The following is a 69,520-nucleotide window of genomic DNA, read 5'->3' as shown; positions in this document are numbered from 1 at the left end:
GGTAAGTCTAAAATAATAAATAGGAAACTATATATATAGGAGCCACAGGCGGCTAGAGGAAAGAAATAGGAAATCTAGGGCAAATCCCGAAATATTTGGAAACTTCCTTTTTTTATCTCTGTCGCTGGAGCATGCACTCTGGCTGCTCCGGTTGGCTGTTCCGCGCGAAAGACTCCAAATCATATTTTTCTCTCTTCGTTTCCTCTAGCTGGTCCATTTTCCATCCAATGCAACTCTAGACCGGTTATGACTCGAAAGAGACTAAAAAGACTGGATAAAACCTTGAAAACTATTAGTAAGACATACGTATAATGTGCCAAAAACGCAATATATCAACTCCCCCAGACTTAGATCCTTGTTTGTCCTCAAACAAAATCAAGTACCAAGAACCGAGAGAAAGGTTTGAAAGTGTGGGAACTCGCCTATTCTCAGCAACCATGCAATAACTACGAATCTCTGAACCATATAAGCAATTTAGCTAAAACGACACATCCTTACCGAGAACCCCACTGACTGCTGTTCAAAATGGCTCCATACTCTGTATATCATACCTGCCAAAATTAAAACCTTCCAGACAAAACTCCTTATATTCAATTAAGAGTAGTGTGAGCTTCTCATCATAGGCATTAGATAGGGTAACGGCCTAGGTATGAAACATGCCTTTTTTTGTGTTTAAGTGGAGCTAATCAGTGTTTAGGGGTTACCAAATTTCTTAGAGGATGCAGGATATCGCACAAAATTGCAAGAGAGGATAGATCCATTGATGTCCACAGTCTCTACTCGTTTTTGCATGTTCTTCTTTAGGAACAGTCGCTCTGATCTGCATGGTTCTCATCTCTTTTCTTTAGAATCTTCTTCTAATTTACCAGTGGCATCTTTCTTTAGAATCTTCTCCTTCTTCATCACCTTATTCTGAAGTACATAAAGCTAATTTTTTTTTTTTTTGAATAATACATAGGTGATGGTGACGAAGCAGGAGGTAACAATTGTGATAGTGACATGCCACTAGAGTTCTTGACCTCACATTCATTCTTGTCTCTCTTCTTTTCTTAGTTAGATCATGGGCGGCGGAGCGGCTGCTCCATATGCTTCTGCCTATTCGTCAGCAGAAAATTCTGTTGCATCAACGAGTGAGAGACTGTGTCGATTCTTTCCTCTCTGGCCCTTTTGTACATATCTGCACATAAGATATTGAATAACAAATGCATGAGGGCGGAACAAAGGCCTTAGGGTTTTAAGGTGGGTACTAGCTAAAGATGAGCTAGCCACTCAGGATCAGCAAGATGGATAAAAAGAATAAGAAGTCCTGAGTGTTGATCACGCTAAACCCCATTCTAACGTTTATAACCAGAAGAATTGCAGTCAAGATTAAGTTCAAGTTAGATGGAGTTAAGTCTTTCTAAAGTAACCTCGACAAGCTGAAAGCTTTTGGAGAACAAGATGATGTAATGTCAGGGTGTTCTGGATCCACATGTGCGTCTGTTGCTTCTGCTAAGGTCATTGAATAAGATGAATTAGAGCACGAGGGTGGTTAATACACATCATATAATAAGGTCCTGATTCCCACAAAGTTTGGACTGACTCGATCTTAACAAACTGAATCGATAAAAACATCAAAGCGGACTGACTCTAAAACATAAAACCCAAAGGTAAACGATTAGTAGCAGATAAGTGCCTCCCCCAGACTTACTTCTCACCATCCCTGGTGAGAAAATAATTCAAGGAAAGGCTAAAATAATAAACAAGTGCAGGAAACAGAAACAGAAAGAGAAATAGTTCAAACGGATATAACAATGGAGATAGAACTAGGAGACTGCCTAGTCAGTATCATCGCTCTCGGACTGGCCCGCGGAACGCCTGTTCCTTCTACGTGGAGTGGCCCATGGATTCTCTTCGTCACCCCTTGCAGTTCATGCCGGCTCCTTCCCTGGACGATGACTGTGCGATGTAGGCTGGTCTTGACGAGGTTCAGCTATGCTCGGAGCTCCCATGTATCCTCCAGTAATCGCCTTCAAGATCCTCTTCATGAGGCTGTTGTTCTTGCGCTGAGAATCTACCATCCAGCGATGGTATGTGGCGTCATCTGCGTTGTCATCAAGGGGGGGGGGGTGTAACACCCTCGAACCGTCCTAGGCATAGGTCAACCTATCGGCCAACAATCAAACAAGAACATGACCGACGGACAACCCACACCAAAGGTTGGAGATGAAAGGCCAACCGGCCTGCCAACAATCAAACAAGAACATGACTGACCGTCCAACCCAACACCATGGTCCGGAAGCGCTACGTGACGGGTTAGGGACGATCCGGCCAGAGTCACAAAATTTACTCCACGACCTCGACCAGTTCGTCCACTAACACGTCCCACTGCGTCAAGGCACAAGGCTTTGCAACCTGTACCTAGAGTTAGAATTTTCCGTTAGTTCGAGGACTAAGACTTTTCAACCCATGCCACGACCTAACGTTGTGTTAGACCGGACTAGCCAAATATCAGAGTACTCATGAAGCGCATATAAAACAATTACTTTTATTGATTTAAGAAATATTCATACATTGAATAATTCAAGACTGGGCCCGGCCTAATGCCAAATCGAGTCAACATAACACAATTCACAATACCGTTTACAAAAGGCATGAAAATCTACACCGGCGGTCCTAACGTCCAGCACCATGCTATCCAATCATCCTTACCTAAAGCGACCTGCAAAAAGGACAACAGAGTTGGATGAGTAATCTAGTATTACTCAGTGAGCTGGCGGCCTCTACCCGCAAACTAGACTCTAACCCAAACAACCCAAAATAACAATCAATCTAGCCCTAGCATGCAATATAAGCTAAGGCTAAGCAAACCGTTACTAAGTTAGACTTGGACTCCTGCCATGATCTAGCTTCAAGTAACGGGAACCTGCATTTAAAACAAGTCAACAACAAATCCTTAGTTAACCATATATACGCCTGAGTTCAGTACTCATGTAGTGTTAGACACTTAGACTATACAAGTATCATGAGCCGGTCGACCAACAATCAAACAAGAACATGATCGGCCAACCAATGATACCGCATAGCTTCAATATCCACCACCCTTCACAAGCAATCCCTCAAACACATACATGCCAATGTCAGGCCTACACTAACAAAATACACATCAAGCCTAATCCGGTACCTAAACCAAACTTAGGACTTAATGTCAGAACCTGCAACCAAAGCAATCAACAACCACAACCACAACAATAATAAGATAGTAACTACCAATGACTCGATCTTACTCGTAACACGGTATATCGGTGCTACATTAACTCGAGGGTTCCATAATCCTCTACGACACACAATACTCTAACCTGGGCCCTGGTGACTTCGTGTTCCTCCTCTCTATCGACAATATCCTATCTCCCTACCACAAAGGCCAGAAGAAGGAACTTTCAACCGACCGCGGCCCACAGTCCTTCGAGTCACCGCGCGACAGCCCACAGTCCTTCGGGTCACTGCCACATTACACCGTCGTGTAATCACTCAGCCATAGGCCATGACCCCGTCTATCTGAGTCTTCCCGATCCAGCGAATAAAGGGTTTCCTTGAACCTGCTGAATACGAGGGCGAGGAAACACTAGTCCACCCCAAAACATACCTAGCATGGGCGGGTTTCGCACCTGCTGTCGGCATAACACACACTCGACACAATTATCCCTAGGAAAGACCTAAGGGACAAGACTCCAACCCAAAACTAAACAATATATAGGAGTCTACGAAAATATCAACCAATACTCGTAGTCCAGCCTATATGGCATAGGACCCGTAGTATCAACATCACAACCAGGAGATCGGCCTATATGGCCAAGATCCCTAAACAACAACATTATCACTAAACAACTCAACCAGTTAGTCACTCCCTTACCAAGAGATGACTAACCTCAATCAACAAGATTAATTAAACGAGCAAGCATTTAATTAAATCTACTCAATCAATCTACTCAATCAAACCGTTACCCAGATAGTTCGGCCTCATGCTATGACACTATCTTTAAAGATAACGGGAATCTGCACTCAACCATATCAACACGCAAGAATATAAACCATGATGCATCCTAGTCCTAGTCAGGTTATTATCTCAGTCTTAATTCCATTTCATCTCAGCTAGCCCGTGCTAAACTGAGTCCGGTTTAATAAATAACCCCAAGGACTCTACCATGCAAGAATGTGAGCATTCTACTCTATATGAATACTCGATCTTCCCTAAGTTCCAAGTGGAACTCAAACAAGCCAACTCACAGTGTTCTAGGCGAGAAGCAGCTGGTTGATCGGAGAGGACTTGGCCAAAACACAAGGGACGACTTGACTGGACTGGACTGATCTGATCTCGACTTGGACAGAACCTCGGCTTCACCATGAAGAAACTGACAGGCCTCGATAGGCTGATCTGGACTCGGACAGAACCTCCTTTAGCTTCTGGGCAGTTCTTCGGACTTCCCGGCGGAGTATCGAGCAGAACTTCGACTGATCTGAACCCGTAGAACTGAACTAACTCCAGACAGCATCTCCACTTGATCGTCAAAGGAACTGAGTGGCCTGGACGAATTCAGTTGGACAGAACCGTCCCTAGGCGCTGACTCGAAATCAGTAGAGAACTGACCTCGAAAACTCTCTAAAACTCTCGAAATAGCTCGGAATCACTTGCTTTCTTTTTCTACTTCTCTCTCACGTTTTTAACTTGGTTTGGACAGGTCTGGATGTGAATAAATGAGCTGGGGTCGTGGGGTATTTATAGGAGACACCAGCCAATCAGCTTCAGGTTGGTGGCAGCCCGTGTGTCGCTTCGCATGGCTCCGGACGCATGCGCGGCGGCACCTCGTGCTCCACATGTCAGGCTGCATGTCCAGGACACATGCAGGACGCCACCACTCCTCCCACATGTCAGAATGCATGCCTGGAGTGCATACAAGAAGCCACACCAGTACACACATGTCGATCAGCATGCTTCGGTTGCATGCGCGGAGACACCTCGTGCTTGGTCGATCCACCTCGTGCTTCTACATGTCAGGCTGCATGTACAGCTTCCATGCACGGCGACACCTCGAGCTTCTGGAGACACTCAGCTTGTTAGATGCTTGACACCACGTTCTGAACCCATGCAACGAGCCACCACGAGCTTCTCGGTCGGTTTACGCGATTTTTTACCCTTCCGGCAAATTTCTGACGCGTGATCAATCCCAAATATTTTTCCGCTCCCGTTCTGATGCTCTAAATATTTTTAATAGACTCCAGATAAATTCTGATATCCTGTAAAAATATTTCTCGAGCCTCCGGCTTCCTCGAAGAATTCCATAATACCGAAATTAGGGTTTTCGCCCAATTTCGGGTTTTCTCGTCGTGCTTCGATCCCGTCGTGCTTGCTTCCCGTCGTGCTTAATTCCCGTCGTGCTTAATTCCCGTCCTGCTTCCAACTTATGATGTCTCCAGAATAATATTTTACTGATATGAAGATTTTCCGAGAAAACTTCGTGATGAAGAAACGTCGGTCTTCAAAAACGTCGAGATTCTAAACCGTCGTGCTTCCAAAATTGTTATGCTTCCAAAACGTCCGTCTGATCAATCTAAGACATCTTCTAACTATGGTCGAGCAACTTATTCGACTCATAGTTCACCCACGATCACTTCTTCGACCACCTCGTTCTTCGAAATTTCCCGATCGATCTTTACCGCCCACGATTCGACCACCACAAAGACACTCGACCATTCTCTTTTTTTTTTTTTTTTTTTTTTTTAACGGGTTTCTACAGGGGGGGGGGCAGGTCATATGCATTGTCGCCTCCATCTGTGCGGACAAACTCAACATCGTCCATAGTGTCGTCATGGTAAGATGACTTTGGGTCGGCGCAGAGATACTAAGCATCAGGGATGAAGTAGATGTTGGTCACATCACTTAGCGAGGTGATGTTCGATTGAGGCAGCTTGCAGTAAAGGTTTCTCCCGTCCTGACTGAGGAAACTGTAGGTGGTCTCGCCGCGGAGAATCTGGCAGTTGATCAGGTAAGGGATATCAATGAACGCCGCTGTCTCGTTACACTGATATACACTGATATCAAGCTCTAAGTGGCGGAAGAGAGGAGTGAGCAAACTCTCAAAACGGTCTTTCTTCAAAGAACCCTTAACCACTCTGGCTTTCTTGTCCACAAACATCTGAACGAGCACACGACCGGGACTGGTTATCATTGGCGCAGTCGGAATCCCAATGGCGGAGGATTTGAGCTCGTCCTCAACACCGGCACATAGCATCTTCAACTCTACCTGTGTCACCTTTGACGTCTGGTCCTTTGTGAAGAGCAGATTGCTCAGGACCTTAGCAGTAATTCGCATAACAGGGTTACAGATGTGAGACTGACTGGCTGATCGGGATTTGAAATCCCTTGAAGCGATGAATTTCCAGAATGCTTGCTCTGGGATAAACATCCTGGGGAAGGACGTCTGAGTGTACTCCTTGGAAATCTCATAAATCTTAGTCAGCGTCTCCAAGCTGATGGAGTGCTTAACACCACTCGCAAAGAAAGTGAAAGAGGCTTCCTCAAAGATCGGGAAACCGGGCCTCGAAAGTTAGCTCCGCAGTGGCGAGGACTTGCCTCACTAAATCAGGGTAGAGTGGGTGAGTTCTGTGATAGAGATCAGCTATTCCCAGCACTTGGAGAACCGCATGTAAATCCTCATGGAGGCCTAGGTCGCTCAAAGCCCCGGCGTCGACGAAACAGGTGGGGAAGATGTTGGTATTGAGCAGAGTGTTAGCGGCGTGAGGCTTCCTTATCCCATCTTGTCTCCGAGGACTTAGGGATGTTCGGGTCTGTGATGGAGATCTCGGTTCCCTCTTCTCGTGGCCATGGGTAGGTTGGGGGAACAATGTAATCCTCCGGTTCACCCCGAGCGTATGGTGGCTTGATCCTGGATGCTGCCTTGGTTCGCTTGGGAGCCATCTGCAAAACAAAACCAAAGGAAAAAGTTAGTACCATTCTATTGAGTTTAGTAGGAAGAGTTGGAAGCTTTTACGATTTAATTGCTCTTTCCAAACTATCCCATAACTCAATGTAAAGAGTTCAAGCGATTGATAACGGTAAACCAAATACAATCACTTTAGAAGTCTAGGTACTTAGATCAACTTGCCAATCAAAAATCGATTCAATGGATCCAAAAATCCATATCTTAGCAATCGATGTATGTGTAATTTAAAAACGTTGGCTAAAGGTGATGACTTTCCATCGAACCTAATCGATTTAACCATTCTCATCTGAACTTTTATTAACCATCCTAGCAGCAATAGGAGAGGTTGATTTTTGATTTTGATAAACCCTAAAATCGATCTATTCAAGCGCAAAAAATGAGAAGATAAAGAGATTTTGAGGCCGAGAATCACAGTGTGATTTCGCCTCTTACCGTTCGATTGGTGATGGTAGAGTCCTGCAAATTAGCCAAACAGTTCGAAACCATGCAAGTAGAAACCGAAAGAAGTTGAAAGAGTTTTAAGTTTTTAAAGGAGAGGGGAGAGGGGCGATGGGGGCGGTTTTTGTTGAAGTGGGAAAGAGATGGGGAAAGTTCTCTTTTTATAGGCCCACTTCGTGCCCCACATCCTATTTCCTAGGGTTTCTCTCTATTTTACAAAATTAATTCAAATCTAATAAAATCCTTTTTTTTTGTCCCTAGGAACTTACATAAGCGGAGCGGCTGCTCCGAAAAATCGGAGGCTGTTCCTGTTTAGTAACTCGTTTTTTTTTTTTTTTTTTTTTTTTAATCCTGCAAATAAGTAAAAAGAAACACAAAAATGAAATCTAAAAGAAATATTTACACTCACCTGTGGGTTGCCTCCCACCGAGCGCTTGGTTTAACCCACTAGCTTGACTTTGTTGGCCTATTAGGCTAGGGGAGGATCGGTGAGGGGAATTTCTTCACCCTCTGCGATTGTTGTCTCAGCAAGGTATGACTTTATGCGTTGGCCATTGACAACAAATTCTTCCCCTTTTGTGTTCAGCAACACCACAGCTCCGTGGGGGCGGACCTCTTTAATGGTGAATGGTCTGGACCACCTAGATCGCAGCTTTCCAGGGAACAATCGTAGCCTTGAGTTGAACAGGACCACCTGATCCCGAGGTTGGAAGTTTCGGTTGATGATCCTCTTGTCGTGATAAGCCTTCGTTCTCTCCTTGTAGATCTTAGAGCTTTCATAGGCGAGATGCCTAATTTCCTCCAGTTGGTGAATCGAAAAAAAGGGGGGGGGGAATCACTTAATTTTAGCCAAATATGGCTTAGCGGATCTTATTACTACAGAATCCCGGATCACCTCTCTGCTGCTGGTTTGATGTCGAAGTTGAGTAGTTTCACAGCCCAAACTGCCTTATACTCTAACTCAACCGGCAGGTGACAAGCTTTACCGTACACCAGATTGTAAGGAGTGGTCCCGATTGGTGTTTTGTAAGCTGTTCTGTAAGCCCAAAGAGCATTGTCTAGCTTGAGCGACCAATCCTTTCGACTTGTGTTAACTGTTTTCTGCAGGATGCTCTTGATCTCTTTGTTTGAAACTTCCACTTGGCCACTAGTTTGAGGGTGATATGGCGTGGCTACCTTGTGTTGCACGCCGTTCTTCTTCAATAGACCTGCAAAGATCTTGTTGATGAAGTGACTACCCCCATCACTGATGACTACGCGTGGTACCCCAAATCTTGGAAAGATTATGGTTTTGAACATCTTAGTTACCACCCTTGCGTCGTTTGTGGGACTGGCAATCGCCTCCACCACTTAGAAACGTAGTCAACTACTACCAAGATGTACTCGTTCTTGAAGGATGGTGGGAATGGTCCCATGAAGTCGATTCCCCAACAATCAAATACTTGAACCTCCAAGATGAAGTTCTGAGGCATCTCATTCCGTTTACTGATATTCCCTTGTCACTGGCATGAGTCGCATCTAGAGATGTAGGAATGGGAATCTTGGAACATTGTTGGCCACCAAAAACCGGCTTGAAGGATCTTAGACACGGTTTTAAATGTCGCAAAGTGCCCTCCATAAGAGGAACCATGACAGTGATAGAGGATCCCTGGAATCTCAGACTCGGATACGCATCGTCGGAATACTCCATCCTTGCAACTATGGTACAGATAGGGTTCATCCCAATAGTAATGTCTTGCTCCTCTTAGAAACTTCCGTTTATCATTGCCAGTTAATTTGACAGGTTCTTTCTCAGCAGCCAGATAGTTGGCGATCTCAGCAAACCATGGAAGATTGGGATGTTGCTTTTTGATTGCACAGACAAGGTGTTCCAGAACGCTGGAACAAACTGGACGGAGCGGTTGTTATGTGATGCTTCCCAGACTGATCGAGTAGACATGCTCGACTGGAAGGTTGTCATCAAGTGTTGTATCTTCACCTATCTTCATTCTGGAGAGGTGATATGCAACACCATTCTCAGTGCCCTTTTTGTCTTTGATTTCTAGGTAAAATTCCTGGAGTAATAATATCCATCGGAGTAGCCTTGGCTTCGCATCCTTCTTCGTTAGCAAATACCTTAATGCTGCATGATCTGTGTGCACTATCACCTTAGATCCAACCAGGTAAGATCTGAACTTTTCAAAGGCGTAGAAAATTGCTAGAAGTTCCTTTTCTGTAGTCGCATAGCGACATTGAGCTTCATCTAATGTCCTGCTCGCATAATAGATCACATGAAGCTTCTTTTCTTTTCGTTGTCCTAGCACAACTCCAACTGCAAAATCGCTTACGTCTGTCATGATCTCGAATGGGAGCTCCCAGTCTGGTGGTTGCATGATGGGTGTGCTGACTAGAGCTCCTTTGATCGTGTGGAAGGCTGACAAACAATCGCTGTCGAACTCAAATCTTGTCTCCTTGCAAAGCAGGCGAGTGAGTGGTCTCGCGATTTTGGAGAAGTCCTTGATGAATCTTCTGTAAAAGCCAGCATGTTCGAGGAAACTCCTGATTCCTTTGACAGAGTTTGGGGGTTGTAAGCTCATCATCACTTCTATCTTTGCCTTGTCTACTTCGATCCCCTTTTCTGAGATTTTGTGACCGAGAACAATCTCATCTCGCACCATGAAGTGACACTTCTCCCAATTCAAAACGAGATGCTTTTCCTCGCAGCGCTGAAGGACTCTGCACAAGTTTGACAAACACACATAAAAGGAGTTTCCATAGACGCTAAAATCATCCATGAAAACTTCCATTATATCCTCAATTTGATCAGTAAAAATAGACATCATGCAACGCTGGAATGTCGCAGGAGCGTTGCACAAACCAAACAGCATTCTCCTGTAGGCAAAGGTGCCGTAAGGACACGTGAAGGTCGTCTTCTCCTGATCGTCTGGGTGAATGGGAATCTAAAAGAAACCTGAATAACCATCTAAGAAGCAGTAATATGGGTGGTTAGCCAATCTCTCAAGCATTTGATCAATAAATGGGAGCGGGAAGTGGTCCTTTCGTGTAGCCGTATTTAATTTTCGAAAATCGATACACATACGGTGACCGGTTACTGTCCTAGTGGGTATCAATTCATTCTTTTCATTAGCAACCACAGTGATCCCCCCTTTCTTAGGAACTACATGAACATGACTAACCCACTTACTATAAAAAATAACATAAATTACACCAGCTTCTAGAAGTTTCATTTTCTCTTTCTTAACAACATCTTTTAGATTTGGGTTTAACCGCCTCTGATGTTCTACAGAAGTCATCGATTCATCTTCTAGGTGTATTCTATACATGCATAAATCAGGTGAAATACCGGGAATATCAGCTAACGAATATCCTATTGCCTTGCAGTATTTTCTCAATTCACACAATAGTTTAGCAGTTTCCACATTATTAAGCTCAGAGTTCACGATGACAGGGTATGTTGAATTAGGTCCAAGAAACGCATACCCGAGTCCCGCTGGAAGGGACTTTAATTCGATCTTTGGAGCTTTGAGTTCGCTCCATGAATCATCGAGCTGTCTGGTTGGTTTTTTAGGAGCAGTTGCTCCTTCTGGTGAAATCTGATTGCTCGTTTCCCCTAGAATTAGAAAAGCGACCGTCTTCTCGATGCTTTCGCACGAGTCTAGCATCTTTTCGTATCCGTCAGCATCAACGTTGCACGTGTTCTGCTCAGACTCTACTCGTATCAGGGCTACTTCCAAAGGATCATCTGCGAGGATTTCTTCGATCATCCCTTGTTGAGGGGTCAAGGCGGCATTCTCATCGCTAATCGTGAAATTCTGACCATCTAGCATAGGTCGTTTGAGAAGCTCATCCATCTCGAACTGCATCACAATATCTCCTAGTTGGAGATCAATCCTCCCGTTGCGGACATCAATGATTGCACCAGCTGTGCACAGGAAAGGTCAGCCCAGAATGAGAGGGCTTTTGGTTCATCTTCGAGCTCTAGAACCACGAAGTCCGCCGCAACAGTGGTGTCACCAATTTGAACTTGTAGATCTTCAAGAACACCTACTGGCAACTTGACTGATCTGTCTGCGAATACCAAAGATATCTTGGTTGGCTTGAAGTTGGTTAGTCCCATGCGTTTTGCAACTGAGTAGGGCATGAGATTCACACTGGAACCCATATCGCAGATAGGACAAATTTTCCAGGATCTTCCAATTTCCTGACTGTTCTGTTTTGAAGGACTGCACTGCATTCTTTCGAGACCATCATGATGTCGCTGTCTGCAGAAGTCTTCCCGGAGATCAGCCCTTTCACAAGACTGCGCATTGAAGGAATTATCTGAATAGCGTCCATGAGAGAGAACTTGACATTCAACTCTTCAAGCATCTTTTTGCACTTCATCTCTTCGCAATCCATGCGTGATTTCTTAGCAGGGACTGGGTAGGGAACTTTGGAATGTAGACACGAGTAGGAACAGATTGATCTTGCGTCGTGGGAGCTACTGGTTCTGCGGCTGTTGGCTGTTCCGGTTCATGGTCGTCGTGGACATCCTCAAGCGGAGGTTGTTCTCCCTCTTTCTGGTTTCCCTTCTCTTGAGCAATGAGCTTCTTGGGGACTGGATCTGATAGATGTCTTCCACTTCTTAGCTCGACTGTGTTACAGTCCTTGGGATTCTTGTATGTTTTCCCTGGGGGAGTGTTCCATGTTGCCTTTTTATTGTTTCAGCAGTTTGAGCAATCTGAACGTCCATCTGCCTTATGTGGCTTGCTACATCATCGTATCTGGAATTCAATTCCGTGAACATGTTGTCCATCCGAGTGTTTATCTCGGTTCTAACCTGATTCAGTGCTTTTCCTTGAATCTGTTGACCATGCAGAAGTTGTTGCATCATTCCCTTCAGTTCATCAGGCGGACCGCTCGCGGTTGCAAGAGGAGCCTGTGGATTATTCTGCCGGTTCTGAGATTGATTATGAGCCTGGCTGAGGATGAACATCTTCCCATTCTGATTCTGATTCTGGAATTATGGCTTCTGATATCTAGTGTTTTGGAACTGATTTACCTGAGATCTGTCGTTGGGGTTGTCTGGATTAGTCTTGTATGAGAACAGATGCGGGTTGTTTCCCACATTAGGGTTTGGATGGTAATTCTTGAACTGCCAACCCTGCCCGTTAACGTAACTGACCCCTTGCTGATCTTCTTCCGATGTTTCGGTTTCTGCTGCTGCATCTGTAGTACCTGGTTCCAGATTGGTTTCTTCCATGACATAGATCTGATTCTGATTGTTCTTGAGCAGCAGATCGACCTTAGCGGCGAGGTCATCAATCTTCCTAGTGTCCATGCTGTTCACCTTCTTGGAACGGTCAGTCTCCTTGTTTTTGTTGGAAGAACTAGCTGCCATGTTTTCTATTAGCGCGTGAGCTCCTTCTGTGGTTTGAGTCATGAAATCTCCGTTGCTCGCTGCATTTAAAGCATTGCAGAACTCCCCTTCCACACCATCGTAGAAGATTCCTAGAACATGGTCATCGTCGAACCCGTGATGAGGACACTCTCTGAGGGTATCATTGAACCGTTCCCAAGCTTCGTTGAAAGGTTCATTAGTGAGTTGCTTGAAGGAGGAGATCTTGTTCCTTAGGGCAGCTGTTTTGGCTTTCGTGTAGAAGTGTCCCAAGAAAGCTGCTCTAACCTGTTCCCAAGAAGTTAGGGAACCTGTAGGTAATGACTTAAGCCATCGTGAAGCTTTGTCCGCTAGAGAGAATGGGAACAGCATGCATTTGATGTAGTCGGGTGGGACGCCGTTTGCACGAGTGAAACTGCATATTTCTTCAAAAGCTTCATTGTGTTCCATTGGTATCTCAGCTGACAGTCCATGAAACATCTTTCACTGGACAAGATTGATCATGCCGGGTTTTATCTCAAAGTCTGCCCTTTGACATGGTGGTGGGGCGATAGCAGAGCGCGTAGAAGGGATGTTACGCGGTAGGTTTCTCTCACCAATTGGGACAGGTGGTTCCCGCTGTGCAGCCAGTTGCAGCGCTGCGATTGTTTGCTGTAACTCTTGCATCTATTGCATCTGCTGTTGCATATGTTGCATAGACGTGGCCATTTGTTCTGGAGTGCCGAAGTCGGCCATTGTTGCAGTGATTGATTTTTGTTGACGGTTGGTTCTTTCTAAGCTTTCGAGTTCCTGATTTGTAAGCGAAATTAAGTCCCCTTGTGTATTGCTCCGAGTGTGTCTACTGGTCATGCACCTGGGTCATTAACTGCAAAAAGGATTAAACAAGTCAGAAGTTTTAGACTAAGTAAATAACCGAAAAATAAATGTAAAAAACTGGTCCCCGTCGCAACGGCGCCAAAACTTGATACACTAAAATTGGATCTTTGTCTACTGTCAAGTTAACAGTGTCGTTGTAATATCTTTAGATTCAATTTCAGAGGACCAGTTCACACATTATCTTATTGGGATCAAAATTTAGCTAAAACGAAGTGGGTTTTTTTAAAGAAGTAAATAACGTAAAGAGCAAGTAACATGATTAGGTTGTTTTGCGTTGATTTAAAGGCGCTAGTCTAGGGTTTCTTCTTCAGGTTATGAAATCGCAAACCAAGCAATTATTCAAGTCCAGTTTATAACAAGTCAAAACTCGGATCACTCTGATTGAATCAACCCACTCTCGTGGTGTTGATTCCTTTGCAAATCGGTCTTGATGCCTAAACTCTCGTTTGGATCAAGATACGATGGCAAGCCTTAGAGATCAAGTCCGATATGTTCACAATGCACCCTAATATCTACTCTCGCTGACTAGGGATGCAAGGTTCATTCAAATCGTGTCAAGTTATCAATTAACGGCTAGCTAAATCGATTAACCCTAATTCATGCACTGAGTGATCGGTTCAATGCAAGCAATAAGAACATATATGAATGTAGACAATCTCAAGATGACTTATTTATGCTTAGCTCACGAATCTAAAACCCTAGAACCCAAAACTAACTCGGTGACTACTCACACATGACACAAGAACAGAGAAGCATGATTTCTGAATAATACTGCATATAATAGATCAAAGAAATCAGAGGGTTCAGGATAATCTTCTCTATGAGATAGATGAGGCCTTCTCCCTTGCAAGCAGCAATCGCTAAAATCAAACCTCTCTCTCAGGTCTTTTCTTGCGTAAAAACTAAGGTAGGTCTAAAATAATAAATAGGAAACTATATATATAGGAGCCACAGGCGGCTAGAGGAAAGAAATAGGAAATCTATGGCAAATCCCGAAATATTTGGAAACTTCCTTTTTTTATCTCTGTCACTGGAGCAGGCACTCAGGCTGCTCCGGTTGGCTGTTCCGCGCGAAAGACTCCAAATCATACTTTTCTCTCTTCGTTTCCTCTAGCTGGTCCATTTCCCATCCAATGCAACTCTAGACCGGTTATGACTCGAAAGGAACTAAAAAAACTCGATAAAACCTTGAAAAATATTAGTAAGACATACGTATAATGTGCCAAAAACACAATATATCAATACTCTCATTAGTCTTGTTCTTATGGCAGCTATGGTGCCTTGCTCGACAGCTTCGTGGGGAGACAAGAGTTAGTAGAAAAGATTAAGGGTTGTATCATCGACTCGGGAGGAGCAGATTCTCTAGACACCAAGGTTTGTTCTTTTCAATGTTTCTTAAGGAAGTGCTTTTAAAGTTTTTCGGGTGCTGGCATTTTCTTGTATTGGAAGCAGAGCATATCTTACCACTGCCAGGGAACTTTTGGTTTTGGTAGTTTTTTTTTTACTAAGAAAGGGTTAAACCCTGGTCTACTAAAGACATAGACCTAACTCCCGGGTGCAAGGTGCAGTCCACGGATAGACCCTCTTCTGGTATTCAAAAAGGCCGAATAGCTCATATCCGTGTAAGTGACCAGAAAAATGTGACTTAGTTTCGCATGACAGGTGAATCGAACCTGAAATGTGGTGACATCCCAAGCCCTTCCCCTTACCACTTGATCACAAGCTCCCGGTCTGTTTTGGTAGTTAAGTAATCAGCTTTGTAAATAGATAGTTCAGTAGTACGTAGGTTAGACTGTTAAAGCAGCTGATATTTTGGTTATGGCATATGTGTATATCTTGCGAACACGATCTTGTTCTCTTGAGATTTGATGTTTTAGGCATGTAAACGAGGAAAAAGTGAGCCTTCATAGTGGATTTCCAAGTTTGTTTCTACCTGTCCTGGTAGAATAGATCATCTCATGCCTCTTAGTTTTTTCCTTATGTTAAAACTGTTTCGTGTACTATATCATTCGACTAGCGTATAACAGAAATGAGTTTATGTTATTATAAAGATCAACCAACCATAGATTTCTGGTTTACTTGCAGATTTAGGCAGCTGGGTTTACTGCAGCTATACTGAAGAAACGTAGCTCCACCATAAACATAGAACCAACCAGTCCAAGAAGCCAAGAAGAAGACGTACAAAAAAAGGAACCTCTAGGAATCGAAAACATGATGCTATCATCTCTAGAGAAACTCTTCCCAATCATCTTAAACATCCCAGACGTCAACATGTAAGCTTCTTGCTGTCTTTTTCTATAGACATTGGTTGTGACTAGTGATTAGTCTAAGTTATTTGTTTGTGTTGCAGGAGCAGGAGGACTAACGAAAATTGTCGAGAAACTCTATGAGAAGCATCCTCCATGCCCACAGCTTTATCTTTACAGCTCCGGGGATAAAGTTGTTCCGTCTCATTCATAGAGCTCTGGATCAAAAAGGAGCAGAAGATTGGAAGAAACATTAATTCTTTCAACTTCAGGTTGTTTCCTCATGTCGATTATCACTACAGGAGCTTTCCTGACTTGTACTCCTTACAGCTTTACAACTTCTTGCAAGAATGCTTCAAGCTAACAAAGCAGCAGCAGCAAACTCTGTGATTTCGGAACATAGGTCTTTTTTGTAGCCTGATTTATTTTTTCTCTCACTGTCGGATACTACTCAGGGGCGGATCCACCTTTTGGGGGGGGGGGGGGGGGGGGGGTGGCACGTGCCACATATTAAATCTCTATTACAAAAGAGGATAAAAATAGATAGTGTCAGCTCTGATGGTTAGACGGCTGAAAGGTGCCACATGCAACTCATGTTCGAGTTTATCTGAGCATTTTCTTCTTCAAATTTTTGTTTACTTTATTATATTTAGTCACATTTTTATAAAATAAATTTCCTTTTCTTCTTTGTTTTTTTTGCTATCTAATCGAAAATATTTATTTTTTTTCCTTGAAAAAGGTATATTTTTATTCAAGTTTTAGTTTATCAATTTTATTTTTTAATATATATTCAAATAACCAATAAAAAGAATTTTACATAAAAATCTGTTTATCTTATTAATCGACTCAAGTTTTTTAAAGTGATTTTTAAAAAAAATATTCTTTACAAAATTATAATTTTTAGAGTAATTCAGGTTATTAATATTTAATTAAAGTTTTAATAAATAAATATATATATATATATATTCTGATAAGATTTTATAAATATATAGTGTGCCACACATTAAATTATTTTCTGGATCCGCCCCTGATACTAGTTCTGAAAAAATAAGTGATCAGTTTCATTTTACTTTTAATTTTAGTCATTACATTTATTTGTTGTATATTAAAAAATTTAGATAATTTTGTATACTAATTTTATTTTGAGGAAAAATAATTGTAAAAACTCAAAAAAAGCGATTTGATGAACGTGATAGGTTTCAAACCGATTAACCCAAAGACTAAAATATCTGAACTGGTAATATATCTTTGATTTAAAGATCTAATTATGATAGGCATTTGAGCATCCATTCGGATTTGGACATGTAGTTCAGGTTTTTGAATTTTTAAATTCACTTTTCTGGATTTCGTTCTAATATATAATATATCGTAAAATTCATAAAATAGTCATATATCATTCAAATTTGGTTATATTCGTGTGCTTTGAATATACCAGAAATGAAGTGTACCAAAAAAAAAGAATATACAAGAAGTGAAACCAAAATTTGAAAGAAAAAACATAAAAGATGTATATTTATACATAATTTGATATCTAGAGTATTTATTTTCAGATATTGTATCAAATAAATATGAAACCGAGTATTTAAAGTACATATTTATGTTTTAAATATATATATTTAATATTAATTTAATCACCTTAAATCAGGGTTTTTAGATTTTTACAGATATTTCAGATTATCCATTTGAATTTGGTTAATATATATTTTTTTATACGGATTTTTTTGGATATTTAACATTTTGAATCGGATACGGATCAAATTTTATGGTTTGGGTTCAGTTCCAATCTGGAATTATGCACATCCCTACAAACACCTTAGAGCATGATTAATGGAGGAGACCCTAATTAGGTTTTTAATGAATATTTAACTAATAAACTTAAGTTAAGAACTCTTGTTAAGAGATTATTAGTTTGAGTGCTCCAATGGTAGAATTAAATTAAGGGTTCTTTTTTTTTTGACAACATTAAGGGTTCTTAATTTTTTTTTATAAAACATTGTTTTATTAAAGATACAATTTATTTATTAAATAAAACATAGTCAAAGATAACATTTTAAACATAGATTTTAAAATAAAAACATAAAAACAAAGATTAGTAAAATAAACGATAATCATTTCAAAGAAGCATCTAAGATCAGTTGTTATCTTGATCACGTCCAAATTTATGCTATATATGTTCAACCAAATCAGCTTTCAATTGTTGATGCACTTGTCTATCACGAATTCTAGTTCGAACACCCATCATATTGGTGATATTTGTAGAATACGTGAGATCTACATGTGAACTTCCGGTGGCTTCTCCTTGTTGGAATTCTGAAACATCAACTTGAGTGTATCCATCTCGTTCGTCTTCTACTATCATATTATGGAGTATGATACATGCTCTCATAATCTTTCCAATTTTGTTTTTATCCCAAAAAAAATGTTGGACTTTTAACAATAGTAAATCGAGCTTGCAAGACTCCAAAAGCACGCTCGACATCTTTTCGGACAGCTTCTTGATGTTGAGCAAATAAAACTGCTTTCGGCCCTTGTGGAATTAGAATAGAATGGATAAAATTTGCCCATTTCGGATAAATACCAGCGGTGACATAGTAAACCAAATGATACTCTCTTCCATTGACAGAAAAATTTACTTGCAGAGCTTGACCTTTTATAATGTCATCAAAAACAGGTGAGTGATCATGAACATTGATATCTTTTAAGGTATGTAGAGGTCCAAAAAACGCATAAACATATCCATAGATCATATGAAACAACCGCCTCTAAAACGATTGTGAGTTTTCCCGAACCACGTGAATATTGACATTTCCAAGCAGTTGGACAATTCTTCCACTCCCAATGCATACAATCGATGCTTCTTATCATCCCGGGAAATCCACGATGCTCTCTAATATCAAGTAGACGTTGAAGATCAGCCGGTGTTGGTCCTCTTAGGTACTCATCGCCGAACAAATATATTATTCCTTCCACCAAATTTTCCAAACATGACCGAGTAGTATTTGCACCGAGCCGGAAGTATTCTTCGACCGTATCAGCCACAACAGCATATGCTAAGACACGAATAGCTGTTGTACACTTTTGAAGTGTAGAGAGACCAAGCCTTCCAAGATCATCTTTCATTTGTCGAAAGAATTGAACTTCATTGGAGTTTCGATCAACAATATGCATGAACAATGGCTTGTTCATTCTAAATCGTCGTCGGAATAAATTTTCAGGGTATGTTGGAGTTTCACTGAAAAGATCATTCGATAAACATATATGGCATTCTTCACGATTTATTTGGATAAAAACTCGTTTTTTCCTTCTCTTCCTTTCATCTTCTTGATCACCATAATTAATGAAAAGATTCTCAAACGTTTGATCAAAATGTTGATCAAAATATTGATCAACATTTTCATCAACTGATCCCTCAAAAGTGTTATGAGACGAAGATACCATATATGTGTAGAAATTGTTTTAAATTTTTATAAAAGGAAGAACATGAGAAGGAGAATGGAAAAAAGAGAGAAGATGAATGATAGAACTATGTGACTAAAACTTTGATGAATACAAACTTAAAATAGAACTGATGAATACAAAGTGAATAATACAACTTTGGTAGTACGTGACACATGACAAGAATACAAGAATACATAGTTTACACAAGAATAAAAGACTTCACTTCAGTCCGTGATTCTTCCACTCCCAAGACTTTACTTCAGTCTGTGATTCTTCCACTCCCAAGACTTCACTCTTTCACACTTTCAAGACCTGGAAGTAATGACACACGACAAGTCATCAGACTAAGAAAGCATATATATCATCAATAACCAAAACAAGAAACACAAACATAAAATAAAGAGTACCCAGAACAAGAAACACAAGCATTTATATCATCAATAACTTGTGAAATACAATATCTTCATGACATAACAAGAACAAGAAACAGAAAGTTAAAATACGACAAACAAAAAACAATCACACGACTTCGACACCTAGAATTAAACTTAAACTAATTAGACAAAAAGTCATTAATGAGCTTCTTCTTTAGAGCTTCTTCGTACTCATCTAGTGGGTTTTTTTTGCAAGTATACTCATCTTAGACAGCCTTTCTTTCATATCCAAATCTTGATGTTTAATGGACCGCATACTCTGAAACTTAGACAGCGCCGACAGCGCCTTCCCCTCTACCTTCGTTTTCTTACCATGGCCCTTTGCTGCCTTATGATTGGTTCCTTGATCATCTTCAGCAGTCTTGGTTTCATTTACGTGAAAGCTTTATGATTGTGCACCGTCCTCAAACTTCCTCCTTTTAGCGCTTCCATCGGTTTTAGAAGCAGAAAGGTCACACCATTTCTGGTCATTGCGCAGCTCTTTCCAAGCATGTTCAAAGTTGAATTTCTTTTTATGGTTGTTGAAGAAGATTTCATGAGCTAGTTTGAGAACATCATTCTTATTTTGACCGCTACTTTTTTCTCTAGTTGCAGCTTCACACGACCACAAAACTTGCTAACAAGGTCATTGAACAAGGTCATTGATCTTGTGCCAACGTTGCTTACAGCGACTTGACTCTCTATGTTCACAGCCTGTAACCTTCGGATTTGCCGCAAAGTAGGCTGCAATTATTTTCTAGAAAGCACCAGATCTTTGCTCATTCCCTACAACAGGATCTTTGCTTGTGTTTAACCACAAGCTGTTGAGCACAACATCATCTATTGGCGTCCATTTCCTTCGTTCTCTACGCTCTGCAGGAGTGTCTTCAGCAAAGTTTGAATCTTCAGTACCTTAAGTGCCAAATACAGGGACTTATGATGAAGATAGTTCGACACTATCTTGTACTAAACCAAAGACAATATCTTGTTGACTATTAAAAAGTTCAACAAACTTTGACGTCTTCCAGTATGGATATCCATATCCGAATATGTCAAAGGAGAGAGAAAGAAAAGAAAAATGTTTTTCATAGATGGAAGAGAAAAATGAATGTGTTTTATAGAAGAGGGAAATAAAAGAACATGGTGTTTAATATATCAATGCATTCATCACAACCAACAAAATTGACTTGACATATATCTAACACATTCATCACACTTCAACAACGATTTCTATCTAACCATTACATCTAATTATTACCTAACACAACCATAATTTAACACTAACCAAAACATTTATTACACAACCATAATCAATTCAGTTCAGACCAGAATCAAAATTGATTCATTTCAGACCAGAATCAAAAACGACCTACGAATATAGACAATGCTTTTTATAAAACTTTCAATCAATTGAACAGATCAAAGATAAATGTTTTACATGTATTGAAATTGTAGTCCTCTTGTTTGACGAATATAAACAATGCTCATGTCTCTTGATCCATCCATCTTAACACACAAAGACAGAAACAAATCAAAAGAGTCGTATGATGTATATATCAATCACAAGACAAAAACCAACACAAGAGACAGAATCAAGAGACAACAAACCAATACAATCTAAGACATGCATGAATTGAAGGATTAAACAAAATAACATAGTTTTACTGAAAGAGAGGTGGAGTGATTCTTCGCCGAGGAGAGCCATCGAGAGAGAGATAGAAGTTTTTCATCGTCGAGGAGAGCCACCGAGAGAAAAGCGGAGTGATTCATCGTCGAGAGAGAGCCACAGAGATAGAGGCTTTTCATCGTCGAGGAGAGCCACAAAGAGAAAGGCGGAGTCGTCGAAGAAAGCAACTGAGAAAGAGGTGAAGTGAAGAAACGTTGAACAGATCCGTCGAGAGAGAGATAGAGAAAACCGCAAAACTCTTTCAATGAGGGACACGTGTATTGTAACGCTTAAATAAAAAACGTTTCTTCAATTAACAAGTAATTTTCTTTCTTTTTTATTTCTAATTGCATTAATAAAAACCCAACTAAAGAACCGCGTTAACATGGGTTAGAACCAAAAAACCCGAACTTTATTTTCTGATATTATGTTGAACCAGCCGGTTCAATGTCTGCAGTAAATAATATAACCGGTTAAACCGAAAATAACGAGATTACGAACCGGGATGAGTTTGGTGAATCTTGGAGAAGAGACATAATTTGGCTGGCGGAGAAGGAATTTCTTCTACGGCGAATGGCAGCGGCGGAAGATTCAAAGGTTTCTACGGCGGATTCATTCGGTGCGGTCGTTCTGGGTGGTACCTTTGATCGATTGCACGATGGTCATCGGACTTTCCTCAAGGTTAATTGTTGTTTTCTCTCTGCGATTTCTGCTTGGTTTTTGAGAATCGAAGTAACTATACGAAGCTTTTGTGGGTGGGATGGATGGAAAAATCAGGCTGCTGCGGAGCTAGCGAGGGATCGAATGGTGGTGGGAGTATGTGATGGCCCGATGTTGAAGAACAAGCAAGTAAGCGAGCCCTCGAATCTATTATCAGATTATCACTGTGAGATCAAAGTCTATCATATGGCTAAAGTTCAGAGGCGTTGATTGTCTTTCGAGTTCTTTATTACAGAAACTGTTACGCTTTGTTCAAGGCAATAAGAAGACTCTTTGATCGATAATATACTGAGTTTTGTTATGTGATTGTAACTCTGAAACAGTTACGCTTTGTTCAGGTCCTCATTTCACTCTTTTTGTGTGTATAGTTCGCTGAAATGATACAACCCATTGAAGAAAGGATGCTTAATGTGCAGACCTATGTCAAGGTAATTACAGCATAGTTTTCAAATTTTCACATTATAGGTCTTCTTATTGCCATGGCATGTTAACTTATTAACGTGAAATGAGTGGCAAAAGACAGTTTAAGAGTTTCTCTTATTTTCTTTCTCCGTGGTCTTGTGGCAGTCTATCAAACCTGACCTGGTTGTACAAACCGACCCCATTACCGATCCATATGGTCCTTCCATTGTCGATGAAGCATTGGAAGCTATCGTTGTCAGGTTGAGCGCATTCTTTCTATTAAATCATTTTCTCACAGTTTTATTCTATTCACCATGCATTATTAAAGACTCTCTTAACTAATCTTAATCTGCAGCAAAGAGACATTACCAGGTGGCTTGTCAGTAAACAGAAAAAGAGCAGAAAGATGTCTTTCTCAACTCAAGGTTCGGTCTTTTTAATCCACCAGCCTTAACCTTGTGATGCCTTTTGAGAGATTCAATCATCTAACCCTTAACCTTTCTCTATGCTTTGTTGCAGATTGAGGTTGTGGAAATAGTTTCTGATGGATCGAGTGGGAATAAGATAAGTTCAAGTACTCTGAGGAAGTTAGAGGCAGAGAAACAAAACCAACATGCAGCAGAACAAGAAGCATCATCAACTTGAACTAGCCATATGTAAAATCAACTTTGTTATGTGTAACCTTTTCATTCCCTTGTTTGTATACTGCCTGGAACTGATCAATAAAAGTTGAACGCTTTGTTATTACCTTTCGCGAAAACGGTGTCGCTTTGTGTCTCACTGATTCGTCGATTTAAATAAATAATAAACGACGTCGTTCAAGTGGAAAAAAATTAAACGCTGCGTTTTGCTCTGAGGCGATTTTGGCGATTCTGAGTGCGATATTTTGACTTGGGGTTTTTTCTGATGGAGGTGGCTTCTTCGCGGGGCTCGTCAGTTCCGCCGGAGAGGGATCGTGACCGTCGGTATGTCCGGGAAGATGACTTGAGTGAAGGAAAGCAACGTGGGGATTCTGTTTCGAAGAATAAGGAGATCCGTGAAGGTGATTCGAAGGAGGGGAATCTTTCTGGAGCTTTTGATCTGATCAGCAAGGAGAGTTGTGGTGGGGATTTGAAGATTACGGAGGTTCGGGATGGGGATTTGAAGATTACGGAGGTTCGGGATGGAGATCTAAGGGAGGTAAAGCAGATGAGAGATGAGGTATTGAAGACGTTAGATCAAAGTTGGGCATTGAAGGCTTAGGATAGGCGATGTTTGAAGAAGTATGAAGTGGAGGTAAAAACTAAGGATGGTAAGCATAAGGTGGAGATCCCTGATGAAATCATCATTGATTCTACGCCATTGTGGGAGGATTTTGTGGTAGGGAAGTTCTTAGACATTGCTCCTCACATTGCTAAGGTGCATATGGTGGTTAATAAGATTTGGAGCTATGGTGAACTATCATCAAAAGTGGAGGTATATGATGTGAATGCGGTTACCATGAGGTTTAAGATACCAAACCCGAAGGCTCGTGAGAAGGTTTTAAAAAGAGGGATGTGGAATATTGCTGGCGTACCGATGATAGTGACAAAATGGTCTCCTAAGTCTGAAGAAGAAAAGCAGGAGGAGAATGCAATTCCGATGTGGGTACATGTGCGGAAGGTCCCTATCCACATGTTCTCGTGGCAGGCTCTAAGTTTTATAACAAGCACGGTGGGTTTTCCAGTTCGACTACATCCAGAGACGATTGCTTGTTCGAATTTTGAGGAAGCAAAAATCTTTGTCAATGTGGACGTCACCAAGGCGTTGCCAAAGGAGATAGAATTCTCAAGGGATGGTATGGAGTTTACTGCTGAGTTTCATTACCCATGGTTGCCTGCTAGATGCAATATCTGTGAGAAATGGAGTCACACAGAAAGGGTGTGTGTGAAGAATAAGAAGGAATATAAGCAGAGTGAGGGTTCTAGTGTAAGGAAGTCTCCAAAGGTGAAGAAGGATACAAGAGAGGTAGGGGTGAAGAATATAAGCAATATATTAGAGGAGGAGATCTTGAAAGATGGAGGTGAGCTCATAATGAAGAAAAATGAGGAAGCTAATGTGGTAAATGGTAATGAGGTGTGTGCAAATGCCTGGCTGGCTGTTCCTCCAGATAAAGTTGGGCATTCTCAATCGAATTCTCCTCAGAATAAGTTAGAGGAAGTCCTGATTTCTGCATCCAAGTTTTCAGTGTTGAGTTTGGATGAAGTTGAGGAAGGGGAGATTCTGCCGGTAGTTCCGACAGTTGTTGAAGAGGATGATCCGGGTGTATCATATTATGTTTTGGAGTGTGACTTAATGGAGGATAAACTACTAGCATATTGTGATAAGTTGAAAGGAAGAGTTGTATTACAAAGAGGTGGGAAGAGAGTCCAGAAGCCTAAAGCTCAAGATGCAAATCTTTTGAGTACAAGGTCTTCTAGACGAAAAAACTAATCATGGGGAGTTTCTTTTGGAATGTGCGCGGATTTAACAAAACTTTGAAACATTCTGTGGTTAGTGATTGGGTGAGAAATAAAGAAATGTTATTTGGGAGTATACTGGAAACAAGGGTGAAGGAAACAAAGGCACAGAAAATATTAAATACGGTGTTTGGAAGTTGGTCGCATATGACTAACTATGAAGATAGTAGTGGAGGTAGAATCTGGTTGATTTGGCGTGAGTCAGTGAGAATTACACCTGTCTACAAGTCTGATCAATTAATTACGGTTTCTGTGGGTCTGAAGGATGAAGAGGAGTTCTACTATACAAGTGTTTATGCAAGTAATATAGTGGAGGAAAGGAAGATACTATGGGAAGATCTGGTTCATCATCATAACTCTCCTATGTTTAAGAACAAAGCTTGGATGATCGCGGGAGATTTTAATGAGATATTGGAGGGGGTAGAGAACTCAAGATTTGTGGATTTGGGTAGACTTCCGGGAGGTATGAGAGATTTTCAGAGAATGATTCTACAGTGCCATCTCACGGATATGGCTTATCAAGGTCCGCTTTTCACTTGGTGTAACAAAAGAGAGGAGGGAGTTATTTGCAAAAAGCTGGATAGAGTATTGTTAAATGAAGAAGCATTGCATAGATTTAATAATGCTTACTCGGTATTTGAGGCAAGGGGTTGCTCAGACCACATGAGGTGTAAGATTCAGTTGCTTCCTCCAAATGAGAAGATAAGGAGACCTTTCAAATATGTCAATGCTATTGGGAGTCTGCCAATGTTTCTTCCTAAAATTAAGGAGTATTGGGATGGAACTGTGCCGTTATACCATTCAACCTCAGCCATGTACAGGTTCTCTAAAAAACTTAAGAATCTGAAACCTTTAATAAGAGAGCTAGGAAAAGAGCAGTTGGGGAATCTCTCTGTCAGAGCTAAGGAGGCTTTTAGTCTACTGTGTGAAAAGCAAAGTGCTACGCTAACCAATCCTAGTGATTTGGCTATTCATGAGGAAGCTGTTGCGTATGACAAATGGTTGAATATTGCGGGGTTAGAAGAGGATTTCTTGAAGCAAAAAGCAAAGTTGTTTTGGTTGGATGTTGGGGATCAGAATAATAAAACTTTTCATAGAGCCATCAAAACAAGGCAAGCTCAGAATATGATCCGTGAGATAAGATGTGAAAATGGTATCTTAGTTACTTCTCACTCGGACATAAAGACTAAGGCTGAGAGATTCTTCTCGGGCTTTCTTAACCAGTGTCCACAAAACTATCAGGGGGTTTCAGAGGAAGAGCTGCAAGATGTGTTAAAATTTCGATGCTCATCTGTGGAGTGTAGTATGTTGGAAGCAGAAGTATCTGATGAGGAAGTTCGTAGAGTATTATTTGAGATGCCAAGCAACAAGTCTCCTGGGCCAGACGGATTTCCAAGCGAATTTTTTAAAACTACTTGGTCTGTGATTACCAAAGACTTCACTGTGGCAGTACAGTTCGTATTCCGGTTTGGGTTTCTGCCAAAGGGAGTAAACTCTACTATTCTAGCTTTGATTCCGAAGAAGGTGGATTCTCTAGAGATGAAGGATTATCATCCGATAGCGTGCTGCAATGTTTTATACAAAGTGGTATCAAAAATTTTGGCTAATCGGTTGAAGAAGCTACTACCAAATATTATTACAGAGAATCAATCTGCATTTGTGCAAGGAAGATTGCTCATGGAGAATGTGTTGTTGGCTTCTGAGTTGGTCAAAGATTATCACAGAGACTCGATTACCCCTAGATGTGTGATGAAGATCGACATATCAAAGGCGTTCGACTCTGTTCAATGGATGTTTGTTTTGAAAAGCTTACGAGTTCTTGGCTTTCCTGAGAAGTATATACACTGGATCAAGCTGTGTATCACTAGTCCTTCCTTTTCTGTTCAAGTGAATGGGGATCTAGCAGGGTATTTTAAGAGTTCGCGTGGGCTTCGTCAGGGGTGCTCTTTGTCTCCGTACCTTTTCGTGATGTGTATGAATGTTCTTTCTCTTATGATGGATAAGGCTGTGGGGGAGAGGACGTTCAGTTTTCATCCGCGATGTAAATCTATCTCACTTACACATCTATGCTTTGCGGATGATTTGATGGTTTTTGTGGAAGGTTCGAAGGAGTCTATTGAAGGCGCTCTCTCAGTTTTTGATGAGTTTGAGGTATGGTCGGGCCTTCGCATCAGTTTGGAAAAATCCACCATTTATATGGCAGGAATTTCTGAGCCAGTGAAGAGTGCTATTCTAACCAATTTTCCATTTGCTGAAGGAGACTTACCGATTAGATACCTTGGCTTACCTTTAATGTCTCAAGCCATGAGGAAGTACGACTATCTCCCTTTGGTGGAAAAGATCAGAAACAAGATTAGTTCATGGACGTGCAGATTCCTATCATATGCTGGACGTCTTCAACTTATAAAAGCTGTATTGATGAGTATCGTGAACTTCTGGGCAGCGGTATTTCGTCTTCCAAGCAAATGTATCAAGGAAGTGGAACAACTCTGCTCTGCTTTTTTATGGACAGGTCCTGTGCTTAAGTAAACTAATGCTAAAGTTGCGTGGAAGGATATTTGTCGGTTAAAGAATGAGGGAGGTCTTGGGTTAAGAGATCTTAAGGAAGTAAATAAGGTGTATGGGCTTAAACTCATCTGGAGAATGCTGTCTGGAGAGTCTCTTTGGGGAAAATGGATCAGAAACAACTTACTTAAGGGGAATAGCTTTTGGGAAGTGAAATCAAAAACTCAAATGGGGTCTTGGATGTGGAGGAAAATGTTAAAATTGAGAGAAGTAGCCAAGTCTTTCTACAGAAAAGAGTTGGGGAATGGTCGGCATACGTCATTTTGGTATGACGTCAGCTGGCTGGATAGAGGTGTACTTGTTGATCTGTTGGGAGCAAGAGGAATAATAGATATGGGAGTTCACAGGGTAGCAACTGTAGAGGAAGCTATTCTGACTAGTCGACGAAGGAGAAGGCACCGTTTGGGATTATTAAATGATATTGAAGCTGAGTTGATCATCATCGCAGAGAAGTTGAGTCCAGAAAAGGAAGATGTGAGTCTATGGAGGGGAAGGCTGGGATTTAAGCAGAAGTTCTCAACACATGAGCCATGGGGGTTGCTGCGCAATTCCAACATTTCGTGTAGTTGGGCCAGAGGTATTTGGTTTGCTCATGCGACGCCGAAGTTTGCTTTCATGGCCTGGTTATCAATGCTGGATAGAATGTCTACATTGGATAGAATTGCCAAGTGGAATCAGGGGATTAACACTACTTGTGCTCTATGTAAGAATGCTCCAGAGACAAGAAACCATTTGTTCTTTATGTGTGCTTACACTTCTCAGATTTGGGAACATATTGCAAGGGGTGTTCTCTGTAGTTCTTACACCAATGTATGGTCTGAGATAGTGAGCATTATTGGAGACGAAACCATGGAAAGGAAGCGGCTGTTCTGTGTGAGATATGCTTTTCAAGCGGTTCTATATGCGGTTTGGAGGGAGCGTAACAAGATCATTCATGGTGAAAAGTTGTTACCTCTGTCTACATTGAAGAGGATGATTGATAAAGGGATACGTAACAAGATCACTTTGATGAGGAACCATGGAGTGAAAGGAATGGGGGAGCTTATGCAATTCTGGTTTCTTACTAGAGTGTGATTTTTTTAGAAAGTTGATGCATAGTATGAAAGTTATCTCATTAAACTAGGGTCACACTTGATGTATACAGGCTTTTTTGATGAATAAGAATTTAACATTCATTCAAAAAAATAATAATAATAAACGACGCCGTTTCTCATAGAATGATGATAACGTTTTTTCAAAGCAACGGCTAATTTTGTTGCAATTAAAAGGGAATTTTGAAAAATATAACTGAAAAAATCAGATTCGTGAAGATCTTCTTTATAACTTCTCTTCCTTCTCTTTCAAAATTTGAATCCCTCTTATTCTGATCTTAGAGAAACCGCACAGAGAGAGAAAGTAGCGAAGTTGATTGAGAGAGAAGAGCTGTTCCTTGCAGAGCAAGCATTTCTTTTGGGTATAATACATCTTCTTCTTCTTTCTCATAAGTCTTAGGGTTTCCTTAGTTTCCACCATTGTTGAACTCGATTTCGTCTCTCTGTTTCAGTTCTTCCTCCCCGGAGAACAGAAACAAACTCTGCTTTTACGTAACCGTAATCTCCTCTACTCGTTTCGTATCTCTTTTACTTGGTTCGGTTTCTCAGTTTCTTTACTTTGTTTCTAGGGTTTCTACGAAGTTTCTTAATCCGCAAGAAAGATGAATGATCTGATGACCAAATCGTTCCTAAGTTATGTGGAACTCAAGAAGCAAGCCAAGATCGACACAGAATCAGACCACGTCGACGTCGAGAAAGGCGATCTCCATCAAGATAAACTCTCCGCTTTCTTCTCAGAGATCGAATCAATCAAAACCCTAATCGAAGAGATACTCATCTCTTACACGATCTCAAGAACCTAAACGAAGAGACCAAGTCCACACACAGCGCCAAGATCCTCCGCGGGTTGAGACACAGGATGGAGTCCAACATCGTCGCCATCTCACGCAAGGCCAACGCAGTCAAAACCCTAATCGATGCCATCGAGACAGAGAATCGCAGGACTGGTTCTTGCGTGGACAGGACACGTGTTTCGATCACGAATGGTGTCAGGGCCAAACTGAGAGAGACGATGAGCGAGTTTCGTCACTTGAGGGAGAAGATCTTCGCTGAGTACAGAGAAGACTTGAAGAGGAAGTATTTTTTGGCGACCGGTGAGGAGCCAAGTAACGAGGACATGGAGAAGATGATATCTGGAGATAGGTTAGTGAAGACGTTTGAAGTGAAACCAGAGATGGATTTGAAGACGAAGGAGAGACATGAAGCTGTGAATGACATTAAGAGGAGTCTTAACAGGCTTCATCAAGTGTTTCTCGACATGGCTGTTCTTGTTGAGACACAAGGAGATAGGGTTGATGATATTGAAGCTAATGTGGCTACTGCAGGGAGCTTTGTGAGTGGAGGAACTAACAGTTTGTTCTATGCGAATCAGATGAAGAAGAAGAACAAGAAGTGGGTTCTATGGGGTTCGATTTTGGGTGTTATCATTCTTCTTGGGTGTTTGGTCTCTATGCTTGCTTCTCGTTGAAGTGGAAGTTCTGGTTCCTTTGCTTGGTTCATGGAGATTTGTTGCTTCTTTTGATTAATCTTGTTCGAAAGTAAGCAGATTTTTTTTTTTCAAGTATGTTGCAGTGTTTTAGCTCTATGAATACATTACATTAGTCATGGAACTAACCATTTAGCTTTGAGGGTATGGTTTGATGAATTTTCTTTATTCACTTTTCATCTTTTTTTCCATTGTAGTCAAAACACTAAATGTCATATACCAAACTTAGCTTTAAAGGAAAAACTAGTACATATATAATGCTATGAGATTATTTTGTTCGATTAATTTGTACTTGTATGCATGGAGACAAGACTATATAACTAATTGACTACTAGAGATTCAACAAGAATCCAACAAAATCTGGTGAAATTGACAAATGTGTGATACAAACAAGCAAATGAAAATGGAAGTTACCAAAGTCGTCTTATTCTTTTGATTATCCTAAAACACAGTAAATGAATCAAGTGAATCGCATTGTGATCTATGTATAACCATTAGGTATTTTTATGATCGTGTAACATTTTTTCAGGTTTTTTGTGATGAATGTTTTATCCACATTTCCATATTTTTGGAGGCTAATGCAAAATTTCATTCTGTACAAAAAGATCATATACCCCCAACCTGGCCTTGAGAAAACAAGAACACGATATAATGTTATGATATTGTTCTATTCTATTCTATTACTCCGTACATATGTGAAGCTTCTGAATCGACACCAGAGATTAACATTAGTTAACTACTAGAGTTACAACAAGAATCAAACAAAATTTGGTAAATTTGACAAATATGTAATATAAACAATCGAGAACAAACAAGCAAGTGAAAATGAAAATGAACAAATTCTGGACATGGTTTGTGTAAAATCTTAACTCCATTTCTTAGTTAACTGTTAAACCATATTTAAGTTGATTATTTAGTCAGAAAACTAAATGATTAGTCACTAAATCGAAAAACACTTGACATTCCAGTTGATTGATAGGTATAAAACCTGTTTATACTAAGGATTAGTAGTTGTTTGATCGGGAAACGGTACGGAACGAGAGAACGTTCGGTTTTAGAAGTGGGTTTAAACAAAGACGTCTTATTAATGGTCGGAAGAGCGTTTCGTCGGTTACAAGGAAAAGAAATGCGTGAAAGGAAAGGTACCGGAGCCTCGAAGGGTTTGCCGGAGAGATACAACAAGGCGAGATAACAAAGGTAAAACCCTAATCTAGCCGTCCAGTGAGTATTAGTGATTTTGGATCCTTTTCTCGTTGCGTCTCCTTCCCTTTATATAGTTGACCTCGTGCTCTCCCGTGACCTAGTTTGCATCGTCTTCGTGGGCTTCTAACTCGCTGGGCCGAGAAGCCCATACTGTCTCGAGTGGCCGTTAAGTCGGGGACGCTTAGACGCGCGTTTTGAGCAATCATGCCGAGCCACCGTTTCGTCCTGAGTGGGCTGGGCCGTCTGTTCTTCGGGCCTTGAGGGATGTCGAATTCACCCTCTACAGTAAGTCTCCCCAGTTCATCGAGATAAACGTCTCGTTGATCTTGATGAATTTAGAAGGTTAATGGCTTGGAAGAACAGACGGGTCGCCTCGGAGATACATTATTGGATCGGGCATCGCGAGGCGTCGTTTCGTATTTCGCTCTGTCGCGCGGTTTGATCAAATCTAACCAAACCGGTTTTGGTTTGGTTAGATCCGATTCTGCCCCAGGCGCTGGTTCGACTCGGAGCCGGGACCGGTTATTTCGGGAAACCGAATCGATGCTTCGGTTTCCTTGGCGGCTAAATACTGTTCCTAAGCCCACGTAGGCCCACGTAGATATCTTGATGACGCCTCGGGGAAGCACCCCATCTCTCCCCTATAAATACTTGATCGTTTCTCTCCCCTTCTATTCTTCTCCGCGTTATCCAGGTACTTTCTCTCTCTTTCCCTCCACTTGTCTCTCTAGGTTGTTGTTGTAACATAGATAGCGATATGTCGTCTGGGGGGAGGTTATCTCGCGAACAGAAAGGGAAAGAGGTCGCGACCGTATCTCGTCCCTTGAGAGACGCGAGTGAGGTTCCACTCGAGGAGTTCGAACGGGTTCATCACGACGCGATGATGGACACCGGGAGCCTGGATCTGTCTCAAAGGATCCTAGTTTCCGAGTCTGCGCGTTCATTTCGTCAAGAAGTAAGGGGAAACCAAGCCGACCCGCAGGCTTGCGAGAGAGACGGTTCTGGCGGTGCGAGAGACGGGGTCCTTCCTGCCGACTATATGCCGACGTGCTATTATCCTGGGGAGATCTTCGAGGAGCTGCCGGCGATAGCTCCCGAGTTTCTGCGCTCTCCAGATGTGAGCGGTCAGGCTTGGGAGAACGTTATGAAGACGCAGTCAACTCCTAACAGCGTGAAGAGGCTCCTGAGGGAACGCCGCGGGTTTGGGGTGACTTTCTTGATTCCCTCGGCGAGCCAAAGGCCTTGGTCGCCGCCAGTTGGGTATCAATGCGTCTACGAATCCTATTTTCGTGACGATACGAAGCTTTGGTTCCCAATTCCCCGACTAGTCACGGCATACGCGAGGCGCCGAGACGCAGCGATAAGTCAATTTTTGAACGGTTCGTGGCGTATTACAGTTGCTTTGATGGTTATGGCTGCCGAGATCGATGTCTCGCTGAGCGTTCGTACCTTCGAAGAGTTGACGTCTGTCAGTTCGTTGGAGGATGGCCTTCTATCGATAAAAATGCGGCCAAGCTACAACGTGATAGGGGGCATCCTAATAAGACGCTCGATTGGCAGAGGTCCTATTTCTTCGTTAAATATGATGATTCTGCCTTCGAGGCCCTCCAGACGATGACTATCGTGTCTTGTGGAACACTTTGCTTGGTAGAACACTTTCGTTAACTCGTACTATTTCTTCGCATACTAACTGCCTTCTATTTTCGTTGTCTTTTTCTTTGTAGCCTACCATCTGACTTCTCGCGAATACCCAGAAGAATTTCTTGCGAACGCTCGAGCTATCGCGAGACTCGCTCAAGAGCACTGGGGGAACATTTCTTGGGAAAGGGTTCGCCGTTCGATCGACCGTATTTCAAGGAGTAAGTCCATTTTTTTCTTTTTATATGTCACATTGTGGACTTCTACTCTCTCCTTGGTGAATGAGTCTTTTTTCTCTATATATCCTTTGCAGGGGATTGGGATTCGAGTTACCTTCCGTCGGTTAACAAGACCAAGAGACGTATCTCGCTGTTCACCGGTGAAGAGCAGAAGAAGATCAACGCAGCAAGGAAGATGAAGGGCCTTCCGGATCTGAGTGCTATGATGGAGGCAGAGCTTGGCTTGTCAAATGCCGAGCCGTTGGTGCTTCTTAATGAGTTGACAACTGACGACGCGACCCTCGCGAGTTCTGACCATCGCGAATCCTCGCTTGGTGCTGTTGCCGTTGCTCCTAAGAAGAAAAAGAGCAAGAAGAGAACCCATGACGAGCCGCCTGTCAATGATGATCGCGAGACTCTTCCAGAGGAAGGCGATCGTTCGGAGACTGCAGAGCCGTCGACGAAGAAGAGAAAGAAGAAGAAGCAACTATCTTTGGAGGATAGAGTCACGGGTCAAGACAGCAAAATTGCTCGCCCCTCTGCTCCATCTGATCCGACTGACAGGCCCTCTCTTAACTTGGCCCTAGCGGATGAACCTCGGAATGTCTCACCTGAGGTTCCGCTTCAGAAGAAAAGGTCGAAGCAAACTGGTGAGCAGGGGACGACCAAGCGCCAGGTTTCCCCCATCGCTATTTCATCGAACCCTGGGATGTCGGTCCCCGGTCCATCGACTGGTGGCTTTCCGGTCGTAAGGAAGACTTTGAGAGTCGAGTTTCCTGACCGTGTTTCGTTTGAGTATGACGGGCCAACTCCTCTCGTCTACGCTCCACACAAATGCGCAGAATTGGTTAGCCATATCAAGTGCGGCCCAAAGCCCTTTCCGCCGGTCGCTGACCTGATCTTTAAGGACGAGTATGTTGACGCTGCTCGCACCAAGTTGTTGGTAAGACTTTGCTTCGGTTCTTTCATTCCTTCTCTTACATACTTGTTTTATTTCTTAAGTTCTTTGGTTTTCGTGTCTCGTAGTGCGACGGGGTTTCGAACTTCGTCATCGAGAAATATGACTCTGCGCTGAAGGAAGTGCTCGCTGAGTCAGAGAAGCTGAAGAAGACAGTGGTGAGCAAGAGCAGACTTCTCCGTCGAAGGAAGGCGGAATGGCAGGAGGAGTTCGAGAGGATGGCCGAGAAGAGGGATCACGCGGTTGCTCGGAGGAAAGCTTTGAAGAAGAGAGCCGACGCAGCTGAAGAGGAGCTTTCCGTTGCTCGTTCTACTATCGAGGCTTTGGAGCTGCGGAAGGCCAATCTTATGGAGGAGATAGGAGCCAAGGCCGTGGAGCATAAGAAAGAACTGGACCGCCTTAGGGATTCGCGTATTTACGAGGTTACGAAGGAGAGTGTGAGGGTCGAGACCGAGATGATTGCAAAATCTAACAAGCATTTCGGGAATCTGCGCGAGTGGTGGACCCGTTGTGGACCTTTCGATACGGTGCGGTTGCTTCAAAGTCAAGCGTTCGGGACTAAGAGCTGCCTCGAGGCTTTAAAGGCTGGTGGCCGCGACATCCCTCAAGAGACTATCGACATGTTCGCAGCTAGAGAAAAACAGTTCGAGGAGAAAGCTTTGAAGCTTGATCCCGGCGAGATCCCGAAGGCTGATTTGGTCCTTTCTCCACTTCGCCTCGAATCTCAGTTCGTCGATATGCGAGCCTTCGTGGGTCTCGACCCGCATGGGTCTAACATACGCTTGATCGATCCAAGGACTGCTGGGGTTCTCCAAAGTCCCGCTGATCGTCCTGGAACCTCTGCTGCTCCCTCTCATTCCGTGGGAGATGATTCGTCAAAGACTGGCGCGCCTGCTATTGACTCGCGAGCCGTTGATGGGGGAGTGAAATCTGTTGGGAACCAGGATGGGAGCAACGTTCTTGAGATCTCTGATTCTTCCGTTTCTGATTCGGAGGATGGTCAGGGTCGAGAACCGGACAAAGCCGATGCCGGTGAGGAGGTCGACGGGGCGCGGAGTGGGGAGATAATCAGAGATCAAGCGAACCCCTCCGAGAGTCAGCTTGAGGTTCGTGGGGAAGAGGCGATAGCTCGCGTTGAAAGTGCCGATGCGGATCAGCCGGTGCATTCCACCCTTCCCGAACCATCTCTCGACAACGATGCCGTAGCAGGAACAGGCTAGGGACCCCGAGGAATGACTCAGTTGTTGTTTTTATTTTTTACTTTGGATGAACCTTGCTCTCTTTTTTATGTATTATGTCTTGACCCATTGCGGTGTCTCGTTTGTTAAAACTCCGTCTATTTCTTCTTGTTTGCGAATTCCGCTTTACTTATATTGCTTCCTGGTCATTCGATAACTCCGGGAGTCGCAGTCCGAGGAGGTGTAGGAAACTCGGTAGATGTCTTGACCGCAAGCGATTATAGAGTTTGAGATTCATGCCGTATCGAGACAGCGATATAGTCGTTTCTCGACGTTGGCTCGTACGGACTGTGAATTCAACAACCCATGATCAGGTGTCGTTGGGTCGTTTATCAAGCTTCCTGGTTTGTTCGGGGTCGTATGCCGATTGGGTACGAGTGAAAATAGGATAACTTCAGACCGTGAAAGATAATTTTTCAAACGATAACGGTTCCCACCTCGACTTCAAAATTAGTAAATTATGAAATGGGCATGAGTCATCATTTTGGACGTATCAGTGAATACTGTGATACGATCGGATTCCCGCGAATATGTGTCTGATCAGGACATACTCGGCTGTGGGGTGCGAGTGCCGGTACGTTTGTCTCGAAGTGCCGGGGCGAATATTATGTAGGCATCGCATGGGTTGGCCAACTTCTCGGGGAAGTGTGTTTGTTTTTTTTTTTGTTACAGCTGGACCCATTAAGGCTGCCTACGTACCTCCTTTGTAGAGGATCAAGCCATTTGTAGTTCTTTGTTTTCTGAGTAAAAGTGGCTGAGAGCGCATTTACTTGGGTGGTTTTTTTTTTTTGGCAGGTGAACGTGATCGTTGGTCGTTCAGTTGTGGAAGAGTCGGAGATGCTTTGAGTTCCAAGCTCGTGGCACCGCCTCGCCGGCTGAAGTTTCGAGGTGGTAGACTCCAGGTTTCACGACCTCGGTGATCTTGTAGGGTCCTTCCCAGTTGGCTCCGAGTTTTCCAGCTTTCCATTCCCTAGTGTTTTCGAACACCTTCCGGAGGACCAGATTTCCCAATTCGAGGAGGCGGGTCTTAACCTTCTTGTTGTAGTAGCTTTCGATCTGGTGTTGATAGTTTTGGATTCGAAGCAATGCTTGGTCGCGTCTTTCTTTTATATCATCCAGTGCGTCGAGGAGCATACCTTGGTTAAGTTCGATGTTCTGTGGCATTTTGGAACGTCGTAAACTAATCACGTTTACCTCAGCAGGTACCATTGCTTCGACCCCATGGGCCATCGAGAAGAGGGTGGCTTTCGTTGCTCCGCGAGCTGTTGTTCTATGGGACCAGAGGACTCCATCTAGTTCGTCGGCCCAGCGACCCTTCTTCAAGTCGAGTCGTTTCTTGAGTCCGTCGATGATTGTCTTGTTAGTGGACTCGGCTTGACCGTTGCTCTGCGGGTTTCTCGGTGTGGACATGTTGAGCCGAATTCTCCATCTGTCGCAGAACTCTTTGAAGTTGTGGGAGATGAATTGGGATCCGTTGTCTGTGACTATCTCATATGGGAGCCCGTGCCGGGAGATGACGTTTTTCCAGAAGAACTTCTGCACCTCCTTGTCGGTAATGCTGGCGTAGGCTTCTGCTTCCACCCATTTAGTGAAGTAATCTGTTAAGACCAGGATGAACCTCTTCTGTCGAGAGCTCGGCATTGGCCCGATGATATCCATTCCCCATCGCATGAAGGGCTATGGTGCTGTCAAGGTATGGAGCAATTCAGTCGGGCTGTGTATGTTGAAGCGTGTCGCTGGCACTTATCGCATTTCTTGACGTAGGATTCGCAATCTGCGTTCATTGTTGGCCAATAGAAACCAAGGCTTTTCACTTTTAGTGCGAGAGCTCGTCCTCCTGAATGGTTGCCTGCTGCTCCTTCATGTGTTTCGGCCATGAACAGCCTGGTTTCGTCTCCAAAGATACACCTAAGGAGTACTTTTGTTGCGGTCCATCGATGGAGTGTTCCATCCATGACGACATAATGCGCACTGCGTCTTTTGAGTCGTCTTCCTTCCCATGTCTCTGTAGGTAGTATCCCGTCGGATAGGTAAGCGATGAATTCCGTTCGCCAATCTTCGAGTTGCCCTTCCATTGTGCGAGGTTCCCCTTCGTCGATGTCCATGGCGTCGGCGATAGATGCTGCAGTGGCAAGTTGTTCCGTCGGTGGGCTGATGCTTGGCTTTTCAATCCTATGTATTGGGATTGTCCTTTTCACCTGATCGTGTAGCTTACTCCCAAGGGCTGCGAGTGCGTCCGCACATACGTTCTCTCCGCGAGGGACTTTCGTTAGCTCGAAGAATTCAAAATCTTGTGTAAGATCTTTGACGAGTTTCAAGTAAGCATCCACTCTGTCGTTTCTGATGTCGTAGTCTCCGAGAAATTGACTCACCACGAGTTGGGAGTCACAGTATGCATTGACTCGTCTAGCTTTTACTGCCTTTGCGAGACGAAGGCCTGCAATGAGAGACTCGTATTCGGCTTCATTGTTGGATGCCGGAAAATCAAAACTGAACGACTGTCGTATTAGTTCGCCTGTCGGTGACTGGAGTTGTACGCCTGCTCCTGAACCTTTGTTCGTAGATGAACCATCTACGTGCAGTATCCAGTTCAGGCTTGGTAGCACAAGATCTTGTTCTAGCTCCGGCGTTAGCTCGATCAGGAAATCAGCAAGAACTTGCGACTTAGCAGCTGTGCGGTTCTTGTACACGATGTCGTGTTCGCTAAGCTCAACTGCCCACTTTGTTAGCCTTCCTGATTGGTTGGTATTTTTCATTACCGTCCGAAGGGGCTGGTTGGAGAGCACCTCGATAGTGTGCGATTGGAAATAAGGTCTGAGTTTTCTTGCCGAGGTGATGATAGCTATGACCATCTTTTCCAAGGTTGGGTATCTCGTTTCCGGTTCCGTCATCCACTTGCTGGTGTAGAAAATAGGTTTCTGTTCGCCACGGTCTTCTCGTATTAGGACGCTGCTAACAGCCGAGGAGGTGACGGCAATGTATAAGGATAGAGTGTCTCCGACCTCGGGTTTCGACAGAACTGGAGGTGTCGTTAGGTAATGCTTCAGTTGATTGAAGGCTTCCTCGCATTTTTCGTCCCAGACGAATCTCTTATTTCCTCGCAGGAGCTCATAGAATGGGAGGCATTTGTCTGTGGATCTTGAGATGAACCTGTTCAGTGCCGCAATCCTTCCGGTTAAACGCTGAACCTCGCGGGTGTTCTTCGGACTAGGGAGATCGAGGATTGCCATTATTTGTTTTGGGTTTGCTTCGATGTCTCGCTGGGTGACAATGTAACCTAGAAACTCTCCAGACGTGACGCCGAAGGTGCATTTCGCCGGATTGAGCTTCATCCCGTACACGTTCAGCGTTTTAAAGCAGTCTCGTAAGTGGTTGAGATGATCCTTGGCGCGAAGTGATTTGACCAGCATATCATCAATGTAAACTTCCATAGTGTTGCCGAGTTTGTCGGCGAACATTCTATTAACCAGACGCTGGTAAGTCGCTCCTGCGTTCTTTAGGCCGAAAGGCATGACCTTGTAGCAATATGTCCCTCTGTCCGTTATGAACTCCGTTTTCTCGCGATCGTCCGTATGCACCATGATTTGAAATTACCCGGAGAAAGCGTCCATAAATGTTAGGAGCTCGTTGCTGCAGTGGAGTCCACCAAACGGTCGATATGCGGGAGAGGGTAACTGTCTTTTGGACATGCTTTGTTCAAATCCGTGAAGTCAACACAAATGCGCCATTTCCCGTTTTTTTTTTTAACAACGATGGGGTTTGCTAGCCACTCCGGGTACCGTACTTCGGCGATGAAGCCTGCGTCGAGCAACCTGTCAACTTCCTCATTTACTGCTTTGGACCGTTCGGGTCTGAGCTTCCGTCTCTTCTGTCGAATAGGCTTGAATGTCGGATCGACGTTTAACTCGTGAGATGTTATTGCGGGGTCTATACCCTTTATATCAGAAGTTACCCATGCAAAGGTTGAGCCATTTTCTTTGAGGAAAGAAATCATTAATGACTGCAGATCGTCGGAGAGATAGGCGCCAATGTGCACGACCTTCGATGAGTCAGCTCCATCGATGGGAACCTCGTGGATTTCTTCCTTCTGAGGGTAGATCTTATGTATTGGTTTGGTGACGGCGTTGACGAGAGAAGGTGATTGTTGCTGCTTGACCGCGGCGATAAGTAGCTCTCTTGTGGCTCGTTGGTCCCAGCGGACCGTCTGCGTCGTTCCATCTTTTCCAGGGAACTTAACACATTGGTGGTAGGTGGAGGGAATGGCTTTCATGGAGTGTAACCAAGGTGTTCCGAGGATCGCGTTGTAGGGCGCCCTAGCCCGGATAACAGTGCGGGTCCCATCACCTGCGTAAACTGGGAGACGAATTGTCCCAATCATCTGTTCCGAAGAGCCATTGAATCCCGTGAGAGTGCGTGAGGAGGGCTTCATGTTGCGCATGTCAACTCCCATTTTGTCGAGCGTGTCCCGAAAGATAAGGTCGACTGAGCTGCCTGTGTCGACGAGAACCTTCGTGACTTGGCATTCGCCAATTCCGATATCAATTAGGAGTGGGTCGTTATGTGGCATGCTGATGCCGTGAGTGTCGGCCGCCGAGAAATAGGTTTGATGGTCTACTTCGACTTGCGAAGGCCACTTCTGGGCGGTGATGGCTTGCCGCCTGTAATCTTTAACTGCTCTTACCGAGTCCCCGCAAGGAGGTGAACCACCCATTATGACGTTGAGGTGCGGGGTGTTCGTAACTTTCATCAATTCTCGTTGCGCTTGTCGTTTCGCTTCGAGGCACGGTCGCAGATCATGTTGCTTCGGCTGACCAAGCTTGGCGCGCAAGTCTTCGGCTTTGGAGTTGATCTGCTCACGTAAATCTGCGGGCTGAGATTGAAGGTGTAGAGCGGCTTCGGTGCGGGTAGTCTTTCTTGCTTTGGACTCGTCGAGGGACGTCCTGAGGTCTGCCTCGTTCTTTTGCACCGTTTCGGCCTTCCGCTTCAGAAATGTGCGTAAGTCCTTGGAATTTGTTTTTCTGCCCAATATTTCGCGCAAGTCCGTTGGTACTGGTGGAGTTTCGTCATCCGAGGAATCAGCCTGACGGGGGAGTATCACTTCAACCCGTCGCCGGTTCTTAGGTGGTTCTTCATCAGTTGACTCGCCTTCGAGGTAGAGATTGTTTACTGTGGTTTTCACTGGATTAGTTTGCTCTTCTCCCTGAGGGGCTTTTGCTTGAGACTTCTGAATCTTCTTCTCTTTGTTTTTGCTCCAACTCTTATTGTTTTTCGGCTTCTGCGGAGATTCAATCTTGATTTTCCCGCTTTCGATGGATTTGAGGAAGTGTCCGTATAAGACTTTGCAATCCTTCGTATCATGTGACTTGACCTCATGATAGGAACACCACTTACTCGGCTCGACGGCGTTCGAGTTTGCTGGTTCAGGGGAGCTAGACTTTGGCTGGCTGGTATCTCGATTCCAATGATTCCACCCCTTCTCTCGCGCCATTGCGGCGGAGCCCGATGGTTCGCCGTCGTCTATAGCATTCATGTAGCCCTTCCTCTGGTTAGGCTTGCCACTCGTGGAATGTTGGCACGGTTCTTGATGAGCGTCGTTCGTCCGGGCGGGGGTCTATTTCCCTGCAGCTTCTTTGGCCGCCTTGGCCCTAGTATCCTCCTCCATTCGAATGAAGTTATTGGATCGAGCGATGGCATCTGGTACTGATCTCGTCGGGTGTCGGTAAAGGTCGGCCCGAAATGGTGACTTAATGTGGAGGGTGTTCATCAATGACTCCACGGCTATATGATCTGGTACGTCGACTTTCGAGACAATGGATTTGAACTTCTCCATAAAATCTCTCAAGCTCTGTCCGTTCGCGTGGTTGAGATTCCAAAGATCCGTGGCGGTGGCTTCTTGTCGAGTGAACATGATGTAGTTTTTGAGGAAAGCCGTCGAGAGGTCGTGAAAACTATCAACGGAGTTCTGCTGAAGACCGGTGAACCAGTTAAGAGCGATACCTTCTAGGGTTTTGACGAAAAGTTGACAAAAGCCGGCGTCTTTTTCCTCATCAGAGAGGTTCGCGCGTCGCATCGTGATATCGAAGGATGTGACGTGAGCAAAAGGGTCGGATACACCGTCGAAGGTTGGAAGACGGAGCTTTTCCATCTTTCGGAGGCGGACCGTCGTTATCTTTTTGGTGAACGGTGTCCGGAGAGATTCTGCTAGGACTCGCTCGATCTGAGGGGCAGACGTAGTGATATGATGGATCTTGGAGTTTATATCCAGCATCGACTGTTTCAGCGCGGTGAGCTCGTTTTTCGTATGCGCATCAAGGCTGACCGGGGTTTGGGCCACGTCATCATCGGCGACATCTTGGTTGGCAGTCTGCGTTGGTGCTGCACCGGTCGCTCTTTCTGTGTTAAACAGATGTCTTCGGTACTGTGCCGTCGAAGCTTCTACGTTCGTAGCGAGGGGGGCTAAGATCTTTGCAAGCGCTGCGATTTGGTCGGTTGCCGCTTTCTGGGCTGCGTCTTGCTGCGCAAGGCGCGCCTTGATAGTTTCTATTGAAACGGGTTGAAGTGGTGTCGGAGTCACAGGGAAGGACGCCGGCGTTGCTTCGGTGGCTTCACGATCTTCTCCAGAGGACGAGCCGTCGTTACTCGTCGCCATCTTGTCGACGTTGCTTTGCTAGAGGCCCCACGGTGGGCGCCAACTGTTTGATCGGGAAACGGTACGGAACGAGAGAACATTCGGTTTTAGAAGTGGGTTTAAGCAAAGACGTCTTATTAATGGTCGGAAGAGCGTTTCGTCGGTTACAAGGAAAGGAAATGCGTGAAAGGAAAGGTACCGGAGCCTCGAAGGCTTTGCCGGAGAGATACAACAAGGCGAGATAACAAAGGTAAAACCCTAATCTAGCCGCCCAGTGAGTATTAGTGATTTCGGATCCTTTTCTCGTTGCGTCTCCTTTCCTTTATATAGTTGACCTCGTGCTCTCCCGTGACCTAGTTTGCATCGTCTTCGTGAGCTTCTAACTCGCTGGGCCGAGAAGCCCATACTGTCTCGAGTGGCCGTTAAGTCGGAGACGCTTAGACGCACGTTTTGAGCCATCATGCCGAGCCACCGCTTCGTCCGGAGTGGGCTGGGCCGTCTATTCTTCAGGCCTTGAGGGATGTCGAATTGACCCTGTAGGGGATCTCGATCAATTGCTACTTCAGTCTTTATTTTCAAATGAATATCATGTTTTGAGAATATTGATTAGAAAGAGTGATGGGGTCATTGTAAGAAAATTGACAAAGTTTATGCTGGCAAAAACATATGGTTCCCAATCTTATCAAAACTTTGTCAATCCCAATGGACAAAACACACAAAACTGGAATCAATACCCATCATGCTTTCTTCTGCTTTTATATTTGGACCCATACACATATACCTTACTTATGCAAGTTTGTGCGTTACATAATATCTATACTTCTTTCTTCTTAATTTGTGTACAAATACATTTATAATGAGTGTATATTTATCGGTGATACAATACTTATGCAAGTTTGTGCGTTACATAATATCTACTTCTTTCTTCTTAATTTGTGTACAAATACATTTATAATGAGTGTATATTTATCGGTGATACAATAATGAATTGTGGTCCACATACCAAACGTGACCGCTCCTCCTAAGTTTTCTTTACTCTCCTGTTTGTAAATTGCAATGATTCATTTTGTTGGCTTCATTAAATGAAATGATTCTCAATCTTCCAAAAAGCTATTTGTTTAGTATCTATCACAGTCTCTTTACTCATTTCAACCTTTATTGTTTTAACGGTGATAATAGTGGGTAAGATGAACAGCTAAAATAGATCAAAGATGAATGGAATCAATCATTAGATTGAGATAGTGCTTATTTATTTAGCTGATGAATACTTCCATTGTGTAAGAGAATTTAACTTAGGTTACTTAGGTTCCAAGTTAATCTTAAATCTAGGTTTTAAACTGAAAGCAATGACACAATCTCGTGGGAGAACTTATGCTCCCAAACTCCACTAGATCAAAGAGACTCTAGAAACACCAAAGTAGTGTTCTAGATAGTTTGTTACACAAGTATCAAATACTCTTCACAAGAGAATACAACAAAGCCCTTAGATCAACTAGACTTAGGCCTAAGCTATTGATCTTGTATTGTTGTCTCATTCCCCTTGCACGTCACCTTGATCTGAATACTTGTTGCTGTCTACTCTGTAACAATCTGCTTGTGTTGTACGGCTTAACCTAATCAACATACTCACATTATGTTTATATGTGATCAGGTGTTTCAGCTGGAGTGGGCCTGCGTGTTCTTGGCCCAAGTCACACCAGCATTGCTTCTGGCCCATCTGTCTTGCCGAAACCCAAGCTATATTCACAAATCTCCACCAGCTTGGTTAAGGCCCGATCCTGGCCCACCTCGATGAAACTCTCGTGCCGACAGTCTCACGCCTTTGTCTCTTTGTCTTCTTGCGAAAGAAAGACATCAGTCTCTACTCTCTCTCTCTCTATCGCCGTCTCTCTTCTCGCGAGCCTCCACCGGAGAAATGGTCTCGGCTCCGTTCTCCGAGAGATCTCGATCAGCTCCGTCGTACCGACGTCCCTTTGCTCCTCCGTTATCTCCAGGTACATCTAATCTCCATTTTTAACTTTGAGATTAGGGTCTTCTGTAAAGAAAGTCGAGAGCTTTCTTGGAAATTTAACTGATCCTTTACTTCCTTGTGTCTAGCATGTCTTCTCCAACATGATTCCGGCTCTTACTCAAGCTCCACTGTCACGCTCCACCTCTTCTGTGAACCGAGGTATGAACTGACAAGTCATCATCCCTCTTTCTGCGTGTTTTCGATCTACTCTGATCTGATCAATCTGACGTTTCAGGGCAACCTCAAGTATGAAAGCCCTAGTACGATCCTGATGATTATGTATCTTGATCTGAGTAGTCTGCTTTAGCTCGGTGAGCTCTCAACGCGCTGCTTCCTTGCTTCTCATCAACTGAACTTCTCAACAACTCCTTTTGGTTTGAAAGCATTTTGAAGAAATGGTTGGTGACGACATTCATAACACCAAACCCGTGACTGGTTGGCGTTTCTTGGTGAACTCCTCCACCTGAACCGAGAACCCTTCTCGATTCTAATTCTCCTCCAGGTAGCATCACCTGTCTCTTGTCACGATACTTTTGGCCATCAATTGACTACACATTCGTATTCACTAACATGCGTTTATTACTTGTGATCTACGAGGGTGAAGTTTAGACAACCATAGTCACCTGGAGCGTCTTCCTATCTCATCAGTGGACATTCAAAAGTTCACAGCAAAGCTGGAACTTCTGACCAGGTACTGCCTTAGTTAGGAAATCTGCAGGATTAACATTTGTATGAATCTTGTTTAGAACTATGTCTCCTGCTTCCACTTGGTCTCGAATGAAGTTGAACTTGGTAGCTATGTGCTTAGTCTTCTCGTGATTGACTGGATTTCTTGCTAGAGCTAGGGCACTTAAAGAATCGCAGTAGAGTTTGATCCCTTGTTGTTTGAATCCTAGCTTTGCGCATATCTCTTTTAGCCACATTGCTTCTTTAGCTGCTTCATTCATAGCCATGTATTTGGCTTCTGTAGTTGAAAGTGCAACAACTGATTGTAGACATGATTTCCATGAAATTGTATTGCCTGCAAACTTGAAAGCATAGCCTGTAACTGAGCGTCACCTGTCCATGTCTATTGCATAGTCTGAGTCTGAATAGCCTTCAAATTCTAGTGTAGACTGCTTTCTGAATGTTAGAGATGAGTTCATTTCTCCCTGTAAGTATCGTAGAACCCACTTGACTGCTGACCAGTGGTCCCTTCCTGGTTTACTCATGAAGCGACAAACATAGCCTACTGCAAATCCTAGGTCGGGCCTCGACCCGACCATTGCATACATTAGGCTTCCTACGTCACTGGCATATGGAATCCTTTCCATATGTGCTGCCTCTTCTTTCCATTCCTTTTCTGTTAGACTTCGAAGCTTAAACTGAGAAGAGGTGGGAGTGACTACAGCCTTGGCGTCCTGCATTCCAAACGTCTTTATCACTTTTTCAATGTACTTTCTTTGAGACAGAATCAATGTTCTTTTCTTTCTACCTCTGATGATATCCATTCCCAGTATTCTGGATGCCTTTCCCATGTCTTTCATCTCAAATTCTCCACTCATCTTTTCTTTAAGATCCTTGATCACTTTCTTGTTTCCTGAAGCAATCAACATGTCGTCGACATAGAGGAGCAGATAGATGGCTTTGTTGGTTTTAACGTCTCTCATATAGACACATAGATCTTTACTCCAACGCTCAAATAGCTGATCCTTCATGAAGTTGTTGAACCGCTGGTTTCATCTTCTTGGAGACTGCTTCAAACCATACATAGACTTTCTCAGCAAGCAAACTTTGTCCTATGTTCCTGGTTTTATAAAGCCTTCAGGCTGTTCCATTAAGATTCTTTCCTCCAAGCTTCCATGTAGAAAAGCTGTTTTCACATCCATCTGCTCTAGTTCTAAGTCTAGGTTCACCACAATGCTAAGCATAAGCCTGATGGAGACATGTTTTACCACTGGAGAGAAGATCTCATTGTAGTCGACTCCTTCTCTCTGTGAATATCCTTTGGCAACTAATATGCCCTTGTGTCGTTCATCCTCAACACCTGGGATTCCTGGATTTAGCTTGAATAGCCATCTGCATCCAACAAGCTTTGCCTTTTCAGGCCTATCAATGAGATCCCAGGTTCTATTCTTTCTGTGAGACTCCATTTCTTCTTCTGCAGCATGCTTCCATAGCTTCTTTTCACGACTCCTCATAGCTTCTGCTTAGGATTTTGGTTCCTGAACTTCTAAATCATCAATCACATTGAGCGCATAAGCCACAAAGTTCCCATCCTCATATCGAGATGGTGGTCTCACGTTATGTCTCCTTTCCCTATCTCGTGCTAGAACATAGGTGTCTAGAGTTTCAGTGTCACCACTCTCACTCTCGTGATCACGCTCACTATCAACCTCGTGATCTTGTTCTTCGTCACTTGAGCTGTTAGAGCTAGAAGATGATTCTTCTCCACCTTGATCAGATGTGCCTTCGGATTCGGCAGAAGGAGAGGGCCCTCTGATCAAATCATCACTGAATGACACCTTCTTCTTAGCTCGTTTTTCTTTCTTGGTCACTTATGTGCTTTCTTTTCCTTTAGCAACAGTGTGTTTGTACAGCTCATCCTCGTTGAAGACAACGTTTCTGATTGTTCTGCATCTGCCTTCCTCCTCTATCCAAACCCTGTAACCTTTGGTGCCCATAGGGTATCCTACAAACACTCCCTTGATGGCTCTAGGTCCCGTTTTCTCCTCGGTTATGTGCACATAAGCAGTGCATCCAAACGTTCTGAGATGTCCCAAATTCGGTTTATAACCTTACCACACTTCTTCAGGCATTTTGAATTCCAGCGTAGAGTTAGGTGATCTATTAATCAAATAAATCGTAGTAGATGCAGCTTCTGCCCATAAGCTTTGGTCCAAGCCAGATTCGGCTAACATACATCTCACCTTATACAAAATTGTTCTGTTCATTCTTTCTGAAACTCCATTCTGCTGCGGAGTGTAAGTGCAGGTTCTATGCCTCTTAATCCCAGCCTTCTTGCAGTAATCATCAAACTGTTTATTACAGAACTCCAAACCATTGTCTGTTCTCAAACACTTGACTTTCTTCTCTGTCTTAGTTTCAACTTCAGCCTTCCATTCCCTGAACTTAGAAAATACCTCATCCTTAGTCTTCAGAAAATAAATCCAGACTTTTTTTGAAAAATCATCAATAAAAGTAACAAAGTACTTAGGTCCAGCAAGGTTGTCTGGTGTAGAAGGAGAACCCCATAGGTCAGAATGAACATACTCCAGAATGCCATTAGTCACATGTTTAGCTTTAGGAAAGCTTTGCTTGTGTGACTTCCCAATGATACAATGTTCACAGAAATCCAGGGTCTTAAAATCCTTGTCGACAATAAATCCACTTTTGACAAGTTCTGACATGTTATTAAGACTCATATGACCGAGCCGTGAATGCCAAACATTAGTCATATTCTTCTCTACTCTAGATAGATTAGCTTCTCCTCTTAAAACTGTTCTTTGAAGATAATATAGTCCCAGATGATACCTTCCAGACATAACCCTTTTATCATCCTTGTAGAAATTAACTGTAAGGTCTCTTTCTTCATATTGACATCCTGCTGTTTCCAATATTCCATAAGAAATTAAATTCCTGCTCATGCCTGGCATGTATCTAACTCCTGTTAAGATAACCAAAGAACCGTCTGGATTTAGAATTTTAATTTTCCCAATTCCCTAAATGTTGCTGTGAGTGTTGTTTGCCATCAACACTTTGCCTCCCTTAAATTCTTCCAAATCAAATAAGAAGCTCTTGTCAGGTGTGATATGAAACGAACATCCTGAGTCCATCACCCACTCGTCCTTAGTGTATTGCGTGCTGACTGTGAGTATTAGAGGTTGCTTTGCCTCTTCTGCTACATTCGCCGAGTCTTGCGACTTGGCTGATCTCCTGTCAGGGCAATCACGCTTCCAATGACCCTCCTTTCCACATACAAAACATCCCTTGGTGTTTTTGTTGTTCCTGGAACGAGACTTAGATCTCCCATGTCGACTCTGAGATCTACCTTTGTATGTCTTTCCATTGCCCTTTCCGGATCTTTGTTCTGATCTGCCTCTGTCTACAAGCAGACCTTCTCCACCTGACCTGGTGAACTTGCCACTCTCGATCAACTCTCTTTCTTTAGACTTTGTAGCACCAGTAACCTCAGCTAGGCTCAGTGCGTCTCTCCCATACTTAAGAGTCTCCTTGAGTTGATCATACTTAGCAGGTAGAGAACTTAGCAGTAAAATAGCTTGAACTTCCTCGGATACTTCAACTTGCAGATTGTTTAAGTCTGCTACAAGCTTTAGGAAGTCATCAACATTCTCATCAATAGATTTTGAGTCAACCATCTTGAAAGTGTAGAACCTGAGCTGTAGATAAATCCTGTTAGGTAGGGAAGTCTCTGTGTAGAGATTGTTCAGTGTACTCCACATTGCAGCAGCAGTCTCACAATGTTGAATTTTTCTTAGTACCTTATTCCCAACATTCAGCACAATCAGGTCTTTGGCTTTTTCTGATTTCTCAAATTTTGCAGGGTCTATCGCAGGTGCAGGGTCAACAATTCCAGCAAGTCCCTTTCCCGAGTCCTTCATGGCAGACTCTGGTTCATCCTTTGCGTCTGATCCCTCCTTTAGAAGCTTCGTGTCAGTGAGAATGGATTTAAGTCCAAGCACTCCAAAATGAGCAAGCATCCTCACCTTCCATAGGGCGAAATCACCATCACCTTCGAACCTGTCAATATCCACACGTTCTTTCGAAGTCAACATTGAACAGGTAATGGATATGACTCTGTCTCTCTCTCCTAAGTAGCCTTAATAACCCAGAAGCTCTGATACCACTTGTAAGAGAATTTAACTTAGATTACTTAGGTTCCAAGTTAGTCTTAGATCTAGGTTTTAAACTGAAAGCAATGACACTGTCAATTTAACGAGTTCCCGGCCCTCGGCGCGGTACGTCTCGTGGGAGAACTTCTGCTCCCAAACTCCACTAGATCAAAGAGACTCTAGAAACACCAAAGTAGTGTTCTAGATAGTTTGTTACACAAGTATCAAATACTCTTCACAAGAGAATACAACAAAGCCCTTAGATCAACTAGACTTAGGCCTACGCTATTGATTTTGTATTGTTGTCTCCTTCCCCTTGCACGTCACCTTGATCTGAATACTTGTTGCTGTCTACTCTGTAACAATCTGCTTGTGTTGTACGGCTTAACCTAATCAACATACTCACATTATGTTTATATGTGATCAGGTGTTTCAGCTGGAGTGGGCCTGTGTGTTCTTGGCCCACGTCACACCAGCATTGCTTCTGGCCCATCTGTCTTGCCGAAGCCCAAGCTATATTCACACATTGTTCTCTTGTGTATAAGTCGACGGATTACCATTTGAATCCAAATCATATAGTTGAAAAAGACGCTCTCTATATGCCTTTCATTCAGAACAATTTAAGGCAAATATTTTTTTCTTCGAATGAATAGTATTACGCATATTAAAGAAATCAGTTCAGTGACCTAAGTATTAACCGCAGTCACTTTTCCATTTAACGCTGTTATATCCATTAACGAATTTATTCATGGACGGTAGGCAAGCTATAAAATGCAGTTAAGCTGACAAACCATTCAAAGCTATATTATACACATATTATTGAAATTATAGGTAATATTTTGGAAATGAAAATTCAGAAGAGAAGAATCACACAAAAAGTAAACTAAAAGACAAACAACCTTTTCATGTTTGACTTTAGTACGGTTTATAAAAACTCAATTGGGTAATGAGTTTATAGAGGTGATCAAGCTATACCGGGCATGCCTAAAGTGACAGCGGCCCAAAACTAATTCTCCCAAAAATCCTAGCCATCTCCTTAACAATGAGACCAAAACTGCCACCTTCAACCTGCAAAGAATGAGAACCAAGTAGCTAGCACCAAGTCTTGTCCCTGAGGAGTTATCTGCCTACGAGTCGGAGGGTCCAATCTGAGTTTGACTATCTGTTGAGTCTCAGCTATAAGAGTTCCTGGTGGCTTCTCCACCGCTGTATGAATTCTCTTATTCCTCTCCTTCCACACCAAGCATAAAACCGCTTGATGTATGAGTCTAATAATCAGCGTCACATTCTTGTTTCTCGTTGGCGCTTTCAACCAACGCAACACTGCTTTAAAACTCTGAGGAGAGACGAGGTTCAAACGAGAAACAAAGAACGCCCATACTTGATTACTATACACGCAATCAAAGAATAAGTGTTGACGGCTCTCATCATGACCTGTGCAGAGAACGCAAGTCGAAGGAACCGATAAACCCCATCAGATAAGTCTATCCCTCGTTACCATTCTGTCTCTAGCTGCAACCCAAGTAATGAAACATTCTTGGGGATTCTTCCAGTGAACCACACAACCTCATGCCAAAACACTTCTATTGGAGAAGGATGCATAGCTCTCCACGTATCACTCGCTGAGAAAACGCCAATATCTCTTCCCGGTTCAGGAAACCAGATATACATGTCGTCCTCTTCAGATTCCATTATCTCCTGGGCATTTGGTAAACACGCTTTCAACAAAGCGATCGTGGGGCTTCTACTTCTGCTGCGCGCCAGCCACCATCCATCACTCGTTAACGCCTCCGCCACAACTGCCTCTCTTCTTAAACCCGACACCTGAGGTCTTCTTTCTCTAACCAGCTCGATAAGAGGACCAAGGGAAGTCCAATTATCGTGCCAGAAGCTTGCTGAAATACCAGAACCCACCTCACAACTCACCATAGGTCTTGTCAGTCGCCTCAACTTACATATAGCTCTCCAAATCCAACTTCCTCTCCTTGAAGGATCTAACTCCCAAAAATTCTCTGCACCAATCAAGTTTCTACGCACAAGAAACCCATAACGACCCTCCTGATGTGAAAATAAGCCAGATCAACTTCAATCCAAGAACCTTATTCCAATCTTCTAAGCGCTTTAGACCCAAACCACCTGCTTCTTTAGGCGTACAGACAGAATCCCAAGCAATCTTAGCACCCATAGCTGAGTTTCGAGCACCATTCCATAAGAACACATTGCACATTCGCTCTAAAATGCTTATACACTCCGACGGTATAATAAAGATAGAATCCCAAAAGGAGATTGTAGAGTAAATCACCGCCTGTATAAGTTGAAATCTCCCCGCAAAGGACAAGTGTTTTACAGTCCAAGAGCTGAATCTAGCCGCAATTTTGTCTAGTAATGGCTGGAAATCCGTTCTAGTCATTTTCTTGCGAGCTAGAGGAACACCCAAATAACGAAGAGGAAGCGCTCCTTGAGCAATCCCCATCTCACTAGCCAAATCTCACAACGGCTTGAACTTCCTCCATCAAGTAATAGCTCTGATTTTTGTCTATTAATATTCAAACCCGAGATCTGTCTAAACTCCTCCGAGATATCCAAAATACCTCTGAGAGAATCCGCAGTCCCATCAAAGAAGATCAGCACATCATCCGTGAAGCTTAAGTGAGTAATCAAAGGTGCCTCGCATTCCTGATGAATGCCAAACCTTCCATCTAACGCCCCTTTATCCATCATCTTTGATAGACCATCCATAGCAATGATGAACAGAAGAGACGAGATTGGATCTCCTTGTCTAAGTCCCTTTTTCCCCGAAAAGAAACCTTGGAGCTCTCCGTTTAGTGCTATACTATAAGAAGGCATGGTTACACATTCCTTGATCCAATCTATAAATCTGTCTGGCATCTCTATAGCTCGCAAGACCTTGAAGAGAAAGTCCCAGTTAAGGTTGTCGTAGGCTTTGGTGATATCGATCTTAAGGCAGCCTCTTGTCGTTGGTCCCTGATCATTAAAATACTTTACCAGCTCCGTCACGAGAAGTACATTTTCACAAAGCAGTCTCTCCTGCACAAAGTCCACTTGATTACACTTCACAATGTCCGAGACACAGAGCTTCAGTTTCTTTTTCAGAAGTCTGGCCATAACCTTATAAACTGTGGAAAATAAAGATATCGGTCTGAACTGTGTAAGCTGATCCGCTCCTGTCACTTTAGGGATCAGAGAAATAACAGTGGTATTGAACTGTCTCAACATCCGACCAGTTGTGAAGAATTATTTGACCGCTCCAGTCATCCTTTCCTACAATCTCCCATGCTTCCCAAAAGAATTCCGCTGAGTAGCCATCAGGGCCTGGTGCTTTGTTCTTTGGCATAGCAAACAGAGTTGTCTTGATGTCCTCCTCCGAAGAAATGATGATCAGTTTGTCAGCAACTTCTTGAGGGCACCTATATGACAGTAAACCTCTCAGCTCTTCAACTGATGTATCGAGAATCAGACCTTCTAGGAGCCCAAAAGATTATGAAAGTAAGCCACCACCATCTCTTTTATCTGGGACTGATTAAAGACTCGGTACCCGCTTGCATCCAACAGATAAATTATACAATTCCTCATTTGATGAGCCACCACCGCTTTGTAGAAAAATCTTGAGTTAGCATCTCCACAGTCTAACCAACGAATTCTCGCCTTTCTACTATAAAACACCTCCTGAGCTGCCTCAAAAAATTGCAATTTTTTGCGAACTACAAATTCATGTCTGAACAAAGAATCTGTAGGAGAGGTTAACAACTGCAACTAGATCTCCTTCAAACTATTAAGCGCTTCACTAGCTCGTTGCTAAATGTTATCAAAGCCTTCCCTGTTCAGTCTCCTACAAGTGAGTTTGGCTTTCTTCAATATTTGACATAGAGAAAATAGGCACGAGCCAACGGGAATAGGCTCCTCCCTCGTCTTCCTGATCTCAGATAAGAATCTCAGATGCGAAGATAAGAAGGAGAAATATTTAAAACTGCACTTCCTAGCCTGAGAAGCCGAAGAGAATGAAACCACTGCAGGATAATAATCAGAATCTCCCGGCGCTTCAAAGACGCTAACAGCCTCTGGATAGATCTCCCTCCACTTTTCGCTGCAAATCATCCTATCTAGCTTCCTGAGAATTGGGTCCTCTGGACGCCTATTGGACCAGGAGAAGAAGGTGCCCCTGATGTCCATATCTGATAGGTTAGTCTCTTCTAAACAGCGCTGAAAATCCTCCATACCTCTGATTGGCAGCTCGTACGGGAACAGAGAAAAATGCTCAGCCGCCGTTAGAATTTGATTAAAGTCCCCCAAAATTATCAGTGGAATGGCAGAAACCAAGGAATTACTAGTAATAGACACTAGATCCCTCCACATATTACGCCATTCCGCTTCTGAGTTATGCGCATACACGAAAGCAACAGTGCAATTAGTACCTGAAGCTGGATCAAACACCCCACATAAGATCAACTGATCCGTCCTTAGATAGACCACTACTGACAAAGACGGATTCCACAAGAGCCAAATTCTTCCTCCTACAGCTTCCGAATAATAATTGTCATATCTCCAACCTGGAGCAACAGCTCCTAAAACCCCTAAAAAATTATTCTCTTGTATATGAGTTTCAAGTAAAGCTCCAACCGACGTGTCCTTGCAACCAACTTCTAACCACTCGCTGACGACCAACACCGTTAATACCTCTAATATTCCAACTAAAGATCTTCATATATACAAATTTTTGGGGGGGAAACTGATCAGAGAACCTGTTCCTTACCCGAGGAACTTCCTCGAATAAGCAACTTAGAAGATTTTGGAGGCGAACCAACTGCTCCTGAACCTTACCAAAGTGCCATCTGCCTCAGAGCGCGCCTATAGTTCTTAGAGTGCTTGGTAAGCCACAGTGACTTGTCCTCATCAAACCGCAAATTCAAATCCACTACTTTTATTGCTAGGCTCTTACTATCACCCGCTCTTGAAACCTCACGAATCTCCCCTTCCTCCAGTTGAAGCAGATCCTCACCCAAAGGCTTCTCACTGGCACCAGAGCCTTCCCCTGAACTCAACTCCTTTTCCTCCAAATAAAAACTCTCCTTCTCAACCATTCCTAGAGTCTCCACAACTTGCTCACCTGAGACTTCTGCAGGAGAGACTTCAGGAGGAGAACTCGGAGCCCTCGCTTTAGCTCTTGCTCTAGACTGTGACCTTCTCCGTGATCTCGAACGAGCCCTGAGCTTCTTATCCTTACTCTCCTCATTCTGCACTTCTACTCCTACTAACGCCCCCTGAGGCGCTAAAGAGACATCCTCCCCCGACTTCACCACACTGATCACTTTTTCTGGTTTCTGAGAATGACTTCTTTTCATAGGGGGTTTGTGACAGCGATTCATCAGATGACCAAACTTGCCGCAGTTAATGCATTTAGGCGGGAGACTGGGGTACTCTACGTTAATCCTGACCGAATTTCCTTGAGTACCCCTAACTTCAACCACCTCTGGAGGAGATTTCGATAAATCAATCTCAACCTTGACTTTGGTATCACCAAAGTGATATGGGTCCAAGCGAGACTTTTCAGTGTGGAGCGGATCACCAATACCACTGGCAACAACACTAATGCCGTTAAGGGAGTACAACTGAGGAGGAACGTTCTTAAGCACTGCCCACGTCGGTGCAAACAGAAGCTCCTGCGCAGCTAAGTTTCCATCAGCAGTCCAAGGATACACCAAGAAAGCGCACCTGTCAGCCTACCAATAACCAACCCGCAATACCCACTCTCTAGTCTGACTCGAGGGGATGAAGATCAAAACACAAGTATCGGACACCGTACGGACAATAATGCTCCCGAACTTCCCCCAAACTGGGTTCAGATCTGCGAGAATCTTCGCTGCCGAGGGTCGACGACCGTGGAAATAAGCCACAACATGGTCTTTGAGCTCCGACGTTTGTAGAAGCACTGACTCCTGCGCTAGCATCACCAGCGTACCATCTTGCAGAAAGGACGAATCTGAGATCTTGCGAAGATTCCTAAAGGAGGAGTTGAACCTCGCCGCATAATCTTGCAGCTGGAATCGACGTTGGACCCGACGGAGATTGGAGCTTGATCTCTAAATCACGATTGAAAAGACGACTTTCGCGATTGAAGACTTTCTCGCTACTGACCCCGCCTGGGTCAATATGAGCACTGGAGGTAAGAACCAGACCTGGAATCGTCATGCAAAGGAGAAAGCAACGCGGAAAAACTGCTCGTTAGTCGGCGTGTGGCCAGCTAACGGCGGAGAACGCACTGAAACCCTAGTCGCCCTTTTTCGCCCTTTTTGGAAAGAGAAAAACGCCAAAAGCTCCCTTATATCATAGTCACTGGCATTCTTATATGTAATTTGAATTGATATCCTAACAAAATAAATGTATGTACACAAATATATACTAATCGGTAATTTATAAAATGAACAAAAAATAGATTAACTTCACCAACAAAAATCCAGCCACTAGAAAACTCCCTAGAGATTGGCCAGGGTTCCTACAAGCTGAGAAAACTTTCATAAAGCACGAATCAGGAAAAAAATATGTGAACCGAATAAGAGTATCTTACAAGTTATTGCTTTAAGATAATTAAAATTGTTTTACAGACAACAATCAAATATGGGTGGAGAATAATTATGGTTTCCAATGCGATTCAATTTACATCTTGTAGCATGTAGGTACCACATATCAAATATTATCAAGCTCTTTTTTGTTAACATTAAGTTATCAGAACTTATGAAAAAAGGTTGAACTAGATGACATAAATTTATCAAAACTCGAACGGTATAGTTAATATATGAAAAGGTTGAACTAGGTGGCATGATTCCCCCCGAAAATCTATAAGATTACTATGTTACTATAGCTTGCTATAAAACACCCTGTATCAGGAATTAATGTATTTTAACCCCGACCTCCTCTCACATGATGTGAGTATACACTAAATATGGTGCCATAATGGGTGGCTTTGATAGAGATTTTGAAGTTTGGAATTATGTAAAGTGATGCGTCTACGTACGTATGTGATGTATGTGCTATTTGGAAACATTTCTTATCGCTGGATAAGGTCAAACAAAAAATGAAGGAGGATAAGTATGTTCAATTGCCCAACAGGCCAGTAAACGAAATGTTGTTTGGAATGAGTATAATAGATTGAAAAAAATTAGTTGTGCATCATTATATTATATATCGGCCTACAGGCGGGATATGCTTTACTTGTGATCTATGTTATTATTTTTTATATAATTTTGTAATTTATGTTTTAGGTTCACATTTGCAAAATGTGCGTATGAAATATACTATTTTATTAATTTAAGTTATTGGTTAGTTAATTTGTAAATAATTTTTGTTTGACTTTTTGCTTCTATGATATGACTATGATTGAGTTATTATATCATTTTCAGTTGAATTTTTTTTTTATTAAAGAATTTACAAAAATCACATTTAGTTAATGTCAGTGATTTATTATATATTAACATCTAAATAATTTATTTGTTATATCTCAATTTTAGTGTTTGGCGTTTTTAAAGTAGGAAGCTTGAGTCCGTGAACTGATCCTTATATTTTGTCTTTTAAATGTTGTTTGGGTTAATATGACAATTCTTTTTGGTTTTCGTATGTGGCCCTGCAAAATTGATAGTGAGTTTTTAGTGGTGGTATGATAGGTAGACGATTTTGAACTTTTTTGGAATGTTTTTAGTACTGTAAGTATTAACTCGGAGGTTAAATTAACATGAAATTTTTAACTTTATTTGGAAAACCACTTGAGTTCAAAATTAACATGCAATTTAAGTCTCAGCCCTAAGTTTCATATTCTTCCAGTGATTTATAAGAAATATTTAACAGCCCTACTTGGAAGCTCACATAAAGATTGCCGGAGACCGTTTGTTCTCTTATTCTTAAAGGGCAACAACCTCTTTAGGACCATATAAACTCATAAGTTTGGCGCTAATAGTTTTTTTTTTGTTTGGAACACAAAAAAAATAGTTTATTTACTAAAGTTGTGTTAAAAAAAAAATGTTTGTGTTTTATTGGAAGAGGTAAGAAAAAACTAAGAGACGGAAACTATCTCAATTGCACGTGAAAGTCGGGTGCTATTTGAATTGAAACCCAAGTGGTATGTTTTTGTTATTTTCTCTTATTTTTAGGGTTTTAAGGATTTACTAAAAGTTAAATGATTACTGATTTTTTTAAAGACAAATTAATGGATCAAAATTAAGTTTTTTTTTTGTCACGAAGATTTTCAAAACATTTACAGACAGTATACAGTGTATAGATTAAATGAAAATGCATTATTTAATTTGTTTCCCGTAATAAATACAGAACTTAATAGAAAACTATTATTCTCTTCAGTAAAAAAAAACTATTTTTCAAAAGAAATAATGTTTATTAATAAAAAAAATTGCAAATTACAAAACTGGCATTACTACTTTGTATTTGTATTTCTTTGAATCGGGCTTTGATTTAACATTACTAAATAACTCTATTCAATATAGTTAACAAAAATATATGATCGGACAGTCGTAAAGAAGCTATTTACTCTATTTTTTAATATATATTTTCGTCACCATCATCTTAAAGGAAATGCCTTGAGAAAAATCAAATGCGTCTTTATCTCTTCAGTTTATTTATTTATCTGAGAGCTGATATTCAATTAAAACAAAGAAGTGTAAAATATTACATCCCCAATGGAGCAGATTCGATTGAGACTTCAAATAAAAATCCTAGTATTATAATAGCCCAGAGTTTTATATCAACGAAACCAGTTGCCCATGTTAGTATCCCATTGGATAGAATCATGAAGAGGCCCATCAAAACCCAATCAAGTAGAGGAAAAGTTAATTTTGGAAAATACATGCAGACTTTGGTTTTGTCGAAGATTGACGAAGATCCGAGAGATAGAGTGCACGAAAGAAATCATCTACTAAATTGGCAAACCAGGAATCATCAGGAGGTAAAGTACCAAACTTGCATCAACTAAGAGGAGAGATTATGATTAGAATCCCGAAGACCTGAGATTTTATTCCTGATAGTAGAGTCTATCAATCGCAAGACATGAGAGAAATTAAGAACAAAGTCTCGAAATATTCCTCGGTTAGATCGGAGACTGGTTATCTGGTGGGAATAAATCACTGGAAAATAGACTCTAGCTGATTATCAAGCAAATCTACAGCAACATTTGTTTCATAATCAAGCAGCTATCAACACAGAATAATCTGTTGCCGACAATCGAAAAAAGACTGTAGAAATCTACGGAAAGATTTAGAAGGAAAAAGTGATGATCTTCACTGAATTGAACTCACTTATTTATAGCTGTAAATCCACAACAATTTGAGATATGAGATGTATGGAATGAGACGTCATGGATGAGTGGGTCGGTGATATTAATGAAAACATTTATTGTATTTAATAAATCTAACAGAGTACAGTAACGCCGCAGTTTTTTTTCAGCGGGAGGAAGAAGAAACATGTCATAACCTAAGTCAAATAATGTTTTTCGTATATACCAACTTTAAAAATAATAGTCTTGCTGTATGGCCCATCCTAAGTCAAACTTCTTGGTTTTTTAGCAAGCCCAAATTAAACTTATCCCATTAATTGAAACGCATCACTTTGGAGTTAACGAACACGTGACGAAACCAGAACACTCGACTTAATGACGTGGCGCTGAGGTGTCTTCACAGGAGAGAGACCAACATTTTTTTATATATATAGATAATATATACTTAGCACGAGAAAAGAAAAGTTGAGTATTGTCCATTTGTACTTTCATAATCTCTAGTCTTACTTATTTTCTACTACAAAATTTATTTTAAAATAAAGTGTTTTCAACTCATTTTCAATTATAAAATAAATTAAAAAGGTAAAATAACTCTAAAAGGAAATAATCATATTTATTAGTTTATTTTACTCATTATTTTTTTTCAAAACAGAATAAAATCGAAGCAAATAATTTATTTTAGAATGATTAAAATTGAAATAAAAATATAAAAATATATTAAATATATTAAATGTTTTAATACTAAATTTGATGTAATAAAATAAAGTGGGTATTTGGAACAATAATATGTATCCACGATATTTTTTGAGATAGATATTTTTGATTAGATTACATTATGTTTTAATTAATAAAAAAGGTTTGACTAAGTTTTCTATAGATCTTGATTTCTATTGTTTCATAAATAAGTGGAAAATGAACAAATACACAATACACAATACACATGAAACATTGTCATAAAAAAGAATTTTACTTTATTCTATTGTTTTTGTCTAGCTTAACATCGCTGGTAACTTTTTTTGGTGGACATTAAGAGCAGTTTTCTAAAACTTTTTGTTGGAAATTTTGGATCAAATAAAAAAGGATTATAATTGTTTTTTAAATTATTTTAAATATTTACATGTAATAGTAGTAACATAGTTTACCGACCAGATATGGTGATGCCACATGCAGTAAGTCATTATCATTTAAAGTCAGGTCGTTCCAAATAGGCTATTTAATTGTTTGATTAATTAAAAAAGTCTTAAGAGTTAAATCTTTTTCCGACCAAACTTATTTCTCTAATATTAATAATTAAATTATTTTCTTATCTCTCTCTCTCTCTCTCTCTCTCTCTCTCTCTGTTTCTATCTATCTGCCTTTAACGTTTCTTTGAAAACTATAAGAAAAAGCAGAGACTTCGGATTCCTTTTTCTTTTCTAAGAAGAGATAGAGAGAGATAGAGAGAGAGAGGTTCGTTTTGCATCCCTGAGATCAGCGGCGGAGTTATAACGACGGGGGAATCATGCAAACGTAGTCACCAACGAAACCGTCTTTCTTCCCGGAGACAAAGAGGCAACGATGATTGTCTCTGTTTCTTCGTTTTCTCTCTCCGATCTGGCCTCGCTGATCCGGTGAAGAAGAAGAAGAAGAAGCTCCCCGCCGATCGAATCTTGCAGCTCCTTCTTTTCTCGAAAGAGATTTCTTTTCAATCATTTCGTCGTTTGATCCATCGATTTCATCGAGGTTAGTTTTTTTCTTTTTCTTTTTTATTTATTTATTTATTTTGCATTTCACATCTTGTCCTAGATCTGTTGGCATATAGTTCTTGTCGGAATATAAAGACTTGGTATGTTTTGGTTTTAAGTAATGTTCCAATGGATCTTATGAAACTAATTCGAAGATCTTGTATTTATGTCTATCAAAGTCTTACGCTTTGTCTTATTCCTAAAAACATGATTCTGATTGCAGTTTTTGGCATGCTGTAAAAAGAGAGATGTCTTTTAAAAGCATCCTTCGTGATCTGAAGGAAGTGAGGGATGGACTTGGAGGGATCTCTAAGCGAACCTGGTCAAAGTCTTCCCACATTGCTCCTGATCATACAGTGACACCGTCGGAGAACATCCCTCAGAGCCCCTGGGCTTCTTTGCCGCCTGAGTTGCTCCATGAGATTATCAGGAGGGTTGAAGAGAGCGAGGCCTCTTGGCCCGCTCGAGCGGCCGTTGTCTCTTGTGCTTCTGTCTGTAAATCGTGGAGAGGAATCACAATGGAGACTGTGAGAGTCCCTGAGCAGTGTGGGAAACTCACTTTCCCTATCTCATTGAAACAGGTAAAAGACAGTTTCCAAAATTTCTTCATCATCATTATGTTCAAAGGGCGGGCTCAGTCTGTTTGTTTGATTTGTGAGCACAGCCGGGTCCGCGAGACCTTCCTATTCAATGCTTTATTAAAAGGAACAGAGCAACAGCTACATATATTCTCTACTATGGCTTGATGCCTTGTGAGTGATCTTTTATCTCTTAGACAAAAAGTTGTCCGCAACAATGGTTCTTACCATGATCCTTATTTGAGTTTCAGCTGAGACGGAGAAGGACAAGCTATTGTTAGCAGCAAGAAGGGTTAGAAGAGCTACATGCACTGACTTTGTAATCTCACTTTCTGCAAAAAACTTCTCACGGAGAAGCAGCACTTATGTTGGCAAGCTAAGGTAAGCAAATTACATTTGATTTTAATTAAGCTCCTTTCGCTAAATATGATCTACTTGTATTGTTGGGATAGGTCTGGTTTTCTAGGAACCAAGTTCACAATATATGACAACCAAACAGCATCATCCACTGCACAAGCTCAACCTAAGCAAGCATCTCCTAAGTTACCTGCTACTAGCTATACCTCAGGAAGCATAACCTACGAGCTCAATGTTCTTCGGACAAGGGGACCTAGAAGAATGCATTGCGTTATGGACTCTATACCGCTCTCTTCTGTTATCTCTGAGCCATCATTAGTTAAAGAAGAAGTATCTTCAGGCGAAACCAGCTCAACACACAAAGAGAATATCTCTTTGGATCAGCCGCTGGTTCTCAAAAACAAATCCCCGAGATGGCACGAGCAGTTGCAGTGCTGGTGCCTCAACTTCAAGGGGAGAGTGACCGTTGCTTCGGTCAAGAACTTCCAGCTTGTGGCAGACATTGACCCTTCTTTAGATGCGCTGCCTGAAGAGCATGAGAGAGTGATCTTACAGTTTGGCAAAATCGGCAAGGACATTTTCACCATGGATTATCGTTATCCTCTCTCCGCTTTTCAAGCTTTTGCTATATGCATCAGCAGCTTTGACACCAAACCGGCTTGCGAAGGTTAAAGTTGACTGCTGAGTGAAATCCAATTATCTCTGCAAATCATCCATCATAGAAGGCCTTTCTGATCTTCTTTGAGCCATGAAAATGCTTTTTGTATTATGCTTTAAAACTGCCTATCCTAATTCACTGTGACGAAAACTTGATGGGGCTCTTCGGTGGATAAGCTTTAATGAATGTAATGATTGTTGTATCCAACGTAATATATAAACAGAAAGCTTTACACAACAACATATAATCTTTCACAATTAAACTTTCTCATCTCAGTGTGGAATAAGTGAGAAACTCCGTTGAAGTAAACTGAAATGGTTGGCGCGGAATACGATTCCTGCAATCGAAAAGGCATACGCACGGTCTAGGGCCGTTGAGGTGGTTTGACAAAATGGATATCTGCAACATGAATGTATTGACAAATGTATCCCTGCGACGAGAAACGGAATGGTTAAAGTTATCACCTCACTGCTTAGTAACCTACTCAAACAAGTTCGTCTAGACATCTAGTAAGTAAAACCTAAAAGGCAATCGTTCCAAAACTGAGTATTGGAATCTCAAAATGGAAACTCGCACGATTAAGAAACGTCTAAGCAAATACTAATAACTCCTGCAAGAGCTACTCTGAAGAATGAGACCGTCTTGACTTAAAGCTGATCATAGAGCTAACATAATAGCAAATAGTAGTAACCAACCCGAAACGGAGCTGAAACACTTGTGAGTCTTAAATGGTCCTCTACCTAAAATACCCAGACTTGATAAGAACCGACTCGAACTAGTAGCAAACACTCGGTTCATCTTATCAGAGCAGCTAGCTAGATTGTTTACCAAAGAAACTACTAACAAGAAACCATAGTTTTGAAAATGCAGCACATACGGTGGATCAGATCCAGACATAGATACACAAACCCAACCAGATGGCTTTACAAGTTCCACACTTTTCATCTCCTAAACAAATGAAGAGAAGCAGACAACAACAAGAAGCATCAATCAACCCACATCACAAACTAGAAGAAATAAATTTAAAAAAAAATCTCTTCTTTGTTAACAAAAAAAGGATTACCTTTAAGTTATGAAAGCCATCACCAGCACGAATAGATCTTACTGGGTGTATAGCTCTCGTCCAGCTTAAAGTCCAAGTACAAAACCACCAACTTTCAAATTACAATGGGTAAATCTCCAAAATAGCACATTTCTACGTTTATATCACAAAAATAGCACTCCAAAACTAAAATGACCAAAATAGCACATTTCTAAGTTTATCCTTTGAAAATTTTAATTTTTTTATTTTTCAAAATTTGAAATCTTATCCTCAAAACCTCATTTCTCAACTCTAAACCCTAAACCTTAAACTCTAAACCCTAAACCCTAAACCCTAAACCCTAAACTCTAAACCCTAAACCCTAAACCCTAAACTCTAAACCCTAAACCCTAAACTCTAAACCCTAAACCTTAAACCCTAAACTCTAAACCCTAAACCTTAAACCCTAAATCCTAAACCCCACCCTTTAACTCTAAACACTAAGTTTGTGACTTTTGATAAAACATTAAGTGCTATTTTTGTGACTTTTGACCTTGAGTGTTAGTTTGAGAATAAAAACTTGATTTAGTGCTATTTTTGTCTTTTTCTCAATTACAAAAGGGTGTCAAAATCAATAAAAAAGATCATAATCCTTTTGTATCAGAATCATACCTGTAATCTCACTTTCTTCTGGAATTGGATGTTAATCAGATGTGGTTGCAATCCATCTGATCTGCAAAAAGTAAGAAACTTTCGATTTTTGAGAAATGATTAGAGAAAGAGATAAGATTTAGGGTTTAACTGCCAAAAGGTTTCGAGATCGTCGTCTCGGAGAGTGTTGACGCCATTGCCGGGCTTGCAAGAGCTAACGCTCCAAGCTGCGTTCTTCCCCATCTCTCTCAGATCGCCTTCTACGGTTAGCTTATCGTTTCTTCCTCTGATCTTCCCTTCTTCCTCCGATTCCGACGTCGAGATCCGAGTTAAAACCCTTCCAGCGACGAGGTTTTGAATTCGTCTTTTGGCTCGGTGGACAACATCGTGTCGTTAATGAACGCCTAAACGACATGTGGTTTGTTTTTGTTAACAAGAAACGTCATGATTTTGTCCTTTTTGAATAAAGAGAGAGCAAACAAAACATTTTGGAAACCTGAATGCTTCTTCACAAAAAAAGAAGAAGAAAAACTTTAGAGGAGAGAACACAAAAAAAGAAAAGAAAAACCGCTCATTATGTTACTAGTCACAATTTTTTTTGTTTAGTTTGTTATACGTAACTTACACTATTTCGTTAGAGTAGTGTAAACTCTAAAGGGTGTAACTTGTAACCATTATAAGAACACTACGAACGGATAGAAAATAATGAGTAGAAATAAAATTTTAAGAATGATAAAAAATGATGATTCTTTATCGAAATTAATAAGGAACACATTTGTTATATAATTCTCTACGATCAAAAAAATCAGAAGAAATGAAACAAAAAAAATTCTTATGAAAGGTAATTTTTAAAAGAATATTAAAGAATGAAGTGTTTATCTTCATTTTCTTGGTTACCATTCAAATTCTAATTCTCTCTAACAAATTAGTATAAGTTACATATAACAACATGATTAGTAATATATGGTATATTAACGTAGATTCCAGAAATAAATTATTATTTAAATGGAATATAAAACAAATTTATTTCCTATTCTAGTAAAATATATGAAAAATAAAATATAATAATAAAAAAATTATGATTAATATTTTTTGTGAATGAAATGGAGTAGCCTTTTCCCATGTTTTATGAATAAGAATACTTTTACAATCTCCTAAACTCTCAAATAACTTTATGTGCAAGCAATACAATTATCATCACGGTCTCATGTTCTTCGAGTTGGTCCTTCTACCTCAGTGATCATCTTCTAGGTCTGTGCATCCCCTTTCTTCTAATCTGCAAGTAGGGCTACTAGCTTGGGACTTACGTTACATGTTTACTCTCTCATTGGTATCAGAGCATAAACTCTTCAGGACCGAGCTATGGATACAAGGTCAACCACCACTTTGAGCGACATGAGCAAACAAATCGATGAGTTACGTTCATCGCAAACACAACAAACGGAAGACATCCGTAAAGAACTAGGAGGCGAAATCACAGCACCAAAGGCAATAATAGAGAAGTATTTCGCTAACACCCCACCACCCTTTAATCAACGTGAAGGGAAACAAACTGAAGCAGCATCAGCACTTACAATTGGGGGAACATCTCCACTAACAGATCCACCTGACCGCCACAACCCAGAGCACAGTACATCAAAATCAACCCATGTGAACGGAGATAAAAATAACAATCCACCTCTCCCCAACGGACTATCAGCTCGACTAACAAAAATAGGGTTCCCTATGTTTGACGGTTCAGAACTCCGAGAATGGATTTATCGCTGCGAACAGTTCTTCTCAATTGACAGTACACCACCAGAGTTGAAGGTTCGTCTCGCCTCTCTTCACATGACGGGCAAAGCACTCCAATGGCATCACTCATATCTCGTAAATCGCTACAACATCTTCCCACTATGGCTGGAATATGTTGCTGCAGCATCTGACCGTTTCAGCGAACTTTAAGATGTTCCCTTATAAGAATTAGTCAGCTTGAAACAAGTCAACGAATCCGTCGATGAGTATTTGGAGAAGTTTGATAGTGCCATGACTAGGATCACACTAGCTCCGGCTCACGCACTAAGCATATTTCTGACGAACATACACCAACACCTAGCTTTTCATGTGCGCCAATTCAAAGTCAATTCAGTACCAGAAGCAGAAAAAATAGCTAACCTACACGAGCTATCCCTGTCGCACACGCCTACAAAGCCACCTCGTACTATCTTCAATTCATCTCAGAGATCAAACTTCTCACAATCCAACAAAAATCAACACAGCAACTCAACAGAAATAACGACTTCGGCAGTCAAAATAATAAACCCCTAATCGCCAACACTCCTCAAAAGCGGCTCTCTTTCGAAGAGATGCAGGAGCGAAAACGAAAGGGTTTATGCATGTTCTGTGAGGAACCATTCACACCGGGTCATCAACTTAAACATCAGCATGCTGAGATCTTATTCTTAGAAGCTGATACAGAGTTTGATGAAGAAATTGCGTTAGAGGAACAGATACGAGAAACAACTCTCGCTGATGAAGATGACAAAGTTCCTACTATCTCTGTGCATGCTTTAAACGGGTGTCCGACATTCAACTGCATGCGTTTAATGGGTCAATACGGAAAGAGGAAGCTCCATATATTAATCGACCGAGGCAGTACTCACAACTTCCTCGATATACAAAGGCTAAAGGCTTAGGGTGCTCATTGACCCCAACCAAACCGATGTCAATAGTAGCAGCAAGCGGTGACTTGATCACCAAGTATAAATGCAATCCTTTTACGTGGAAGATGCAGGGATATGGATTCAGCACTGAGATTAGGACGTTACCGCTAGGATGTAGCGATCTGGTGCTAGGCGTCCAATGGCTATCAACATTGGGACCAATTCTCTGGGATTTTCTAAACCTACGTATGGAATTTACTTTCCAGGGTCTCAAACACGTACTAAGAGGAATATCACCCAATAGCGCCAAGAAAATCACAGGAAGCAGTCTCAACAAACTAATGCTACAGGAACCTCAGATTTCTCTTCTTCATCTTCGCGAACTGGATAATACACAGAGATCACTCGACTCTGAAACAATCTTATACCACATAGAAGCTAGTGGAGAAAACAGAGACGATAGTGGATCATTGCAACAACTGTTGTCCCCTTTTTCTGACATCTTTGAGGAACCGACCACACTACCACCATACCGGGAAGGTTTTAACCACAAAATCCCGCTGGAAGCAGGAGCAAATCCTGTTAGCTTGCGCCCTTATCGGTACTTTGCGTTACAAAAGGACTCGATTGATAAGATGATTCGAGAGATGCTTGATCAAGGCATCTTTCAGTACAGCTCCAGCCCTTATGCATCTCCTATAGTGCTCGTTAAAAAGAAAGACGGGTCTTGGAGACTCTGCGTCGACTACAGATTCCTCAACAAGCAAACCATCAAAGACAAATATCCAATACCGCTACTAGAGGACTTACTCGGTGAACTGGGAGGTTCTAAATTCTTCTCCAAGTTGGACTTACGAGCTGGATTCCATCAACTCCGAATGTCACCTGACGACGTGCATAAGACAGCCTTCAAAACACACTCTGGCCATTTAGAATACCTCGTTATGCCCTTTGGTCTTACAAACGCGCCATGCACATTCCAAGGCCTTATGAACCACGTCTTTGAGCCAATACTTCAGAATTTTCTTCTAGTTTTCTTCGACGACATACTCATCCATAGCAAAAGTTGGGACGATCACCTCGAACACTTGGATATGGTTTTTTCTATACTCCGACATCAACAGTTATACCTCAAGATGTCTAAGTGTACCTTCGGCTCTACAAGAATTGAATATCTTGGTCACTTTATATCTAATGAGGGCATCAGTACCGACCCTACCAAGATAAAAGCTGTGGAGAGTTGGCCTACTCCAACGAACCAGAAACAAGTTCGCAGCTTCTTGGGTCTCGCCAATTATTATCGAAGGTTTATACAGGGATATAGCATTATTGCTCGCCCTCTTACTCTACTACTTCATAAAGATGGATTCACATGGGGACAAGATGAATCAACAGCTCTCGGTTTGCTTAAGGAAGCAATTACTTCTGCACCTGTCCTCGCGTTACCAGGTTTTACAAAGACATTTATTGTCGAAACCGACGCCTCGAACACCGGCATTGGTGCAGTGCTCATTCAGGATAATCATCCTATATGCTACATCATTAGAGCTTTGGGAAAGCGCTATCAAGGGTTATCAGTTTATGAGAAAGAATTGCTTGTTGTTGTTCATGCAGTGCAAACTTGGAGCCCTTACTTGGCTCATAACAAGTTTATCATTTGGACAGACCAAAAAAGCCTAAAGTTCTTACTGGAGCAGAAGATCACTACCCCTTTTCAACATATGTGGTTGTCAAAATTGATGGGATAGACCTTCGAAATCCAGTACAAGCAAGGAAAATAAAACATCGCAGCTGACGCTTTGTCACGAGTAACTGGTTCTCATCTACTTCACCTCACACTTTCTCAGATTCACCACGGGTTTTACAAAGAACTTAAGATCTTGTGGGACACTGACCGACTCTTCAGAATATCATCTCAGAGTTGCAGATTAAACCTTCAACACACGCCTCTTATTCTTTCATCAACGGTGAACTTCGACGTCGTGGCAAACTGGTGGTAGGTAATAATCCATCGGTGAAACATCATATTTTTAAATGGCTACATGATTCTGCAATCGGAGGCCATTCTGGTTGCGACTCAACTTTGCATCGGATCAAATCTCTGTTCTATTGGCCTAAAATGAGTTTGGAGGTTCAAAACTATGTTCGCAACTGCTCCACATGCCAACGCAACAAATATGATCAAGCCGCCAAGCCAGGATTACTCCAACCGCTTCCAGTTCTTGCAGGGGTTTGGGAATCCATCAGTCTTGATTTCATTGAGGGCCTTCCTCCTTCAGCTGGCAAACATTGTATTCTGGTAGTCATCGATAGATTGAGCAAGAACTCCCACTTTCTCGCTCTTTCCCATCCGTACACAGCACTAGATGTTGCGAAAGTTTATTCCGTGTCCATGGAGTGGACTTGAAGTATTCCACTGCTTATCACCCACATTCAGACGGGAAAACTGAGGTCACTAATAAGACTTTGGAAACGTACCTTCGCTACATGACTTCAGACGCACCACAAACATGGAGTGACTGGCTGCCTCTCGCCGAGTGGTGGTACAACACTACTTACCATACAGCAATTCGCATCACGCCTTTTGAAGTCATCTACGGCCAACCTCCTCCAGTTCATCTTCCATACCTTCCTGGAGAAAGCACTTCACCTACAGTTGACAGAACTTTACAGCGCCGGAAAAAGTTGATAGATATGATGAAATTTCACCTTTTGCGAGCCCAAAACAGAATGAAACAGTATGCGGATTCTCGTCGCTCTGCTCGCGAGTTCCAGATAGGTAATTACGTCTATTTAAAGCTTCAACCGTACCGCCAGCACTCTCTCAAAGGTCGTCATCTTCCCCACAAGCTCTCACCACGGTTCTATGGACCCTTTGAAATACTATACCGTGTTGGACCTCTCGCTTACAAGCTTCAACTTCCACCAGGCTCGGCTATACATAATGTCTTCCATGTCAGCCAGTTGAAACTCTGCCCAAATCCACCAACTACAGCTCCAACTTTGTCTCAATACCTCACTGATATCGGTAAAGATAAGGAACCTGCAGCAATACTCGAGAAAAAAATGGTGAACCGCCAGAATCGAGCTGTCACAAAGGTGCTGGTCCAGTGGAAAGGTCAGTCTCCGGACAACGCCACTTGGGAATTCTATCAAGACTTTGTGGCTAAGTACCCCGATTTTCACACTTGAGGACACGTATGTTTTCAAGGGGGGAGTATTGTGACAGGATTATGTCACTACTTTAGATACGCCGACTTAAGTGTTTTATGAATTGGTTTTATTTATATTCTTTATCTCGGATCATTATCAATCTGTTAGGATGATTATCATAAGAGTTTTGAGATAAGGATTCTTTGTTTTATATAAGGTGTAGCCTTCCCATGTTTTATGAATAAGAATACTTTTACAATCTCCTAAACTCTCAAATAACTTTCTGTGCAAGCAATACGATTATCATCACGATCTCAGGTTCTTCGAGTTGATCCTTCTACCTCAGTGATCATCTTCTAGGTCTGTGCATCCCCTTTCTTCTAATCCGCAAGTAGGGTTACTAACTTGGGACTTACGTTACAGGTTTACTGTCTCACCTTCTTCCTCCGATTCCGATGATTCCGTCGCCATATCTTAACTCCGACGTCGAGATCCGAGTTAAAACCCTTCCAGCGACGAGGTTTTGAATTCATCTTTTGGCTC

The 69,520-nt window shown here is 42.1% G+C and overlaps 7 protein-coding genes, 2 long non-coding RNA genes, 1 other non-coding gene and 1 pseudogene across 10 annotated transcripts; 4 read left to right on the top strand and 7 right to left on the bottom strand.

Moving 5' to 3' along the window:
• Positions 1–11,797: 11,797 nt before the first annotated feature.
• Positions 11,798–13,275, bottom strand: LOC111213019. The gene is made up of 3 exons (XM_022714679.1): positions 12,460–13,275; positions 12,238–12,414; positions 11,798–12,109 (listed from the first exon to the last, which is right to left on the bottom strand). Exons 1-3 carry the CDS (start codon positions 13,273–13,275, stop codon positions 11,798–11,800), a joined length of 1,305 nt encoding a protein of 434 aa, XP_022570400.1.
• LOC125590900 lies at positions 12,929–13,035 on the top strand. The gene has a single exon (XR_007326902.1). It is a non-coding gene; the product is annotated as a small nucleolar RNA R71 (small nucleolar RNA).
• Positions 13,276–19,434: 6,159 nt separating the features above from the next.
• LOC111213018 lies at positions 19,435–21,795 on the bottom strand. The gene is made up of 3 exons (XR_002663199.2): positions 21,434–21,795; positions 21,207–21,274; positions 19,435–19,667 (listed from the first exon to the last, which is right to left on the bottom strand). It is a non-coding gene; the product is annotated as an uncharacterized LOC111213018 (long non-coding RNA).
• Positions 21,796–21,893: 98 nt separating this feature from the next.
• On the top strand, positions 21,894–23,303 carry LOC111213017 (phosphopantetheine adenylyltransferase). The gene is made up of 6 exons (XM_022714678.2): positions 21,894–22,115; positions 22,212–22,283; positions 22,523–22,582; positions 22,722–22,816; positions 22,912–22,981; positions 23,076–23,303. The coding sequence occupies exons 1-6, from the start codon at positions 22,008–22,010 to the stop codon at positions 23,199–23,201; spliced, it is 531 nt and encodes a 176-aa protein (XP_022570399.1). The 5' UTR covers positions 21,894–22,007; the 3' UTR covers positions 23,202–23,303.
• A 5,096-nt stretch (positions 23,304–28,399) lies between these two features.
• On the top strand, positions 28,400–30,379 carry LOC111213016 (annotated as a pseudogene).
• A 10,662-nt stretch (positions 30,380–41,041) lies between these two features.
• On the bottom strand, positions 41,042–42,079 carry LOC125590372. The gene has a single exon (XM_048763926.1). The coding sequence runs from the start codon at positions 42,077–42,079 to the stop codon at positions 41,042–41,044; it is 1,038 nt and encodes a 345-aa protein (XP_048619883.1).
• A 4,179-nt stretch (positions 42,080–46,258) lies between these two features.
• Positions 46,259–47,458, bottom strand: LOC125590371. Its single transcript, XM_048763925.1, has 3 exons — positions 46,986–47,458; positions 46,647–46,817; positions 46,259–46,547 (listed from the first exon to the last, which is right to left on the bottom strand). The coding sequence occupies exons 1-3, from the start codon at positions 47,456–47,458 to the stop codon at positions 46,259–46,261; spliced, it is 933 nt and encodes a 310-aa protein (XP_048619882.1).
• Positions 47,459–49,964: 2,506 nt separating this feature from the next.
• LOC125590370 lies at positions 49,965–51,128 on the bottom strand. The gene is made up of 3 exons (XM_048763924.1): positions 50,939–51,128; positions 50,400–50,796; positions 49,965–50,289 (listed from the first exon to the last, which is right to left on the bottom strand). The coding sequence occupies exons 1-3, from the start codon at positions 51,126–51,128 to the stop codon at positions 49,965–49,967; spliced, it is 912 nt and encodes a 303-aa protein (XP_048619881.1).
• Positions 51,129–52,094: 966 nt separating this feature from the next.
• Positions 52,095–54,867, bottom strand: LOC125590369. Its single transcript, XM_048763923.1, has 4 exons — positions 54,727–54,867; positions 53,741–54,639; positions 52,803–53,573; positions 52,095–52,329 (listed from the first exon to the last, which is right to left on the bottom strand). The coding sequence occupies exons 1-4, from the start codon at positions 54,865–54,867 to the stop codon at positions 52,095–52,097; spliced, it is 2,046 nt and encodes a 681-aa protein (XP_048619880.1).
• Positions 54,868–59,480: 4,613 nt separating this feature from the next.
• On the top strand, positions 59,481–61,750 carry LOC106432750 (tubby-like F-box protein 2). The gene is made up of 5 exons (XM_013873588.3): positions 59,481–59,915; positions 60,141–60,498; positions 60,582–60,669; positions 60,747–60,876; positions 60,948–61,750. The coding sequence occupies exons 2-5, from the start codon at positions 60,166–60,168 to the stop codon at positions 61,522–61,524; spliced, it is 1,128 nt and encodes a 375-aa protein (XP_013729042.1). The 5' UTR covers positions 59,481–59,915; positions 60,141–60,165; the 3' UTR covers positions 61,525–61,750.
• On the bottom strand, positions 61,668–62,796 carry LOC106432751. Its single transcript, XR_007326090.1, has 2 exons — positions 62,388–62,796; positions 61,668–61,940 (listed from the first exon to the last, which is right to left on the bottom strand). It is a non-coding gene; the product is annotated as an uncharacterized LOC106432751 (long non-coding RNA).
• Positions 62,797–69,520: the final 6,724 nt, after the last annotated feature.

Source organism: Brassica napus, chromosome C7, assembly GCF_020379485.1.
Source record: "Brassica napus cultivar Da-Ae chromosome C7, Da-Ae, whole genome shotgun sequence".
Taxonomy (NCBI): Eukaryota; Viridiplantae; Streptophyta; class Magnoliopsida; order Brassicales; family Brassicaceae; genus Brassica; species Brassica napus.
This window is presented reverse-complemented; position numbering and strand designations above follow the sequence as displayed.

Coding starts and splice junctions, on each gene's coding strand:
- LOC125590371 (XM_048763925.1), bottom strand. CDS start 47,458: ATGTCAGAACTTGTCAAAAGTGGATTTATTGTCGACAAGGATTTTAAG. Junction 46,818..46,985: donor AGAATGAACAGAACAATTTT/GTATAAGGTGAG, acceptor GGGACATCTCAG/AACGTTTGGATGCACTGCTT. Junction 46,548..46,646: donor GTCTTCAACGAGGATGAGCT/GTACAAACACAC, acceptor TGATTTGATCAG/AGGGCCCTCTCCTTCTGCCG.
- LOC111213019 (XM_022714679.1), bottom strand. CDS start 13,275: ATGTTTCATGGACTGTCAGCTGAGATACCAATGGAACACAATGAAGCT. Junction 12,415..12,459: donor ACCCCAACGACAGATCTCAG/GTAAATCAGTTC, acceptor CCATAATTCCAG/AATCAGAATCAGAATGGGAA. Junction 12,110..12,237: donor AAGGAAAAGCACTGAATCAG/GTTAGAACCGAG, acceptor AACAATAAAAAG/GCAACATGGAACACTCCCCC.
- LOC125590369 (XM_048763923.1), bottom strand. CDS start 54,867: ATGCTAGCGCAGGAGTCAGTGCTTCTACAAACGTCGGAGCTCAAAGAC. Junction 54,640..54,726: donor GGAAGTTCGGGAGCATTATT/GTCCGTACGGTG, acceptor GGTTATTGGTAG/GCTGACAGGTGCGCTTTCTT. Junction 53,574..53,740: donor CTGAGGCAGATGGCACTTTG/GTAAGGTTCAGG, acceptor GTTGGTCGTCAG/CGAGTGGTTAGAAGTTGGTT.
- LOC125590372 (XM_048763926.1), bottom strand. CDS start 42,079: ATGGCGACGAGTAACGACGGCTCGTCCTCTGGAGAAGATCGTGAAGCC.
- LOC106432750 (XM_013873588.3), top strand. CDS start 60,166: ATGTCTTTTAAAAGCATCCTTCGTGATCTGAAGGAAGTGAGGGATGGA. Junction 60,499..60,581: donor TCCCTATCTCATTGAAACAG/GTAAAAGACAGT, acceptor TTGTGAGCACAG/CCGGGTCCGCGAGACCTTCC. Junction 60,877..60,947: donor ACTTATGTTGGCAAGCTAAG/GTAAGCAAATTA, acceptor TTGTTGGGATAG/GTCTGGTTTTCTAGGAACCA.
- LOC125590370 (XM_048763924.1), bottom strand. CDS start 51,128: ATGTGCAATGTGTTCTTATGGAATGGTGCTCGAAACTCAGCTATGGGT. Junction 50,797..50,938: donor AGGGTCGTTATGGGTTTCTT/GTGCGTAGAAAC, acceptor CTGGTATTTCAG/CAAGCTTCTGGCACGATAAT. Junction 50,290..50,399: donor TTGCAGCTAGAGACAGAATG/GTAACGAGGGAT, acceptor TTGCGTGTATAG/TAATCAAGTATGGGCGTTCT.
- LOC111213017 (XM_022714678.2), top strand. CDS start 22,008: ATGGCAGCGGCGGAAGATTCAAAGGTTTCTACGGCGGATTCATTCGGT. Junction 22,284..22,522: donor CGATGTTGAAGAACAAGCAA/GTAAGCGAGCCC, acceptor TTGTGTGTATAG/TTCGCTGAAATGATACAACC. Junction 22,817..22,911: donor TTGGAAGCTATCGTTGTCAG/GTTGAGCGCATT, acceptor CTTAATCTGCAG/CAAAGAGACATTACCAGGTG.